The 71,721-nt window shown below is 44.4% G+C and overlaps 1 protein-coding gene and 1 long non-coding RNA gene across 4 annotated transcripts; one reads left to right on the top strand and one right to left on the bottom strand.

The window, feature by feature from the left end:
- Nucleotides 1-38,324: 38,324 nt before the first annotated feature.
- On the bottom strand, nt 38,325-53,224 carry LOC133219800 (uncharacterized). The gene is made up of 3 exons (XR_009727535.1): nt 53,091-53,224; nt 40,431-40,597; nt 38,325-39,597 (listed from the first exon to the last, which is right to left on the bottom strand). It is a non-coding gene; the product is annotated as an uncharacterized LOC133219800 (long non-coding RNA).
- Nucleotides 50,381-53,145, top strand: NKX2-8 (NK2 homeobox 8). Of its 3 annotated transcripts, none has more exons than XM_061367312.1 (3): nt 50,381-50,581; nt 51,325-51,470; nt 52,588-53,145. In XM_061367312.1, the coding sequence occupies exons 1-3, from the start codon at nt 50,496-50,498 to the stop codon at nt 53,130-53,132; spliced, it is 777 nt and encodes a 258-aa protein (XP_061223296.1). In that variant the 5' UTR covers nt 50,381-50,495; the 3' UTR covers nt 53,133-53,145. The 3 variants fall into 3 exon arrangements, with proteins under 3 accessions (XP_061223296.1, XP_061223295.1, XP_061223298.1); XM_061367311.1 differs by having other exon boundaries at nt 50,382-50,641; XM_061367314.1 differs by lacking the exon at nt 50,381-50,581 and having other exon boundaries at nt 50,995-51,470.
- Nucleotides 53,225-71,721: the final 18,497 nt, after the last annotated feature.

The raw sequence follows: 71,721 nt of genomic DNA, 5'->3' as shown, positions 1-71,721 counted from the left end.
GTCTCCAGTGGTTTAAGGATAATGTTTATCAGAAGTGAACGTGCTCAACTTGTTTCCATTCAGCTGCTGAGTGTGGGCTGAAATACCAAAGGTCGCATCTACAGTGAGTCGGTAGAGGGCAGGGGGAGCCGAGAGGAATACGAAAACATTATAGTACACAACAGCCTCTTGATCGTTTCTGACCTGCCTGGCAAAAAGATTTAATTTTTTTTTTTTTTTCAGGTAGGACATCATTGAAGAACCGGAGGGAAAAGGCGGTAGGGAGAGGAGGGCGAGGGGCGCGGATTCGGGGCTCCTCCACCAGGAAAAGGGCACGCGTAGCTGGGCAGGGGCTCGCCCCGAGGTGCGGCCGCTCTGCCGGCAGCCGCCCCGGCACGCACCCGCGCCCCACAGCTGGGTCCCCCCGACTAGGCAAAGCAAAGCGGGGGGGCTGAAGGAGACTCGACAGCGGCCAGCCAAGAGCAGGGTTTCCCCTCACACCCCTTCGCCTCCGTGCCGGAGAGGGGGACTTGAACCGTGCCCTTCTGCACCATGCTGCCGGCATGGCGGCTGGACTCTCGGGGCTCACTACCTCTGTCTGCCTGACCCTGACATCGGGCCATCGCAGAGGGGAGCTAGCGACTACTTCCCTCAAACACGGTCTTCTGGCCTCCTCCACGAAATGAACTTGGCGTGAGTTGCTTGCAGCAAATTGCCTGTACGGCAGCATCCCCGGTCCCGGCGAAGCTGCGGCTGGCAACTCCTGACTCCCCCCCGCCCATGAGGGCCTTCTCTGGCGCTTTCTGTGGCCGGGGGCCTCCCGAAAGTGTCTCCCGAGAGCCGGGAGCTCGGTACCGGAGCGGCGGCATCTCTCGTCCCCGCCGGCCGGGCTGCGATGGGGGAGGCAGCCGAGGCCGCCAACGTTTCTGTGCTCAGAGCGACGTGACCGGCTCCGGCTTTCCCGGGACGCTTTCAGCGAGAGCCCGTCCTCCACGGAGGCTTTTCTGTTGGGACTCCGGAGGATTCAGTGCTTCTCTGAGCCCCAGCTCCCTCCGCTCCCCCGCTGTAGGGAGAAATCAGGCTAACATAACATGGCACACACACAGCCTCTCTGAAGCAGCAGATTTTTAACGTCTTTTTTTGTTTTTCTCGAAGGAAGCTGAACTTCCCTCCTTACCGAGGGGAGAGGGATACTGAGAAGCTGTCAAGGCAGAAGGATGCTCACATGACAACACATTTTGTAAGTAGAAGATCCCTCCCTCAGACCCTTTCCGAAGGGCAAAGCCCCCCCTCTCCCCTGCGTGTGGTCGGGTGGATAGGTTTCTCGAGGTTGTGTGAAGATGTGGGTCTGGGGTGAGCGAACGTTAGAGCCACACAGAAGTGGTGTGGGCTGTCCCAAGGACAGTCGCGCATTGTCGCAGTTGCCCTGTTTTCTCCTCGCTAGCTCCTGCCATGCGGTGCAGAGCTGCCAAATTCCCCCCCCCCCCTTCCCTCCAGATAAAATATATGAACCGTTTGGAGGGGAAAGGGGACCTTGGAGACGGAGGGGGGGGGGGAGCAACGCAGTGGGGCTGTCGGATAAACTTTTGGACACCTCTGAATTAAAGTCAGGGAAAAGCGAGCAGAGGCAGGTGGAAGGGCAGCGACAACCTAGGGCTGTGGCTGGAGGTGACTCATCCTGGAGAGAAGGTGCTGTATTATGTAGACCTCCGGAGACCCTCGGAGCTTTAAAATGAAGCTTTCGTTTTGTACACAGCTATTCCTTCACGCGGAAGTATAAAATCCCACAGGATCTCCTGGGATCGCTCCCATTTTCTGCGGGGTATGTAAGAACCAAATGCAGGATGCAGGGGCCCTCTGGTATCCTCGGGTATTGGCTGCCATATGTATTTCTTTATGCGGGAGAAGAGCTGAGCCCAGCAGGTTAACGAGGGCACCGTGCCTTAGTAGGGCGTGGGAGAGAGCCTAGGGCCGGTTCCGGCTGACCCCGCTCTCCACCGGTAAAGAACGGAGGGAGGGAGTTCTCCCCCTCTCTCCCATCCCGAGCCTGCGGGCTCGAAAGCACCTGGTCTGACTCCCAGGTCTCAGGTGCGCCGATCCCCCGGCATAGTCTGGGATAAGCGCACTTCGCACAAGCTCCCGGCAGACGCTTGCTTGGAAGCGGCTGCGGAGAAGATGAAGGGGTTCACGGGAGGCTGCCCCTTTCCGTAACGTGCGGCTGCAAGACGGGACCTCTGCTCCCGCTGTCCCGAGCTCCTTGGCGAAGCCCAGTCCCTGCCCTTCTGCAGGAGCAGACCTGGTATTCCACTTATTCTCCCCTTTTCGGGGGAAAAAAGTCTTCATAAGAACGATCCTGGGTCGTTGCCGATCCTTCGTTGGCAGATGTCGCGTCTCTAACTGCCACCCGCTGCCTTATTTCAGCTCGCTAAAACACAGACGCTTCTATGTTTTCGTTTACAGAAACTGCCCGCGTTCACGTACGAAAGTAGTTGTAAATTCGTAAGGGAATATTTTTACATTAACTGAATGAACATAACACTCAAACATGCGCGGAAATACTAGTAACGACTCTGAAACTCCTACAAAAGATTCCTTTTTATTTTGTCCCGTCTTCAAACAAGCTGAGGGATGAAGGGAGGGGGCAGTGCCATGTGTGTGTTATTTCAATTTTAAGAAATTAATTTGACGTCAGGGACAAGACAGGGAATGGAAATGCAACAGGATGAAGTTGTGTTTAACAGAGTTTCATCGGGTGCAAACAAGCCATGTCTGAATAGTCCCTGTATACTTATGAAGCAATGGCGGGCAAAATAGTCAGGTCTTGGAGTCACCTTAGCGATGACAGACCCCAAAAGCTGAAGGCAAATGGCACATAGCAAGAAATCAAAGCACAAGGCTTTTGAGTGTCGTGCTTTCGGGGTGAGGACGCAATCTCCTGCAAATCTCCTCCCCGGCGTGCAAGAGAGAGGGAGCTCCGTTTCAGCGGTTAGAAAATGTCCTGGCAGTGTCGGGATGTCTCGGCGGCTTGGCTGGAGCTCAGGCATCTCCCTGGAGCTCAGGCAGCGGCTACCCACGGCTCGGCGCCGTTCAGTTCCCCGCCCCCGGCCCGGCCGGGGCTCTCAGCCCCCGGGGATGCGGCGGGGAGCCGGCCCCCGGCCTGCTGGGACGAGGAGCTGGCAGGCTCTGTGTAAGCTCAGGCGACCCATGGCGAGTGCCTCCGAGAGCTTGGCTCCTTCCCAGAAGAGAGGCGGGGACAGACCCGATTGCCTTGTCCAGGTTGACCCCTCCGTCTCAGGTTAGTAGCAGATCTTCTCCAGCGGGGGCAAGAGCGCCTGCACTTTGCTGGGATACATTGAAGACAGATGAACAGGTGAAACAAATGTGTGGCAGTGCGAAAACGGGCAAAGAGATGGGGGTTAACGACGCCCCGGCAGACCGAGCTGCCTCGCTAAGCCCCCCTGCTGCCGAGTCTCGGGCTGCCCCAGCCCAGACCACCCTCTCCCTGGGTATTCCACCCGGCCACGGCAGCCGTGCCACCGTCCGTGGCCACTGCTGCCACTCTCGTCTGAGTATTCAGATCGAAGTTGGAAGGGTTGGGGGGTGGCGGTGGGATCTTAATGATGTGTTAGTTGCTTGGACAGATTTAATAACTTTGCCGCCACTTGTTCTTAGCAACCCCTCTGGAAACCAGACAGTGTCTCATTAGGGCTTTCCTGGTGCAAACATTTGACTTGAATGAGCGGTGCTGAGTTAATTTCTCTTTTCACTAGGATTTGTTTAATGACATATAGGGAAATAGACAATTCTCATAGACCAGGCCATAAAGCTACAGAGGGCCAGATTTTAAAAGCATATTTTGTTCTAATAAAGCAATCGGGTTTTCATTTGTCACATGTTACATGAATTTAGAGTAAATTAAAAAAATACCTCTATTGTTCTGCATTAAATTATAGGAACCAATTGGGAATTCCTAGGCAATTTTCTCCATTTCTGCCTTTGCTTCTGCAACACCTAGTACCAGTGCCACCTACAGGAATAATTGCATTTTCGAGGTGCTTTCAAGAAACCATAAGCGTTTGCGAGAGTCCTGGTAGCTCTGTCGTCTTCCAGGACACATAGCAGGAAATCTAGCTTCCAAAGTCATTCTTTTTTTCACGGCTTTCCTTCGCGATCACTCAGACACAAGGGGACCTCCGGCCTTCCCAATGCCCAGGGGCGGCGGGAGGGCCCGAGCCCTTCCCGAGGGGGCAGCGGGGTCGCTGCGAGCCAAGGTGAGGAGCAGCACCCTCTGCTCATACCGAGCAATGTTTCGGGGTGTTGCTGGCCATGTCTGCTCGGTACCGGGGAGGAGGTTGAAAGCGGGAGGTGAAGGGGAGCGCCAGCCCCCACTTGCTCCGGCGGAGAGGAGCCCAGCACCGCTAAAGGCACGGAGAATTTCAGAGCTCGCCTGCACAGCGACTCAAATCAGTGCCTGTTTGTATCCTGGCAGTGTTTTTTACGAGAGGCAGCCATAAGCCAAAGGCGGCTCTGCCTTGCCCTCCTGCACACTTCGGGGCTTCACCTTAGCCTGACGATTTATAACGCATGCCTCCAGAATTCTAGGGCAAGATTAATTATCTCCTCCTTTGCCTCTTTGGTGGGGGAGGCCATGGCTGCCAGCGGGGTTTCTCCTTTGTTGCGGCAGTGGGGTGCAGCGAAGTGAGCCCAAAGTGGTTCTCTGGCGCTGGGGAGTGCCCGGGCCGGCCGTAACGGCCCAGGCTTCGCTCCAGCAGGTGGCTCCGCAGGGAGCTTCCTCGTTTGTCCTTTCACGCGGTTAAACCGACCCCCTAAATACTTGTCTTCGGGATTTGACCTCTGTGGCTATCCTTCGGACCAAGTTTGAGAGTGCTCCTTTTTCCTCTCGATTCTTTCTCTGTGCGGGTTTTCAGTTCCCATATCTTTACGTGCGCATAAACCCCTTACCCAAAAATGTGTGTATACACATACACTTGCCCTATGCATTGTACTCGTAGATGCCCTGTTGCTCTGCAAAGGAGGGACTCCCACGGCGACCTGAGGTGTGTCTGCAGGTGGGACGCCGGTGTCACTCACGATGCTCCCGGACCGCGGCAGTCCGCCCGGGACAAACGTGGGCGGCGGGGGGGAAGGGGGGGGGGAAAGGGCAGGTGGGACACGCAGGGCCTGGGCGAGCCAGGACGGGCTGTGGCTGGGGGCATTTCCAAAAGGAAAGGGCTGGTAGCGTTTTCCTCCAAAACCTTAACACCTCTTGCGTATATACTCACAAACACGGGAGGGTTTTTCTTTTCCTGGTAGTGTAGCAAACGCGATCATGCTCATGAAAGAAATCAAGGATTTTGGCTTGAGCTGAAAGACTTGTAGCCATTTTAATGTTTTACAGCCTGGAGAAAAGTCGACCGTTCCTTCTCTAAGTGTTTACTTTCGTTGTGAGAATAAAGCGAAGAAGTAGAAGAGCCGCTGGGAGCGAGTCGAGCTGCCTTTCTCGCTGCCCTATTTCGTGCCGCTCGGTGCCAGTCCGCAGCTGTGCTCGGTGCCCGGTCCCTGGGGGGACCCTGACATCGCGCATCTCACCCCTCTCCCCAAAGGGCCAGTGGCATTATTGACGGACGTGAAAACAAGTGGTTTGCAAGTGAATTATTAAAAAAGACGTAATCGGTCACGGAGTTCACTGTTGCTGGTATATTTTATAAAGTAAATGATTTTTTTTGCCTCCCTGGCTTAAAGCTTGTGCTGTGAAACTCTGTTTTATACACGGCGGATGCAGGGTCGAGCCCTTCCCGCTTACACCACGCTTGGAAATGGAAGTGTCATTTCCCCCTCGTTGCATACCAGACAAATGCCACCTTGCAGATCTCCCCAGCAGCCTGCGCTACCGCTTCCCTGGCAGAAGCCCGGCTCAGGGCCGGCCCCGGGGGGCGATAAGCTCCTGCCGTCCGCGGGGGCTGGAGCCTGGCGGGACCAGGGCACGGCAGCCGCGGCTGCCGCGGGACAGCTGTCCCCGGGCATGCAGACCTTGAGGGCCCGGTTTCTCACCAGGTCGTCTCTATTTCGTTTGAAAAGTATTTCTCTCCTGCAACTGTGGTCTAATAGCTGAGAAGTTAAAACTCACCCAGCGCATTTACAACCTTGAGACGCCGCAAGGCTTAATCCAGAATCGTGCTGTAAATATATTTATTTATTTATTTATTTTCCTTCGGAGGCTGCTATTTCTAGCTACCACTGCTCACCGAACGTGGCTGTGCTCCCGGTGCCTCTCGGCGCGGAGGGGTTACTTCTCTCGGGCATCTGGCGGCGATAGAAAACGTCACTTAAGAGTGGCTTCTCTCTGGGTGCTCTTCCAAATGGAGCAATAACGAGTAACGCGGCGACGAAACGGGGCCAGCGAGGAGCTGAGGAGCATTTTGTTGTGATTTTGCTTACCGCCTACTTCCTTTCCCCCCTTTTCTATGGGCTGCGAGTGTTAATGTCCAAGCCCCCAGAGCCTGTGGCTGTCCGCCGAAGGGACCTCCCTTTGACCTAATCGCAAAAGGACCCACCGGGACCTGCATCCGGTCCCAGGGAACATGTGCAGCCCCGTGGATGGGGAGAGGCGGGCCCCTAGCCAGCAGCCGGCACGTCGGGCGACACCTTGCCCCTCCTGTAGCTGCCCACCTCCCTCCCCAAGCCCCGGGCCACCCTCTGGGAGAGGGCGCAGCAGTTCGAGCGCCTGGGCTGGTGAAGCGTCCCACTCCCGGCAAGGAAGTCCCGGATCAATACCTATCGGATCAGTTTCCGGGCTGGAGAGCCGAATCCAGCCTTTGCAGTCTATGCACTGCCCAGGGATTACTTCCAGAGACAGAGCTGAGGGAGGAAGGCGAGATGATCTTGATGTATACAGCCCTGTACTGAGCACTGAGATATTGTCGCAGCGGCTTCTGGCGGCTTCACGCCGACAGGTCCCGGGGACTGCTGTCTGCCCGGCCACGGCTCAGGCTCCCTCGGCACATCCCAATGCCACCGACTTGGCCCCGGTGACAAATACCCGTGTTACAGCGGACTGCAGCTTACCGCCGGCCCCTGCCACCGTCTCAGGACTGATGCCCCACGTGGTGCACCCACCGGCCTTAGCAGCGCTCTCCTTGACAGTTTTCCTCTTCCCCAAAATGAGATCTGAGTTATCCCCGTTTGGGACATTCTTTCTCAGAGCGTTTCAGGTCATCTCAGACTGGCCAATAGGCAAAAGGTGCTTGGCGATGCGGCAGGGGAACATCAGGGCCGTGGGATACGAGGGCTTTTCCTGATGTTTGTAGGAGAGTAGGACCTATACGGTGGGAAGAAAGGTGATGCCAAAGCCTCCAGAGAAAGTGTGCTGGCAAGACCTCCCAGTATAGCTGCTGCGAAGGTGCCCGTGCAGCCCTGCAGAGATGCTGCAATGGTGACTGTCCGTACCCCTGTACCAGGGCTTCTATGCGTGACAAAGTTCGATGCTTATCCCAGATCAGAGACCACGGGAGACCTTAGGGAACCCTGACTCGGCCTCCCGCCACAGTGCGGTGCGGGGTTTACTTGCATCCCTGCAACTTCCAGGATCGAGACCACGAGCCAAGACCTAATCCAGGCGGGTGAGCCTCAGCTGCAAAGCCCTGCTGCCTGTCCCTGGGCAGAGGCAGGCCGAGGTGGGACTTGGGCACAAGCTCAGAGACTGGGGCTCATATCTGTGAGCTCAACAATTTAGGAAACTCAGCCCAGGTGTTTCCCTTTATTGTCAAAACCTGCAGATATTTTCCGACGTCTCTCTTGTATCAACAGGATTACCGTAAACAGCCTGTTAGTCTTTGGGAACTGGGGTATATACTATGTAGTATCGCTCTTACGTACAAACACCCTCAACTTATCATAGGAGCAATAGATGAAATGTCACTTAGGGGAAAAAAGAGCAAACAGCATCCAGTTGCTCTGCACATTTGAAGGTTGTTTTTTTATTCTTTGTATGCACACAGGTCAGTATGAAGGTGGGGGCTTCCATGGTACTTGAATAAGGTGCCTTTTCTGTCTTGTAGTTTTTAACCTATACCTTCCACGAGTAAATTGTGACTATAAAAAAAAGTCTATTATAAATCCCACTCACTGTAAGCATAGTTGCAAGACTAAGTAATTGCGATGTGCTGATTTGAAAATTTATTTAAAAGAATCAAATAGTCATAGGTGAATAATTAATGTTGTAGTATTGCAAACTAACAATTTGCAATATTAGGACAGTTGCAGCACCATGGAAGATACAAAATCAGGACTAGCTTCCTCGATTAATTACCATACAACTTTCTTTTAAAACTTGTGGGTGGTTTCTTTAGGAACAAAACCAATTTAAAACCTCTGAACTTTTTCTTTCTGTATTTCTGTGCCTATACACAAAATACAGTTTCTCATTTACAAACAGATCTGAGCATAATGTTCTGAGGAACAATGCAAAAGAGGTAGGATTACACCTGTTAGGAAATAAAGATGAACTTTAGCTTGGCTTTCAGAAATGTTCTCTAATAAAAGTCAGGGGTGGTGGTTTATTTTTTTGTTTGTTTGTTTTTGTTGTTGTTGTGGTTTTTTTTTGTTGTTTGTTTGGGGTTTTGTGCTCACATTGTCCGTTTAGTATTTTCTTTGAATGTACAAGCATTAAAATCGGTCTCCTTTAGCTGTATGTATATAGCTGTATGCATGCAAGTGCTCGCTAGTGTCACTAAGGGAAAGGTTTTAAGCTGTCAGGACGGCCACATTCAGTGGCACTGGGGTAAGGACTTTACCGGGTAGGACCTGTATTAGTGAATCGGCGTGGAAAAGCCGACTGCAGGTAACAACGCGTGGAGAGGGGAGCCCCGCCGGGACACAGAAGGACCCCGGCGGGCTCTCCCGCTTAAGACACTCGCCTTCCGAGCCTGCCGGGCAACACCCTCCCTCTTCCAGCTGAAGGTTACTGCATCAGAACAGCGGGAAGCAACGGGGGAAGCCGGTCCCCTGCCGCAGCACACGTCTGCAGCCCCTCGTATCCCACTCTGCTCCGCTTCCGGCAGCGGCTTTTTCCCCATCTCCCAACCCGGGGGTTACCCGGACCCCGCAGCAGCCTCCCGGCACCGCGGGGCCGCAGCCCGCGTTCACTCGGGGGCAGCGGACACCGTGAGGCAACGTCGACTGCGAACGGGGGGAAATTCGCCAATCTCCCGGCTTTTTATCACCTTAAAGGCTGAAGCTTTTTGACTGGGAAACTGTGCGGCGGGTACACTCAGGTTGCCTGCCCATCCTTCCCCTTTAGCCAGGGCACTCCTGGGATGCAGAGGAGCGGAGGAATCCGGCGTCAGGACCGTCCTGCCCTGGCAGCACACACCTGGGAGCAGGGAGCGCGCCCGCCAGCGGATACTGGCGTAGTGCCTTGTCTGGCTTCGGGGGGAGGGGAGTCCCCGGGACTGGGAAATGCCTCTCCCCTTTCTCTCCCGACGGGAAGAACGGCGGCAAGAGCTTGTCCTTTCCCATCTCACGATCCATACATAGTTGTGTGTATGTACATACATTTGTTTTCAGTGTAGTTGTGTCTTATCCTAACCGGGGCGTTTTCTGGGAGCACGAGGCTATTTCTTCCGCGGGAGCTTTGCCGGAATAACGGGAGCAACGTTTGCCTCCGGCTTCTGCACCGGTGCTCCCCGGCTGCCTGCTTAAACCCAACGCGTTTTTTCCTGGTCCTTTACTTTTCTCTTGATGTACTTTGGGACACTCTAAATAAGCTGTAGATAAAATCTGTAAATCTCTTCCGGCGTCAGAACCAAACGCACCAAATGCAGGCACTTCTGCCTCTCTATCTCTTCTTGAATCTTGGAGCAGGATGGGAAAGGCTCAACGATGCTGACAGAACGAGAGGGAAACATATTTTCTTAGGGCTGATGAACGACACTTCTATCGGCAGGAGCCCGAAATCAGGGCAGGAGGGAGCCGGGGAGCCAGGCCCGGCTGCAAGGAGCTCTCCTTCCCTCCTTTTTTCCCTTCCTTTTCCTTTCCTTCCCTCCTTGCCCCCCTCCCTCCTTGGCTCCCCGCCGGGTGGAGGGGCAGCTCCGCTTCCCCGGTTTGCTTGCTAGGCTGATGTGATGTTTCTACAGTATTTGTACACGTAGCACAGTCGGAAAAAGGAGTCCGCCTTGCATCCGTGAAATACCTGGCTAGAGAAGCAGCTCTTCGGGGCTGCCAGAATTTGCCGGGGGGGGGGGGGAGGCAGGAGCTGTGGGTGCACCGCGTCTTGGTTTCTTAGGGAAACCTAGTTTTATTCTCTTGCCAGGTTGGCATTAACAGTGATTAGCTATTTGGAGCAGTACTCGCCTCGTCCTGCCTACCAGAGATGGCTCTGGGAGCAGCTGCCTCCCTCCGAAATGCCGTGTGTGGGTCTGACACTGGGCAGCTCGGGAGCGGCTCAGGGTCAGATTTTGGTGCCGGGGGGCCCCCGGTCATGCAGGAGGGGAGATGTGCCTGCCAGCTGTGGTGGGTTATTCGATTTAGTTTATTCTGTTTTATTTTTCTCAGGTCTCGGGAAAGCAACTTCAGGAGAGAAGGTAACATTCTGGTGATGAAAGGTCCCTCTCCCATCACTGAATCATGGCCATTGTGCCCATCCCATCAAACCATCATGTTACAGACTTTGCCCCATCAGCCAGGCTCTGGGACCAGGCCCAGATGAAGGGTGACCCCATCGTCTAGCAGTGACTGACTGAAGTGTGGCCTGATCTCTGCTGCTTCTGCACCCGCAGCCGTCGGGCTTCCACCTCTGTCTGCTAGCTGTCCTCTTGAAGTGTGGCTTCTCATTTGAAATAGAGAAGCACCTCGGCAGCTTTTCTCAAGTCAGTGTAATGTGTGTTTATAATAAACCTTGCTCACTGAGCGTCTGGGGTGGAGGAAGGGCTCTGAGCTTCACTGTGCTGGGAATTTTCCACTTTAATTTCAGTCACAGAAACTGGTTGTTTCCAGTGTGGAAAGCGCTCCAGGCCTCTGCATGATTAAACTCATCTGTAGCATTTGGAATGGGCCATTGCAGTGACAGCGAAACTGGGACTTTCTGCTGGGTCATGACAAGGCTTCAGGCACTGTAATTTAGAATCATAGAATCTCAGAATGGTTTGGTGAGTATTCATACACCAAAGGCTTATGTCTTCCTCTCTCTCCTTCCCCATCTCCCTCTGAGCATGAAGATAATCCTGGGCTAAGCGCAATATTTATGTTTAACACTCCCCTGTACGTTTGAGGCAGACACACAATTTTGAGCATAACTAGTGAGCTATGAAAGATGCATTTAAGCATTTTCATTCATCCATCTTATGGTGGCATCTGCTTGAAAGAAGGTGAATCTTATGTTGATAGTGATGATGGTGACCTTATTTGCTGTAATGCGAAACCACAGGAAACAAGATCAATACACTTTAAAGTAATAGAGAGGCTCTCATTGATGGCTAGTTTCAGTTTCTTCAGCCTTCAGTTCCTTCACCCTTCAGTTTCTTCACCCTTCCCTCTGCCAGTCCCAGGATTACAGTTTTAACTTTGCTTTCCCTCCTTGCATTAGGTACCTCCTTGCAATAAGTACCATTATCTATTATCAATATTGTACTTGAATAAGATTACTCACAACCAAACAAGGGCTTCTCTGTTAATAGTCTCTGTCCTTGAAACCCTTTTTTACTTTTCAAGTCCTTCAATACTATAGAAGTCCTGTAGTCCTTCCTAAGATCCAGTCAGCCTCTCGCAGCATTAAAGAAATCTTCTCTGATTTCTTCTCCTCTTCCTTCAGGTCATTAGGTTTGTCTGCTGGCAAGAATGCAATACCTGAAAGCCATTCCACTGATCTATGGAGCAAGACTTCCTTCCAGCTGATCACAGTGCATGGGAAGAACAAGTCCTCTCAGACAAACTAGTATGTTAAATCCATCAAGGTGGTCTCCTGTGCCCAGCCACGGGCAGAGCTCAGCCTTCCCTGGGCTGCCGGTGGGTGTGGAAGCTGCCTGGTGCTGGCATGCCTGGAATTTCATGTGCAGTACTGGGCACTTGCACAGTCAAGCCCAGGTTTTCAGGTATTTTCTTTCTGGGCTTAATTCCACCGTCATACACCAGAGCAAGTAATATCTTATTCAGCAGGGAGTTTCACTCAGTCTTAGTCATGAAGATGGAATTGGTCCTACAACAACAACAGTAATAGTTCTTTACCTGCATCCTTTCCAAAACTCCCTACGTGGCCTCTCCATCACAAAAGCAAACAGAAGCTCCCAGAAAGCAGCAGCAAGTTCAGAGAGATCTGGCTCTTCACCAGTCTGAATTTTGCCAGGTGTTTCTTTCTCCAAGAGTTTGAGCTATAGCTTGAGCTATATCATATCCTTTCTAGTACTGAACTTCTGGGAAGACACCAACTATTTTATGCAATGGGAAACTAAACAAACACTTTTAAAATAAAATTATCAAGTGGTTAACAATACTGACTTTCATGTATTCTGCTTCTAACATGAATCTATCTAGCTTAATTTTCAGAGAGCAGAAACTAGAATTACTCTATCTTCTAGTCAAAAGTCTCTGTATTTGATAATGGGAGTGGATTACACCTCTTGGCTCAATATCCCGTTCTCCCTCTTTCCTACGCTTCCATTCCTGCACTGAAGTTTGTGGGAGCTACACATGGGCATTGGGAAGGGTTCTTGTGCTTATTAGCTGCTTTAGTACCCCAGTCTGGTGCAAGGTGAGACAAGTCAATCCACTTGTAACAGCTGAATAATTGGGCGTAGAACCTCAGTGACAGCTTGGTGTGTGCACAATTATTCATCCCAGGTATTTCTGATTTTTTGTATTCTTCCATTTTGGTCACATCCAGCTCAATATTACAAGGTGCTGAGTAACAGCTTAGGAACCCTATCAGGTAATGGCTCCAGGGTTTGTTTACCAACATCCACTAGAGACTCCAGCTTTTCTGTGGAAACAGAGACTGAGCCCAGGCTTATCCAGGTATCAAGCTGTCACATTCCTTGGGGCCTGAAGAGCAAACTGGCCTTTGTGAAGAATGTTTACCATGACTATAAGGCAGCTGTGTTTAGAAAGTCATTTCAGGAAAGTCTAGAAATAACCAGCTGGATTTCCATAACAGATTTGTACCTAGTTGTAAGGGAAGAACAATCATTCATCAATTGGAGCTTTGCATTACCATCACAGGTAATACAGTGAAACGACAGGGACAAGACGCAGAGTCAGAGTTAAAAAATTAGGCAGGGAAGTTTTTTGGGTCTAAATGTCACTCAGTACTAACTCAGGTTTTATTAATTATTTCAGCATCTGTTCCTGAAACTTTAATAGACAAGCCAATTAGTGTAATCCTGATCTCTGTGCCAGTGGTAAGTATTTGCACTCGATGGGACTGTCATTAGCTTTAGATTCTTGCTGTCTGAGCGTTTTTCCTACAGCCCATTTTTTGCAGCTTCCAACGTAGCTGTGGAAAGATATGCGGTCAGATTTAGGATACAGAGAAGAGCTGGTCACAGAGGATTATCCTGGCTTCAAGACAAGACTAAGGTTTTACTATAGGCAATATCCCATGTGTAAGGAGTACTGTCCATTTTTTCTAAACTGCAGCACCTCTCTATCACAAACATCTCCTTTTCTGTGCCCCTGTTGGCACCAGGGGCAACCAGGCATAGCACATGGAAGAGGACTGAGCAACCTTATTAGGGATGTGCAATTTATTTTGTATCTCTACAGAGCACTGACTATGGGGTATATTGCCTTTAACTCTCTCTCTTAGATGCTGTTAAGCCCAGGCAGGTCAGGACTTTTAATTGGACAGATTAATAGATTAGCTGGGTTTTTTATTTTATTTGGGAGATTTTTTTAATTTTTTTTTTTTTGGGGGGGGGGGTGGGTAGTAGACCCAAACTTTCAAAAATTTCCAGACCAGAAAATTGCATAAATGTCTAACCTTTGAACTCTTCACAACTCTATCACATCTTTTGCTTGTTCACTTCCATTTTTAACCCACTGAAAATGAAGGTTCTTGTCTCTCTGTGAGGTTATTTACTGTTTTGCCATTTAAAAAACATAGGCCAAGTTCTGCCTTATGATTTACTTGGTCTTTCCAGAGTGGGTAGGAGCTACCAGAAGTTGTGAAAGAGGCTTTACACTCTATAGCAGATGACAACTGTCTTGTTAGCTCAAACTCTATCAGCTTATGCTTTCACTCTGGAGTTCCCTGAGACAGTAATTTGATTTATGATGGCCCAAATGGTAACTGGCAAATACAGACGTGCAGAAGAACCACACAGAAGCCAGCAGCAGCCAAACACAGACATCTGAAGACAGAAGTTTCTTTATGAAGTAAAACTGAAAATAATATTTATTTTTATTTTTTTTTCCTCTCTCCTTCCGTTATGCAACTGCAGTTCAAGAGGTGGTAGAAATACTGGAAGAAAATTAGTCCTCAACAGTTTGTGCAAGGTTTCACTAGGAGGAGCCATACCATATGTAATGAATGTGCAGGGCTGTTTGCAATTAGTAGACATCAGAACTGCTCCCAGGGCAGCATTTTTGCTATTGCCATTCATCTTTTTAATAAAGGCTTTTCAAATAGATCAGAAGGTAAAATTGACTCAAGTTACTGGGGTCCTTTGAGTGTTCAGCGTGTCGTTTTTATAGACTTCATTCTGCCACCAAGAGGATAGTAACTATAACTACCATGTCATGTGCACACTTTATGTAGGACTGTAGTATTTTGTAAAATATTTATCTTCCTGTACATTTTGCACAGCAGTGAGTACAACTGGATGCTGCCTGGTGCTTCACCTGCAGTTAAAACAATAAGCACCCATAGTGCTATGGGGAGTTAGGAGCGGGAGTGTGCCTTATTACTTAAATTCTGCAGTTGTTTATTCCTAGGGAAAGAACAACTGGACCTTTAAGGTACTGAAAATGGCACGGAGCCATCCTATTCCAGGTTGGAAAACATAAGAAAAGAAAGGTAAAATGAGGTAAACTGCCTTTGAGAAGGACCTTACTGTGTCTATTGTCACTTCCATGTTCCTTCAGGAAGCTCAGAAGTCCATGTGCTCTTGTTGTGGAGAAGACAGCTACAGCTCAGCCTCCTGTTTACCTCTTGGACTGCTCCTTGTCCCTGAGGTGAGTAATGCTGCATGCCTGCTCCTGGGTGCAGGAGTAAGGGTCCATGTCTACCGCTTCTGTATAGAAATCTTTCATCAGCAAGAATGACCACTTTTCACAGCCAGCAAAATCCTGAAGGCTCATGGCAGATGGGTGCCCATGTGTACTGTAAGTGTACTGAAAGTACAGCTTCTAGTGTCTCTAACCTTGCAGTCCACACACCAACATCTTCTAATGGCTGAGAGCCTCAAGACATGTACTATATTCTTCAGAGAGTTGTGGGGAAAAGTCAGTGGTTGGAGTGATTCAGAGATATAGTCATTTACTTCTTTGAGCTAGGAGTTGAACCTGTGTGGACAGCTGACCCTACAGAGGACCATAGATATCGGTATTAGGAGCTAGGTCACCTTCACCTACCATAAGGGAGGTTGAAAGTCCAGTGAATTCTCCACTAGCATAGTTCTCATTTCTGTCATAAGTACCACAGGTGAACTGTTCAAAATCACTGAAGTGTTTACTTTTCAATTCTATACTGTATTATGGGTCCAGACTAGGATAATAAACATGTAAGAACAAAACTTAAATATCCCATTTTCACATTCCCATCTGCACAAAACCATAAAGTTTCTTGCACATATTTGGTTCTTTGAGTCTGTTTTTAAGAGAAAAACTTCCATCTTTCTTCACAAACAGCATTTAAACCTTACGGTGTGCTCTTTGCAAATGCAGGCTGGGGTCTTACATGTCACCCTGCTTAAACCTACTGTATCAATTCTGTTTGAAGACTGACTCCTCTATCGCTGTGAAATGAGAGTGACCTGACTTACCAGCATCAAAGATGTTACAAGAATATTAATAAAGCATTGGAATCCAGGAGGGACTGGAGATATTCCTGGGAAAGTTTCAGCTCAGTGATGGAAAATACATTTGTGTTATTATTTTAGCAACAGTGTCTTCTATGATGCTAAGGTTTGTTACCAAATATACTATAAATTTCACATCTGGTTGGAAGAAATAAATGCAATAATGCTTCAAAGACAAACTGTCAGACTTAAAAAGCAAAGAGATGAGGATTTATTGGTGGTTTTATTATTAACAGAAAAGCCTCGGGACCTCAAAATAGATCAGGGTTATAGGTAAAAGTGGGTTCTCTTCCTCTTTGTTCACCTTAACAGGCAATTAACATCAATCTAAAAAAGGATGCTAATATGTTGACTGTATGCATTTGGATAATGTTAGCTTAATTAATGCGTAGGTGAAAAAGGAAGACTGTAGAGAAAAACACATTACAGGCATATTCCTCATCTTAAACATTTCAGACAGTGTGCCATTCTGGAGATGCTATTTGCTTAAGAAACCCCAATCCTACCATTTTCCAGTCTTGCAAGACCTTTGGGAAGCAACAGTGGGCTACTTCTGTGCAAAGGCTGAAAATGAATATCTATTCACAGAATGAATGATGAAGGAAAGAGGAACTTCTGAAATAGATGTCTTATAAAATTATTATTTGAGGGAGTTGGAAAAAAAACACATTTCCAAATGAGCAGATCGAAGGCAGCTTGAAGACACACACCTAAGATTTCCTGCCTGAGTTTCTGCTGACTTCAGCTTCCTTTCCAGAAGAACATTGTTCCATTCATTGATAGTTAGAGCCTTGTAAGAGTCACTGTGAGATGTTGGAAAGATCTGTTCAATTAATCCCAGCCCCTACTTTCCCCTAAAAATTGTCTGCAAGAATTTCTCTTCTGCTAAGTCAGGACTAGGTTGAATCCTTCATTGCATTTAAATTAATTATTACAGCAACCTCTTAATTGATTTTATAACAAAATCTAACCCATGCTGTGTTAAAGCTAGGGTGTTCTTTGTTTTGCTGAGTTATTGCTTAATTACTAAATAAAGAAATATCAAATACAGATTTCACTATTTATATGATATTTCAAAATTACGTGTACCATAAAGTCCCATTTACATCTACCACATTGGTGTTCAACTCACTTTCCATTATTCTATAGGCTAGTAATGTCAGTAATTACAGGAGGTAACATGTCTAATATCGAATCAACTGTATGGTGGAATAAAGCAATGTTGAGCTGCTAGAGTATGTTTTATATTAAGTACAAAAAGCTTCTGATACAGTTAATGTAACTATAAATCTTAACTCAAATGCTTATATGTCTCTTTTATGACCTGAATAAACTCTGAGGTAAAAGCAGGGCAGCTGAATAGCCACTCGCTGCCAAACCACATATTCATCTGAATATGCACTTACAATACCGTTTTCACACTGAATAATAACAGAAAGACTGAGAAGAGGTTGAATATTTTCTCTAAATGAAGGGGTTGTTTGTTTTTTTTTAACACTGAGTTGAATGGTAAAAAAATGTCCCTGAGTAAACACGAATTTAGAATCATAAATACATAAACACAAAACAATAATATAGGGTGTTGTTTGGGGTTTTTTGTTTGTTTGCTTTTCCAGTGGAAATCTAGTCTGTACTTACAATAAGAAGTGCTTCACAGGTTTTTATGTGTTAGGTGTTGAACATCCAGGCACCCTGACGCTCGGAGAATGCATATCACCTCTCCTTTGGGTGAGCTGCTGGGCTGGCTTGGGTGTGGAGGCAGCCAGAAGCCATGGTCACTTCTGGAAGGGCTTGAATTCGCTGTCTGTGTGAGCTGCTGGGGAGGGCTGGGAGGTGAGGGTGAGAACATTTTGGGAGGCTCGCAGTCACAGCTGGTAATATGATTAGACCTGGCTTTATGCTTGCTTGCACTTGCTGATGCAAGCCCCCAGGCTCAAGGCCAGGCAAGAAAAGCAGAGGACCAGGTAAGGACCTGCTAAGTTCCTGCCAGGGCTCAGGCTTCCAGCCTTATCCCCTGGGCACTGCAGCACCCATGTGTCCCCAAAACATTGTTACATATTTAGTGAAGTTTCAGCTTAGGTGCCTGCAGCATGGACAGCTGTGGCACAGGAGCCTGCTGGATGAAACAGGGAGTGAGCCAGTCTCACTCACAAAAAGTAAGATTTAGATGCAAGTTGCACTGAAAATCACAGTTAAGCCAGAGAGAGATCAACTACCAGAAATCATGCGCCCTACTTCAATCACTTCCCACTGAAATCAAGTCCTTTGAATGGGAAGTTCTCCTTAAAAGATTTTTGTGTACAATATAGCCCTTTAATGTTAAGCATGTCAACATTTAAACTGATGCTATTTTTTTAAGAACTATTTACAAGGGGAGTATTTCCCTCTGAATTTGTAATAAATCATGTAAGACATCTTTTCATTCCATTCCCCTTTTAAAAAGAAATATTTGGTAGTTTAAAACGTTTAATGTAGTGGAAAATCTAAAGGGAAAAATAAAGCATCAATAGGCTATTTCAGCAGCAGAAACCATTTGGGACCTGTGTAACCTCCTAAGCTCTTCTCCAAATTTATTTGGAAAGGGGTATATAAAGAGCTCATCACTTTCCATCTCCATTTTCGTGTCTGGAGCATATGAAATAGTTTAGCATCATACTCACACTCCAAGCTGATATTGACGGTGGGCTGAGGTAACTTGAGATCACTATTTCTTCCTCCTTATGACAGTTCTGGAACATTTGGTTGACTAATTACCATGTAACTGGTCAGCATTTTTTTATATATATATATTTGACTTTATTTATGAATGTATGTGTCTATGAGGGTGAGAGCCACACACATAGGATGCCATTTTAAACCAGAAGATTATTACACCACCACATCCCTGGGCTTTCCTTGTGCTTGTGATAGGAAAACTACACAGGCAAGAGAAAATTTTACTCATGTCCAGTACTTCACCCTGTCCATTGCTTAGTACAGCCCAAACTGAAGGACTGACGTGAAGTGATCAAGGACTTCCTCAGCTGAGTGCAAATCTTCCCCTGACTTCAAGGGTTGATGGACTAAACTTGAAAACACAGACAGTACGGGGCATCAGGCAGGCTGGGATACCCTTGCCCTTTCCCCTCAGCTGAAATCACATTTGTAATTAACAAATTTGTAGGAAAAGGTTCTTCATAACCCTTCCAAACATAACAGCCAAATTTTACTTCTGCTGAGCACAGAAGTGACAGCACTTGTTTTGCAGGCAACACTTCCATTACTGTCAATAACAACCAACCAAGCAAAACCTTCAGGTTTAAAACATAAATGAATTTAAAGGATGCTGCATCAGTGGCTGGCTATGTCTGGATCTCTATTAGTGTCTCTGTACATACGTTTATTTATATTCCTTTTGTGTTGAAGATAAAAACTTTCCACCATGCCCAAACTTTAAAGCATTACTTGTAAAAGTTGAACCCCATAAACAGTAGCATGTGCATCCCCAGACGTATTTTTATTTCTTTTTTCATCAATGTCTGTCTTGGCAGACCCTTGCAGGACTATCTGCCCTGTCTTCTTCAGAGGTAGCTCTAAAAGGAATCCAGGCGACAACCATACCTCCCAGGCCTCACCTGCCAATTGCTACTGAAAGTTCAGTAAAAAGATACACAACACTGAAACACAGCATTATCATTAATACTACATAGACGAGCATTTATCCAGCCAGAGAAAACAATGCTCCATAAAAAACTGATTGATAACTTCTGTAGGGTTGAGTCACACTAAACTGACAGACTGCTTTCAGAAAGAGCAGTTTAGCTATAAGGGTAAAAAATGTCACATTTATTTATGGCAAAACTGAAGTGGACCCTCCTGAAGGGATGTAAATTAAAATGAAAAAAATAAATAGCTGGAGCAAGGAGGAGACATATGCTGGATAATGACAAGTGGCTTAATCCCAGTGGATGTTTTTTTACTTCAGCACTTCTTGGGAGCATCTGTGGCTGCAGGAGGAGAAAAAAAGAAGAGGATGATGACAGAGAAATACAGACCAGGGATCAAATAAGACTAGAGAGCAGCTGGGTGAGGAAATGGGGATAAGGCTTTGAAACTAAGCACCTGGGCAAACACATGGAGCTAAGCGGCTGCATGCAGGAGGTGGAGAGCTAGGTTTTGGAACCCAGAGGGGTTGGGACTTGAAACCAAAATAAGGGAGGCCAGCATCTTCAGGTGAGAGGCTTGAAGGGATAAAGGATGAGCAACTGGGACTGCCTGGGAAACAGGAAGAACAACTGGCTGAGAGAAAGCAGTGGCTGGAAACAAGGAGCCAGGGATGAGGAAGGAACAGGACTGGGACAGGCATGGTTAGAGGAGTAAGACAGAGCCGGAGGAAGAAAATATTTATTAAAGGCTACAGCCCCTTCACTGATTGTTCCAAGGCAGGGAATGAACCATAAGGACCCTGGGTCATGGCACTACTCTGGTCTCAGCCCTTAGCAAAAGTGTCCTCTGATCCACAGAGAAGTTGGCAATTTAGTACTGCTACAAATTACCCTATTAACTCAGAGGGCAGAAGTCCATATGGAAAAGCTAAGAGCTAACCCCAAGACCATGAGGCATAGAGGTGTTAATATGATGCCACATAATAGAATTTTTGTTTTTCCACTTTGCTTCATTAAGAACCTAGGAAATTACCTACAAACACTCTCTTAAAAAGAACTCTGTGAGCTGCCAGAGCAAACACGTAGAAGTTGGAATGTGCCAGAGCCAAAGTTGTCTGTTCAATTTTTTTCCCCTTTACATGTGTGCACTGGGGATAGGGGAAGCCATACTCTTTTCCCACAGAAGTTGTGTTTGCCTGTGTTCAGTCCTTGTCCTGCTCAAGATGAGTCAGGATTGTGTAAGGAGAGATGCTCAGCCCTTTGTTCATTGGTTTCTGGTGAATGGTGTGCTGTGAATACAGTCAAGGAGCTGGGGAAAACAATGACAGCTACCTTGCTTAAAGTATGCCAATCTGAAGATCTGGGTACATCCCTCCCCATTTGTGCCATGGATCTCTTTTACAACATCAGTAAGTTCTTAACACCAAATTTTGCACACATGGTCACTAATTGCATGTTCCCAGTTACACAGATACCTGACTCAAGACTCCAGGGTCTGATTTGGAAAAGTGCTGAGCATTCACAGCTGCAGTAGGACTCAATGGGAGCTCTGCTCTGAATGTCTGAAGAATTACATAATGGTAAGTACCCTGACAAATTAGGTCCTGGAGTCTTAAATTGGTCACCGAAATCACTGCATCTCTCTGTTCTTCTGTTTTCCTGCTGTAAAATGGGGATGATAATTGTATGAAAATAAATACACATTTGTAAATTGTTTGGAGACTACAGGCATTGAGACCACGGGAAACTTTATAAATTAAATTAAAACCTCTTTCTTCAGATCAAGATCAACTGATCTGTCGTAAATAGGGGTTTAGGCCACATGTTAAACATATGGAGAAAGCAAAGTATTGAATGGCTTTTCAACACATAAATGCCATCCATCCTGAGCGGTGACTGAGGCAGGGATTCTGTGGAAAAGGCATGAAGCAGTCATCTATGTAAAGATGGCATCATAAGCATGTATATAAAGGGAAAAAAATAGGCTGTATGCTCCTAAGGCTGGCTATTCAAACTGCTGCACATTTCATGTCACAACAAAAATTGCTAATGTGATTTCTCTGTGTGGCGAGTGAGGGATAATAGATGCTTTAGAATTGTCTTTTCTTTTGAGAGAGAGATTTTCTGATTAAAATGGAGTCGAACTCACATGTATGTGCTATTAGCCAACCCTAATCCAGCTCAAAAAAAACCCCAAGAGTATGTGTATATACTGTTACAAAAGCCTAATAGGATCTGGGTGACTGCCATATATTACCTGGCATACTGAAACTGTAAAGTCTGCTTTCACCATCAGAGAGTGACTTATCATCTGGAAGTGATTTAGTTGTGTGGTTACCTTCGGACTGCTGTTCTTTTTGGTTCTTTACTAGCAAGCAAATAACAATGGAGAATAAGACTTTAACACTATCAAGTAAACAAATAATTGAGCTAAAGATTTCAAAACCAGAGGTGGAAGTGAATTTGAAACTACTCAAAACTCTGCAGGTTTTATCCTTCATGGCTGCTATTAAAAGTAGTTATAAAATCCAGATCTCTGCCTTCCTTTACACCCCAGCCCCCTCTTCCCTTTACATGTGGTATGCAGGGAACATTGCTTCAAATGCACTTCTGCTCAGATCTGCACAGTCCATGTCCATAAACTGAGTTTGTTTTCTGAAGTAATTTGCACAATATAGATCTATATTCTCCTCTAAGTGCACACACCTGTAATTTCCATCAGCATCACTAGGAGCTGCTTGCATGTAATGAAGGGAAAATATGGCTACACTGGGCACTTCACACAAGAATCACTGAACGGGTTCACATTACTTCCCTCTGACTAAAAAAAGCCATGAAAAGCACCTCTAATAAATTTCCTATGACTGGTTCACATGGCAGGTGGCCCTCCGTTAGAAACAGGATAGTTATAGTTGACTTCCCCAATACTTCTGAACTGAGGACAGAAATTTCACGAACATACCCAAAGAACAGCTCAAAGGTATATTGCTCTGTGTGGGATCACAGCTTTCAATAACCTACTTCACCCCAAAATGCTTTTGCGGAGTTAACAAGGACTGTTCATTTAACAATAAATAAATGTAGAAGAAAAGAGAAATTAAAAGGTGAACACAACTGAGAAAATACTTATTCATGATCCAGGTTGAATTAGGTTGAAGTGGAGGAAAGCTGAAGGACAGTTTCAGATGCAGAAGCTCCATGGGACTTTGTGAGTGAGAGCGTAGGAAGGATCAAAAGCCTCAGCTATGTTAGCAGGAAGAAGGGAATGAAGAGGGAAGAGTATGATAAAGATAGACAGGTGAGACTAGAGAGTTCAACTGATTATTTTAAATGTGACATATCACATATTGCTCTTTAGTGCCTTCATAAACCTCATGTACTCACTAGAAATTGTGTGGGAGGAGCATCTTAGCTACCAATGGGAGGGAAACAACAACAGTAAAACTTGAAAGATGTTACAGACATGCAATGCTGAGCTCACATTTTCTGCAGGTATTTTCAATTACTTGGTAGAAGGAAAAATAAATCTTTCGTTGAGATCATATTTTGCAAGAAATTTCTTTCCTAAGAGGATAGCACAGTACGGGAAGTCATTACTCAGAGGGGCTGCAGATTCCCCATCCAAGGAAACTTTCAAGTCCGAGCTAAACACAGCCAAGGCTGACCTGGTCTGGTGGTGGGGAGTGCTGGCAAGGAGGCGCTGACCCCTTGAGGTCCCCTATTTCCCATAACCAGAAAAAAACCCAAACATTTAAAATTTCAAGCATTTCAACAGAAAAAAAGGCTCTGAAATACACCCTGTGAGAAAGCATTGCAGGTCACAGGAGAAGAGTTTGATTAATTTTAGCTAATATATTTCACATTTGCTTTCAAAACAATGGTTAATGAGTGACACAGGGAATAGCTCCAAAACCATCAAACTGGTTCTGTTTTGGAAAGTATTTAAAGTTAGTCCAGCATTAAGGAAGGGTCCTTGAGAGTGGCAGCACTAGGAACAGTAATTCTGCCTCAGGACCTCCCCATGACTAAAACAGGTCAGGAATGCCAGGCAAGATAGGCAAGAGGGTGCTTGGTCTGTAAGTCCCATGAGGCTTCCTTACAGAAAAGATTTTAGCTGCTTTTCACACACCCAGCAAGATAAGTGTGGACATGCAGGGGATTTAGGCAGCAAGTGCAAGGGGTACCTTAAGGGTGAGGTACCAGCTCTTAGGGTATGGAGCAGGGGTGTTGTGAAAGCCAGGAGCAGGTCTGCTGACCACAAGACCTTAAGTAGGCAGAAATGCACGTACACACAACCTTTCCTAAGTCTGGCTCCACGTAGCTAATGTTTCATATTAATCTGTTCTGGGAAAATTTTTCATCAATTACCCCTATCCTTATATGTGTTAATGCCTCCGGCATCTTGGAACACACTGGTTTTTTAACTAACTGCATCACTTCCTGTAGGAGGAATGGGTGTGGACTGCAGCAGAAATTATACAATTGATACCCATTTCTCAACTAACAGTCAGACAATAGCTGAGATTATGCCCAGAGTAACCATCCTGACAGCAGACTCAGTGGTTGTGCCTTGTGGTGTCCCGATAAATCCAATGTGGTTAACAGAAGAATGACTGACAATAATAATGAATTCAGAAAAGGACTCACAAAAGGACCAACAAAATCAGTGGTCTGAATTTCTCTGTCTGGAGCCATTCAGAGGGCTTGCACACCTTTTTTTCTAAACAACTGGTCCCAGTCCACTGGCTACTGAGCTCAGCACAGTGGCACTGATCGTTAACCCTTTGACCTTGCATGTCCAGAAAAGTCCAGAGCCAGGGAGACATTATGGCATGATAAGCCCAGCATGTGAGACAGCAGGGTTGTGGTGAACGGGTACTAGTTGTGCTCAATGAATCTCACATCTAGACCATAAGCCTTACCCTGTACATCTGTGACCATCAGGACAAATAAGTTTTTTCTTCAGTCTCTCAGAAGCAGGAGAGGCAGTAAATCAGATTTATGACCAGGTTTGGATAGGTAGCCACACAGTTTAAAGTACTGAGTAACAAGTGGCATGCCATTGGCTGAGCTACCATAGCTGAGTGTATCATAGAATCATAAAATCATAGAATAGTTAGGGTTGGAAAGCACCTTTAGATCATTTAGTTCCAACTCCCTGCCATGGGCAGGGACACCTCACACTAAACCATGTTACCAAAGGCTCTGTCCAGCCTGGCCTTGAGCACCACCAGGGATGGAGGATTCACAACATCCCTGGGCAATCCATTCCAGTGCCTCACCACCCCTACAGTAAAGAACTTCCTCCTTATATCCAGTCTAAACTTCCCGTTTAAGTTTTAACCCATTACCCCTTGTCCTATCACTACAGTCCCTAGCGAAGAGTCCCTTTCCAGCATCCTTGTAGGCCCCCTTCAGATACTGGAAGGCTGCCATGGGGTCTCCAAGCAGCCTTCTCTTCTCCAGGCTGAACAGCCCCAACTTGCTCAGCCTGTCTTCATACGGGAGGTGCTCCAGTCCCTTGATCATTCTCGTGGCCCTCCTCTGGACTTGTTCTAACAGTTCCATGTCCTTTTTATGTTGAGGACACCAGAACTGCACACAGTACTCCAAGCAAGGTCTCACTAGAGCAGAGTAGAGGGGAAGGATCACCTCCTTCGACCTGCTGGTCATGCTCCTTTTGATGCAGCCCAGGATACAGTCGGTTTTCTGGGCTGCAAGCGCACACTGAAGCTGGCTCATGTTTATTTTCTCATCAACCAACACCCCTAAGTCCTTCTCCACAGGGCTGCTCTGAATCTGTTCTCTGCTTAACCTGTAGCTGTGCCTGGGATTGCTCTGACCCAGGTGTAGGACCTTGCACTTGGCATGGTTAAACTTCATGAGGTTGGCATCTGCCCACCTCACAAGAGTGTCAAGGTCCCTCTGGATCGCATTCCTTCCCTCCAGCATATCAACCAAACCACACAGCTTGGTGTCATCAGCAAACTTGCTGAGGGTGCACTCAATCCCACTGTCCATGTTGACAAAGATGTTAAACAAGACCAGCCCCAACACCGATCCCTGAGGGACACCACTCGTTACTGGTCTCCAGCCAGACATTGAGACATTGACCACAACTCTTTGCATGCAGCCATCCAGCCAGTTCTTTATCCACCGAGTGGCCCATCCATCAAATTGATGTCTCTCCAATTTAGAGACAAGAATGTTGTGTGGGACAGTGTCAAACGCTTTGCACAAGTCCAGGTAGATGACATCAACTGCTCTACTCCTGTCTGTCAGTTCCGTAGCCCCATCATAGAAGGTCACCAAATTGGTCAGGCAGGATTTGCCCTTAGTGAAGCCATGCTGGCTGTCACCAAGCACCTTGTAGTTTTTCATGTGCCTTAGTATGCCTTCCAGAAGAATCTTCTCTAAGATTTTGCTGGGCACAGAGGTGAGACTGAGTGGTCTGTAGTTCCTGGGTATGAGTGTTCTCAGCACACTCCAGCTGCAAGGGAGGACGTGTTAGGTGTTAAGACACCCTTGTGGATATGTACAGGGCTTCAGCAGCAAACAAAGAACTGGAAATTCTCCCATCCTTCTTCCCAGCATTAGAGAGAGTAGACTGACAGGTACAAGGAGATAGCTCATGTATTACTATGATGGGATTTACTTTACTTTGTATATCCAGAGTAAGGTGGACCTCACCCTTCCCCTCACCCACAGGTACCATTTTTTTTTAAGTACCTTTTAGTTATAGAGCCAGAATTGGATCTTTGATTAAGTGGCTTAACAGAACTACAGAACTACCAATATTGGGTTAGTTATTTCTTAGGAAAAACAGTATCCAAGCTTGGTGTGATGCAGATACTTGTAACTGTTATATTTTAGTGTTTCTAACACCTATGTAAGCCAATGTGGCCAATATAACTGGAAATCTTTTTTTTATGAAGACACTACATTTTTATATTCAGGAAGTGACCAAAGAGGGCTGATGCCACATAGTCCCTTTGTTACATCAATATTTTAGGGCAAAGCCTGATACTTGCAACATTTACCCTAATTTACCTTAAGCACCATAACTACATATAGCAGGGTGTAAGTTTATGATGTCTAAAACACTTCTTTCTCCCTTCCCTGCTGCAAGCAGGCACTGGCTGATAGTGTAGGAACACCTGTGCGTTGCCAGGTTCTGCACTTTTAGGGACCACTGAAACTTCCAGGTGTGTCTTTTCTGCACTTTTTTATTGGTTAAGTTCACAGAGAACCCACTTAATTATTGCCTAATGCCTTCATGAATCAAGCTTTTACTGTGCAATTCAAGTTACAGTAAAATAAAGTGTGCTTCATATGTTAACAATTACAGGCTAGGTTTATAAAAGCATTGCACACTGTTTGCATTGGCTTTTCTAACTACTTTACTCACAAAACAGTGTTAATGCACCTAAAATAAATTCACCTTCCTTCTGAAACTGAGGAGACACTCTTCAGTCACTATGTACCCTAGGAATGCATAATGTAAAATAAAGATGGCATGTTCCCACTCACAGTCTTTTACTGTTCAACCAGACAGGTGTGTGAGATATGGCTGGAGCCAGGTCTACTGTTCCTCTGAGTGGGTTTGTTACATGAGGGATCATCCATGACAAACTCAGTTCTAAAGAGCAAAAGGGTAAATTACAGCAAGGATTTAGTCTACTATAAAAGAACACCAAGAAGAATTTTACTTTGAAATTCTAATTTGTGCTGTAAGTTCAAGTCTGTTCTGTTTCCACTGGCTGTGAGCTGTGAGTACAGCTGACGATGAATGCCAGCTGTACTTACACAGCTTTAAAATGTTATTTATACCTGTAAGTCTAGTGGGGTCAAAGCAGCATAGAGCTAGTGTAAAAGAAGAAGCCAGCATATTGCCTTGCTGTGAGTGAAGGCAGGGTTGTCTGCAATAAAAGGCAGGCCCTCAGTAACACAATTTTGGTTTTGCAAGTCATGCTTCATCTGGATGGAAACACAGATTCATTTTGTTAAAAACATTTCTTAATGTAATCTGACCCTTTAAAAGCAATTTACACTAACAAGACAAAATAATTTACTTTCTAAAGGTTTTATTGGGTTTTTTACAAAGTTTGTTTTGTTATGTTTTTAATATGGACACACATGCATGAGTTTATTTAGCATTTTCTAGAACATGATCTGTAAAAGAGGCAGTGAGGAAGTAGCTGTGGATGGAGAGGATTCTGCATAAAGAGGACATTGCTGCTTTTTGACTCAGCCTTCCTCTGAAGATCCATAGAAACCAGAGGGTTTTTTACAAAATACCAAATGAATTTCCTGATTGGAACATGTAATCAGCTTGGAAAAAGTGTGGGTTTGTGCAATCTGTTTCCTGCCCAAGTACAACTTTGCCTTTGGCTAAAGTAGCACCACAAGTCATAATCAATTAAAGTCCTTGTTTTTTTCTTTTGGAACCAAGCACTCAACTTTTTCATGTGAAAGTCTTAATGGTGGGTATATGTGTAAGTGTGAATGCTTTCATATGTCATTCATATTAATGAAGGTCTGCAGGTGTATTTGGAACACATTTTCTGAAATAACTTGCAGAATTATTTTTCTCTTTTTCTTTCATTTTTCTTTCCCCCCTTTCCCAGCATCTGCATATAAAATCAAATTTTGTGGCCAATCTGGAATTCCATGCCCCCAGTCAGACCATGAATTTGTACCTAGTTTAACCTCTTCTCTGGAAAAGTGCTCTAGGAAAAGGCTCAAACAATTTATTCTCCATTGTAGAAAAAATACACTACTAAATGTGTCGTAGAAATACTCCTTTGGATTGACCTAATCAAAACAAATTTGTTTCATCTTCCATCACTTGAGTAACAATTGTTGACAAAGTCACTGAATTATTTGGCTCCAAGTCTAGCTGAAATTTCTTGTAACGGTGAATATGAGATAAATGTTACAAATGTGGCTTAGCCTTGAGAAGCTAACTGAAAATTCCCTATTAAAAGAAGATAAAGCAGTCACCCTTTTTACCCAGGTTTCTGAGACTTTCTAAAATAAAAGCACAGAAATCTGATAGGAAGGCACACAGTATTTGCCAGAATGAGTAATCTCAGAGAACTCGCTAAGCCTGCTGAAGTAATGTGGGAGATTTTACATCTTTTCTCTGGGATTTGTGTCAGTGTTCACATCATCTCACAAGCGGTGTGATTCAAAGTCTCAAAGCATCTCTTCCTCGTTAGGAGATCTTAGATTAGGAATTTGGACAGAATAACCCAAAGGTGCTCACCTGGTGAGATTCTTCTGCAAAGCATTGATAAAACAAGACTCACTATGTTTAAAACCCAGAGATTAACAAGGAATAAAACTTCAGTTGAAAGCAAAAAAAAAAAAAGCAAAATGGATCTCCCTGAGGAAAGCTGAAATTTAATGGTGATTTAGCAGCATTTGCAGGCTGTAACCATGACCTCAGTGAGCCAGGCACTCTGCAAACACAGCTTTCCTAAAGCTATTGCAAACACACTCTTACTTCAGATTGTCCATCTGGAGCACCATGTCTGTATGTGCACTTTACTTCCTTCAAAGCTAGCTTTGTTGGGACATATGATGGGCTCCTGCTTCCCCTCTTGGTTCCAGTTGTGTTTTAATGGGCTTCATGATTTCCTGCTCTCACAGTACACCAAGTCAGTGGTGCTATATTTACTGGAGCTTTTAAAAGCATGAGAAAGAGCAATTCTGCTTTAAACCAAATGTTCAACCACCCCAAAGTATCATGTCTTCAACAGTGGTCCAAAATAGTTTTGTGTAGAGGAACACAGGAAGAGAGAGCTCATGTAACAACATGTGCCCAGAATACTGTCTGGATCTTGAGTAGTCTTTGGGTGAGGAGCTTTCTTGCCAGAGGTGATGACATATTTAATAATGACCATAACTTACTGTGTAAGAAGGATTTATGGAGTTAGCTATAAGCATTTAGAGACAACTTGTGGGAAAGTAGCACCATGATGGACTCTTACCTGACATATACAGTGCTAGCACAGAAGACAAAAATGTATGATGATCAGCTATATGTCAAACCCTCCACTTCCTCTGGATACGCTTTTTTCTTTGCAGTCTTCTGCTTCACAGATGACTTATAGTGGTAAAAGCAACTTCAGCATCCTCTGTTTCATCTTTGCACTGCAACAGCGGAAATGCAGAAAACTCCCTCTAAGCATAAGAAAAAAAAATATATAATACTGTGAGTGTAGTCAAAAAAAGGAACAGGTTGCTTGAAAAGACCGGATTCTCTATGACAGAGATATCCAAAACTCAAATGAACATGGCCCTGAGCAACTTGCTCTGGCTGACCTTGTTTTGAGGAGTGAGATTGGCCTAATTTCGGGCTAGATGATCTCCAGAGGTGCCTTCCAACCTCAACTAGTCTGTGATTCTGCAGCCTTGCAAGAAAAGAAATTAAAAATTGTGACATATACCAGAAAGTTAGTACCTTCTACCCACTCATTTCAAACTTTCTGACCCCCATGAGAACAGTGTGGGTAAAGACCTGTGACCCATGCTCAAGGACCTACACGTTTCAATTACCTGTTCATAATAAATTCCTACATCATCAGGGCAATACATAACTGAAAACTCACACCAGAAGCTGTTCAAATGAAACATATGCTTATACATCTGTGATTTAATACTTGCAACTTTGAGAACCAATTTATAAATGAAACACCTTCCTTCAAGGCCTTCTTGTCCTTCCAATCATGACATCCTTGTTTGTGTCATAGGATCAAAGAATCATAGAATAGTTAGGTTGGAAAGGACCTTAAGGTCATCTAGTTCCAATTCCTGTGCCCTCCAAATCAATTTTACTACTTAACATTGTAACCATGTTTATTTACTCCCTCCCATCCTATTCCAAGCAGAAATCAAGAGCAAAATTCACCTTGACTTTACAGGACCTCAGGGTGCTGCAGCAGAACCGTCTGAAAAAATTAAAACTCGAAAGCTTAAATTTAACACCATTGCATCTTTTTGCCAAATCAGCTTTAACACAAAAAACTTTTTTTTTTTTTCACTGGGTTCAGCAGTAGCAGTTATTTGTCTCCTTCTTAATGGCTGGTGCAGTGCTGTGGTTTTGACTTTCAGCCTGGGAACAACGCTGATTACACTGATGTTTTTAGTTGTTGCTAAGTAATGTTTACTGACCAAGGACTTTCCGAGTCTCATGCTCTGCCAGGGAGAGGGGCAAGCTGTGAGGAAACAGAGACAAGGCACCTGAACCAAACTAGCCAAAGAGGTATTCCATACCACAGCATATCATGCCCAGTATATAAACTGGGGGCAGTTACCTGGAAGGGCGAGATCACTGCTGGGGTCAGACTGGGTATCAGTCGGTGAGTGGTGAGTGCTTGTATCCTCTTCCCTTGTTATTTCCTTTATCATTATTATCATTGGTGGTAGCAGCAGTGGTTTGTGTTATACCTTAGTTACTGGACTGCTCTTAACTCGTGGGAGTTTCATTCTTTCAATTCTCCTCCCCATCCCTCCAGGAGTGGGGGAAGGGGTGGGGGCGGGGGGAGGAAGTGTGCAAGTGGCTGTGTGGTTCTGAGTTACCGTCTGGGCTTAAATGATGTCAGTTCTTTGTGGCACTCAACGTGGGGCACTGTCATGGTTTAAACCCAGTCAGCCACACAGTTTCTACTCTCCCCCCTCTTTCTTTCCCTCCCCCCCCAGAGCCTGGAGGGATGGGTAGGAGAATTGTAAGAATGTAACTCCCACGGGTTGAGGTAAGAAGAGTCCAGTAACTAAGGTATAACACAAACTACTGCTGCTGCCAGCAATGATAACAGTGATAAGGGAAATAACAAGGAAAATGAATACAATACCACCCGCCAAAACGAGCTCAGCTGAGAAGAGTGTGCCCTTCAGGGTAGCTCCCAGTTACCTCCCCGGCCATGATGTGCTGTGGTATGGAATACCTCTTTGGCTAGTTTGGGTCAGGTGTTCTGTCTCTGCTTCCTCCCAGCCTCCCCTCCTCCCTGGCAGAGCATGAGACTCACAAAGTCCTTGGTCACACTAAACATCGGTGTTATCAGCTCTGTTCCCAGGCTGAAAGTCAAAACACAGCACTGCACCAGCTACTAAGAGGGAGAAAAATTGACTGCTACTGCTAAACCCAGGACAAGCACGAAGTGTTGAGATAACAACAGATCTCACCAGAGTGTGTCTAATCGTATTTATGATAAACATTCCTTGTTTCGGACTAATAGTCACTTGTCATAATGCTGATTTATTGGCTCTCAGAGTTGTTGTTCTTGGCCTCAGAGTTTCAATATATCATACCTTACTTACAGCCAGTATTTGCTGGTTTAGTGTTTATTGGCTGGGGGGCTTGGGCTAAGGTTCTTGTTTCACTGTACTCAATGGTAATGACTTGTAATACAATAGACTCATTGATATGAAACTGATCTGGCTTGTATTCCCAATGTGGTCATCACCTCTATACTTTGGAAGGTGTATAATCGAAGTGTTTAGCAATTACACTTTTTTTCTTCCTCCTCGGGTGGTCAACCTATGAAGGAGACGTTCCCTTACATTTCCAGATCCCTCACAAAACTATTTACAGCATCATTTGAGAGTTTTGAGGGTTTTTTCTGAAGGCCTTTGGATACCCTTGAGACCTGCCCGCTAATCGTGATGGGGATCACCATGCTGGCACACATACAGAGTGTGTTTTATCCATGACCATTTCATTTGATCTCAAAAGTTAAGCAGAGTCGGGTTTGGGTCTTGTCTAGGGTTAGACGACAATATAGGAGAACCAAGAGATTTTCCCCAAGGCTGGACAGTCATGAGTGGCAGGGTGTGTGGGATAGTATGGGCAAGTATCTAGGTCAGTGGGCCCCTCCAGTGCTTTGGAACTTCACCATTGAACAAGTGCGAAATCCAGAAAAATTAGTAAAACAACTAAATGAGGTGTGTTGTTATCCTGGTCATACCAGAGAGGGACAAATCATGGCAACGTGCTGGGGCCTTGCCTATGCTTACAGAGCCCTGTTCAGCACTATCCAGCACCTTCAAAAGGAAAAAAATGTCTCTAGATCTGATGGCAAAGCAACAGACAATGCAGCTGCTCCAACTCCAAATACAGCAGCTACACCAACCCTAGTGACAACAACTACAGCAACAAGTAAAGCAACTACTCAAACTCTGACTACAACAGATAACACATCTACTCCAACTCCAGGTACAGCAACTACACCAACCCCAGTGACAAGTACAGCATCTACTCAAACTCCAACAAATGTTATCTTTTGCACTGCACCAATTCCATGTTTTATGGAAGGTACATTATGCAGCAAAACATCTTGCACTTTCTTGTGCCTCTAATATTTTCCATCCCATCTTCAAGGTGCTTAAAGTGGGTTTGTAACTGTCTTGCAACATATATCCACATCTGTACTGGCAAATCTGACATGTCTGTGGATAGCAATTGTGACAACTTCAGGTTTTCTGTGTCCCTCCAGGGTCCTTATAAGACACTGATTCTGTTTGGGAGGGTAGAGCTCACAGCAGGCCAGGTACAGGGGCTCTGCACATATATATGTAACTCTATGTATGCACTGCATTTCTTAAGGGCTCATCAAAACTTCAGTCTTCTGATTAATGTGCAAAAGACCCAAATATAGGTACTCCCTTCAGACACAGGCACTGGCTGTATGATTTAGACTAAAACAAAGAAAGTAAAATATTAAGAAATATTTTAAAGCCCTGCTACTTATGGTGGATTATTTTGTTTTGTTTTGATTTTTTTTGTCCTTGAAGTGGACACTGAGTCAGAAACCTTTTTTATCTGCTGCCTGTTACTTTTTACCTGAGCAGGTCTGTAATTTACAATCCCACTGAACAGGCAGTGGGTTTGTAACCACTTTGCACAGGCATGCAAGACATACAAGCTAAATCGTCACCTACTTTAGTAGAGGGGCAGTCAGGAGGGCTTGTACCACTGCAGTTGCTTCAGATCACCCGCACGCTTTTGCTCAAGAAACGGATGCTTCAGACTTTCACCTCTAGAGGGGGGTAGATACCTGTGTACTGTTTCCAGCATGTGAGACAGCTGAGACAGCTCTTCCCTACGACCCTATTTCTGTCAAATTCCCTGTGCATGTGACTGACTCACCTAGCAAACACACGATAGTTTTGACGGAACTGTAAGCACTGGCCTATGAGGAATCCTGTAGCAATTCTTGTTCTGATCCCAGCTGGGGACTCTTTGGCATCACTTGATTTTCTGCTTAGAGTATGACTGCAGGCTCTAAAACTGCAGAGCTGAACAGGGGGGCAATGAGTTGTCCCCATAACATGCTCACTTATAGTTGATCCTCTGTTGCCCTCAGATCCCACCTTCACTGGAGGCAACACATGCTTTCCTGTCTTGCCTTCCCTGTGGAAATCCTGAGCGTCAGTAACATAAAATATTCTATTTATGCAGAATATAAACAAAAGTAATTAATATAAATAATTTCTCTTGCCTTCCTCATTTCTGCCTGTCATTCAAGAGATAGGAGAGCATCACGACAGCTGGAATGGATGTTGTATATAAATGATCTCCAGATGGAAAAGGAATTTAGCCACTTACTTGGAGTTTCCAGATGTTTGAAAGACCTGGAAAACACACATTAACAGTGTAGACCATCCACAGGGTGTCTGGAGAGGAAGTGCATCTCTGCTGCACCTTTGGCTTATGGACATGTAGTAAGTGATATATTATTCACAATGTGCTGAATGTGCTGAGTACAGGCTAATCATGTATGCATCAGTGCTCAGTGGAACAGCTCAGCCTTGGAACGGCTGGAATCAGGGCCACCTGATGCACAGCACACACATCCACATTTCAGACCTGGATTCCCCCAGCAGAAGTCCTCCATTAGCAGGCAATGGGAGTAACAGGTATTTTGGAGGTCTGTCTTGGCCATGGGCAACATTTCCAACTTGTATTTGCTTGAGATCCCAAGCTGAACCAGAGGTTATTGGTGGTATCAGCCAATATCCAAAAGTAGAGATTTCCAGAAGTCAAAGATAGTGAAAAAAATTTCACCTTTTTCTGCCTTGGGAAAAAAAGGGAGGGGGGGGGGGGGGGAAGTAGAAATGCTGAGAAAAAATATTTTTGAAAAACTAAAATAACTAAAATAACTTTGTTTTTTCCTTCTTCAAGCACAGAAAGTGGCTTATATACAATTCAGTTAGCATTTAGAAACTTTTGAAAAATAAAATTTTCAAATAAATAAATATTATACAGTGTAAAACATCTTGGGACCATGGAAAGAGTGATACTGCATGTGAAAGTACATCAAGTTCTTTTCCCGTTGACACACCTCTACATTAAGAAAAATTGTACATCAAAAAATAGAAAATTTAGTCTCAATCTCCAAACCTTGTAAGCTTACAAGTACAATATTACAGGTATACGTAATATAATTAAGTCCTGCAATACCATTTTGAAGATCAGGAATGCAGGAAGAGTAGCATCAATTTAACTTTAAATCAAAACAAAACAAAAAAAGCAAACAAACAAACAAACAAACAAAACCCCCCCAAAAACCAAACAACAAAAAAAAAACCACTTTGTGTAAAGTTCTTTCCATTTTTTTTTTTATTTTTTTTTCCAGATAGAAGGTTGAAGATGGAAGTTCAGTTTTTTCTGGACTATGAGAAAAGGTTGGTGTCTTGCACAACTCATCAATGTAGTTTTGCTCACTTGAGGGCAAAAAACAAACTAAATCTCTGCTCTGGTTCAGAAGTAGTTTATTCAATACTGGGATGACATGAGTTGCCTTGAAACCTAGCTAGAAGATCATTTCACATTTGATTGCAACCTCTAGACCCTTCTGGGATGGAAGTTACGTCACTGAATGAGGCTGGTTTTGACTCCTGTACGTGCTCTTGAACTCTTCATTTAACTTGTTAATTCAGGTGCCAGGCACAGACTTTGTAGTCTACTCAGAGTCACTCAACCTGCCCCTGTATGGCCCCACAGAGAGCTTGGGAAGAGAGATAGTGGGGCAGGCTCACACACTGGTGTCATGGCATGGAGGTGGGTGGTGGGGAGTTGGACAGCATGATGGGGACAGAACTAAAACAAAAGAGAAAATCCATTCTCTTTGCCCTGAGTAGTTTCCAGTGGTTTGAGGATCCTGTGACCATCCAGGACAGGAGCTGTGAACATGGTACCCTAATGTTTTAAATCCAAGAGGAGTGTGGTCAGGCAAAGACAAATGCAAATTTCCACAGTGTATAAAATCAGAGATAAATAAACTGTGTAGAGCAGTTATCTTGCTGAAACCTATCAATCTATGTATCACAGTACGGTCAATGGTAAGCAAAAGGCTAAATTCTGGTAGAAGCAATCATGTTTTTGGTCTGAACCATCAGTGGTTGTACAATAACTATTTTTATTAGAACAGAACAACATTTGAAATTTCTGCTTAGAAGTTTTGGGACAACTTATTTTCTCTTAAAAAAAAAGAAAAAAAAGAATTTTATTCTTGTTTAGAATCAGAGTAAAATGTCAAAATTGCTCATGACATAAAATACCTCAAAAAGACACCCACAGCAAACTTCAATCTTTATGCATTGACTTCAATGCTTACAGTTCAGGGTATTTTGTTATTTTGCTATAGTCAAAATATTACAGCTGAATTGAAGTGCAACAACCATAGAGAAACCAAGCACTTCAAGCTGATGAAATGAAATATTCTGATATTTTTCCTCTGAGCAATTCAGCTAAAATTTTGGAATCCTAATGACAACAAAACCAGAAACAAAAATCAGAAAACCAGACAACAAAGAGCCAGAAGCGGTCCTGAAGAAGGATGCAAGGAAGGAAAGCACATTGTGGAGCCAGAGAAATAAATTGAATGGAAGTTTGACAAGAGCTTTTTACTTGATGGTCTTAAAGGCAAGTGTGGGAAGGAAAAACACTTTAAAAATAAGCATTGCTAGGATTCCCTTTCTCTGTTATTGTCTTTATTCTGCCATTAAATATTTCTTTTTTTTTTTTTTTTTTAACAAAGAAAGGAATGAAGGAAGGGTGAAAACAGACTGTTCTCTTCACATGTGCAGGTCCTAGCACCTTCCTTGTCCCATGTATGACCCTCAACATCTATACGATTTTTTACTGTTTATACCAGTTGGCCCACCCTAGATAAAGCAACATAATACCTAAATGCACTTCCACAGGCCCTCATTCTTTGAGCACTTTAATGACTTCTGGTAAAGCAGATTAAGCAGTGGAATACATGCTACTGACTCTAGAGTTCACGGGGCCACCCCTCCACTCACTTGAAAAAAAACAACTGTTTCCATCAACTCATTTTACTGAAGATCTCAAAAATATACTGTTTAGCTTTGAATCACTGCCAGACTGGATTGATCTCCTCATTCCACCTGATGTGGGACTGAGTAACAGATGATTGCCAGCGAGCTTCATTCCCTGAAGAATTCAATATTGCTACTATAGGTTCGAGCCAGCAGTCTTAACAAGCGTTGATATTTTTTTCAACACATCTTCAGAGGCCTTGAAATCACCGTGTCAGCTCAGTTTATTTTTCTGTCTTTCTGAAGAGGATCAAATGGCCAAACTGCAGAAAAACTTCAGCCAACATTTTCCTTCTTAAAGCCATAGATCCCTATGGCATTTAGTGCTCACACAATGTTTCTGGTTCTCCACTACCTTTTATTTTGAGCTCCCTGAACAATGCTGATTCTTCAAGGCTGCAATGTGATACTGTATTACTGTAAAAGGTAGAAGTGCAGATTGCTATTTAAACAAAGGGCCTCACTTTGCCAATAAACATCAAAGTATGTTAAAATGGATGCAAACACAACACAGATGCCCAGAAAAGGCATTTTATATTATCAGAGCAAAATGATGAGGCCTTTGAAGGGTTGGTGAGTCTCACAGATTTATAGTAATTTGGTTTTTGTCTTTAAACCTCTAAGTCCTAGCATCACAAGAACATAAAAGAAACTCAGCTTTCAAAAGAGTTCCTTTCTAGATTTTGTGTTTACAGGATATAATTTACCAAAAGGACCTTAAAAACCAGGTTGTCTGTTACAATATGATTATAATTAGCTCATTATTAGTGGCAACATTATAGCATCATTTTTTGTATTACACCTGAAAAAAAGTTGAGAATACTTGAAAATATTTTCTTGTGCAGTGACTTAAACACAGATTACAGTGTAATACATTGCTTCTCATGTAAATACGTCATTTTGAATTGTATAACTCCTCTAAAATATTGATGCTGAATGCTGATTTCAGTGATTCTTTTTTTGAAAGTCTAATATATATATCAAACTATACCCCATGCAAAAACCCAGAGAGGAATAGAAGTTCAAACCTACAGACACTGTAGCTGCTTGCTTGCTGTTTACTCCTTTCCAGGAGAAAATGGATGGGAAGTAATTCTGAAAGGCCAAACAGATAATAGGAAAAACTCTGAAACGCTTACCACTGGTTGAAGTGTCAAAACCTACCACTAATACAGTACAGAGGTATTGCTCCTATAGGCTGTGGCCAGACTTCAGACTTTAATATGTTGTTATTCCCCATTTGATGCCCCAAATGCCAATACAAACTTTGCCTTTGTCAGCTCAAGTGTACTTATACCTTTTTAATGACAAGTGCATTTTCTGTAGATACAGAAATTATTTCTGTAGAAATGAACAAACAAGGCAGATTTTAATAAAAGCATATGGACCTGTATTATTGCAGACTACAGGAGCTGTAACCTGGTGCTGTGTGCCAGCTGTCATACCATGGGACAACTATATTTGACACCAATTGGAAGAGAAAAAAAAGAAGAAGAAAAAACTGAAAAGGAAGGAAAGGAGTTTTCTGAACTGAGGATTCAAACTCTGTTTAGCATCATCCTTGCTCTGAGATGATGTAGAGTGTAGCTGCTCTGGTGCTTGATTCTCTTATCTGTTATTCCCACCTGTACAATGCAATTTTCTGGCCAGACAAGCCTGATTTGGTCATCCAGCTGGGCTGGGAGTGGACAGTTCGTGCTGGAGTGCTGCTGGACGCAGAGGAGCAAGCGTTAGCTCTTACCTTCCCTGCTGTTTCTTGGCATGCAGCTTGTTCCCATGATGTATCTGAGGCTGGTCATGGAGGTTTATGGTTTATTTTTATAGCAATGTTTTCAAGCAATTATCTTCCAACTTGCAGCCATAGACCTTTATACTCTCAATCTAGCAAAGGCTTCTTTCTGTAAATCCACTTGTTTAAGATTTCCCTCATGTGCACACACTAAACACATTGTTAACCTTGACGAGCAGTTAAACACTTATCCAGAACCGCAAAATTTCAGCTCATTTTCAAGTGTTGTAAGCCCTTATTTCTCTTGTCCATTCTGTAAGCTCGGCATGGTACGACAATAAAGGAAGGAATAAAATAGCTAGAGCCATAAACTTAACTAGTTTGAATCAGGGTAGCTCCACAAAGTCCATGGGGTTATAGAGATATGCACACACTCTGAATCTGGCCTTCTGTAAAACAAAATTCACTAATTACTGGCTTTCATAGGTCTACTTGTATTTCTCTCTTATTGGGGTTTGTGTGTTTTCCTTTGAAGATAAGACACTAAGTTTATTTAAAAGAGTACTGAGAGCTCATTAGTCAATATTGATTTTGGTGTGCTTGAGTTGGTATAATCGCACAAATGCAATTATGCTAATAAAATCTATTAGCAGTCATGCTGGCTAGTGAGTGTTATGTCTTCACAACGGACTAAAAATCCAGGCTCCGATTCTGTATTGCACTATTATGTTTTATAGTCAGTGTAACTCAAATGATTGAATTAGAGATGCAGAAGAATAATCTGAAGATGCTCTAAACTCGGCCCCCTTTCAGTGGGTGCAGTACCCAAAATGTAATAGGAACTTCACATGCTAGTTAGAGGTGAGTTCTGGAGCCTGAGTCGCTGGATCTGGAAAAAGAAAGGGAAAATATTGCTGTAGTGATTATTACACAAGAGAAAGACCAAACAGAGCATATGAGATCAAAAATGAGGCAGGAAGAACACAAACTTAAACACTGTACATACGAAGATTAACTACATAAAATAAAAGCTGGAAGAAATAAAAGAGCCAAACAAGGCAGTACAGGAAATTTCTAAAAATGTTGCCGTTGACACTAAAGAAAGACAGAGAATATTCTTCCTGCAGCTGCAGTACAGCTGCCACAGCCAAACAAAACCCTCTCAGGACCAAAAAACATAATAAACTGAAACTTTATTTAAGAGAAGCAGTATCTTTTCTCCGCATCCTGAGCCAAATACTTACTAAATCAGGGTGCAAGCATAGCTTGGGAGCACCCAATGGCACAAAATATCTTTCTAGGATCAGGAAAGCTTAAGATCTGGTTTTGGGGATGTTAAAATGCATCTTTTTGCTCTCTTGCTGCCACTGTACAAATGAGACTTCGGCCCTGTTTTTCTATCTCCATTTCAAGACCCCTGATGATAGATTCTGAGACTTCTGATTTCGGTCACTTAAACCATCAGAAAGTGCACATATACAGTTTTAAACTGAGAGCTGTAATGCTTCCTAGTGGTCTGGATTGCCTGCTGTTTAGTGTTTCAGATGGTACTGTACAAAAAGAGCAGCTGGGACTCTGTGTGCTGCTGGGGGTTTGCTCCTAGGACACCCTCCAGCCTCTCAATCCCATCTCAGTTGCACTTGGTTACTGAGAAAGTTTTGCATTTGTTATAAGGTGCTTATACTGATTTACAAAGGCTTTGAAAAGCAGAGCCCATGTTACCTTTCTGAGTTAGTGACTCTTTACTCCACTGGTCACAGGCTGAGGTCAACTGATACAGGTCTCTGTGCATCTTCAATACTGAAATGCATCACTTTGGGTGGTCGCTCTTTCAGCCATTGTGCACGTGGCCCCACTGCCTCCTGACAGTACTGGCACTGCTACCTTCCCTGCAGTTAAAGTCCAAATGCAAGACACAGTTGTGTTCATCAGTCATTAACTGGATACAAATCATTGTGATTTCTGTAGAATTATTGCTAATGCTGTTTTTTCATTTGTTTCTCTTTAGTGCATTGGGATGTGTCTGCAAGACAGGGCACTAAAAAGTGTGTTTTCTTTTCCCCTCTGTCATTCTGTTTTTATTTTCTGTTTGCAAATGTAATTCCCTCCCTTGGTACAGCAGGATAACATGCATAATGTAACTATGTGAGCACAGCTGAACTTTTTCCTGCTCTAAAGAAAACATTTATTATGGACCAGAGCACAGAATAGCTATACAAATAACTTTGATTAAATAAGTAACATAAACCAACTTCTCCTGTAAAGAAACATAATGTATTTATCAAATTAAATATGGATAATGCAATCCTGTGTTGACTATTCAAGCTGAAATGCTTACTAAATCAATGTAACAGATCAGAATTTACAGAAGAAGTCAACCCTCTAAAGCCACTATTATTAATCATTACTTTAAATTCTGTAAGTCCTTTTGATGTTGGGCATAATACAGATGATTATGCGAGTAGAATTGTAACTGTATTGTTAATCAATGGATGTTTTTACTAACTGGATGAATAATAGCAAAAGAAAGCATATTCTAAAAAAAAAAAAAGAAAGAAAAAAAAAAGGTTGGAATGTGTCTGCTCCAGAAATATTAAAGTAGCTTTGTTTCACTGATGTTACAAATTCCATCATATGAAAACTATTATACAAAGATTACTCATTATTAAAGGTATACCACAAGATTTCATGGTAACAGAGTGTTGTCATGGGATAAACATATTTCACTTTGAAATATTCTCCATAAATGCCTCAGTCACCACAACTTCCACTTAGCTGTGGAGGGCTGGCAGGAATGTTTTGTTTTAAAATTAATCATCCACTGTTCTTCCTTCCTGTCAGTAAGCTTAAGCACTGCAATATGAGGGAGAAAATCTTGGAACTGTTTTTCATATTCATCCAATGCCCAAGACTGGAGACAGAAAGGGATATTCCAAAAGCTGATTTGGGGAATATTGTAATTTTGAGAATTTCAGTGAGAGCTCTCACTTAGCTGAAGTACCCCAAAAGTAAACTGCTCTAACTCTAGCAGAACTGAGCACTAAGTGATTAGTATTAGTCCTACAAGAAGCTAAGGCACTATCACAGGCATGATGGTCAGAGTTATTCATTCCAAGTAATTTAATTTAGGAAGTATGTCAGCACAAAATCAATCAACAGAGAAGTCATAAGATGATTCAGCTGAGTTTAAAACTGCACATGTGAAGCTGACTACAGACTCCTAAAGAGAACATCTGATGTACAACCTTACCCTGGGATCAGCTTGAAAAGGAGGGCAGAGGTAGGGAGGGTCAGCAGTCATTTATTCACTATTAGTTATGGTGTGTTCTTCCAGCCCCTTGGCTTTCTGTCCTCCCTCTTTCACAGAGCCCGTGGGTTCAGGATTTGTCTGATGCCTCAGCCAGTTCCTTCTCTGACAAGCCCGCTAGGGGATTTGCTGGCCGTTTTTGTAGGGTAAGAGGCAGACCTGGGCTCTGCTCTCCTGCATCTGCAGGGATTCACACTGCTCTCGAGTGCAAGCTGCTCCTGCCCACAGTAGCCTCAGTGGGGGTGCATGACTCTGAATCATCACGCAAGTCCACTTAAACTCAAAAAGACCCCAAACCAAAAATATGTCTGTGAGTACTTATAAATGTTAACATCTCACAAGGCAGTGGGTTGTGTGCTTAGCATCTGAGTGCTGGCATGAAGCTGTGCTGGGATACAAGCACACCAACAAGTGAGACTGAAGTGGTGTGAATGCAAATTGGATTTTCCTATGTTGCTAATTGCCGCCCATCAGTAAAAAATCCCTCTTTCCTATTTCAACAGTGTTAGTCCCTGACTGAGATATCACTCATGGATTTTTTTAATGTGAGCTTTAGCAGTTACTTTTTTGGAAGCAGTGTGTTAATATGATGTCACTGGGTCTGCAGGTGAGTAAAACCCCAAATAACTTTTCTATTGAAAAGTTCTTTCAGCAGCTGTTTCCACGCATGATTCATAACTTATCTGCCTTAAGAACTGTGGCCATTTAAAAAGCTTTAGTGAACAAAAGCACAGCACAACCACAAGTCCAGAATGAAGGACAAACACTTTCATTAAATACCTGCCCGCATGTGTGCTTATTTAGAATTTTTACAGCATTTTTTTTATGGCTAATGTACTAGATGGATACTCATCAGTCATGCCACATACATGCACAGCAGTGGCATGAGATAGCTGATTTAATAGAATCTGGCCCTATTTTAAAGGCAAGGAAATAGATCAAGCAAGTGAAGCCGTGTGGGATGAGAGTGGCAGAACTAAAGTTAGGTTTCAGATCTTACTCCATTCCCATCTAACACATGCTCTTTCAGACTATGTTGCCATCTTACTAAAGCTGGACTTTGGAAATTACTGTGCAAAAGAACCTTTGAGAAAATAACTTGGGGAGACATTTATATTCTCACTGTATGTATAAGTAACTGCATAAACTGATTCTCGTCTGTTTCAATTACTGAATTTTTACATCTGAACCCAAACTATATCTGTCTCACTAGAATTCTTGTTGCCCTTTAGGGTGACGAATGTATCATATGACAGCAGAATGAGGACCAGAGACTTTACTAGACTCTCTGAAATCTTAAATAAGAGCTTAAAATGAGATTAAAATAAGTCATAGCTGAAAACACACTGGCAGCTATTGTCTCGTAATCAAGTATTCCAGTCTGGGATGGTTTGAGGATATTTCAGAGCTTTGCTGTTCAGTTTTGATTATTCATGGCATTTAAGAAACTGCCTCAGGATTGAGAAATCACCACATATTCTCCTGGTTTCTTAATGCAATCTCTGACAGTAGAGTATGTTTGACACTTGCTACTGTTGGCGAATAACTGCAAATAAGCATTAAAATGGTAACAGTGAATAGTGAAAAAACAGGGCAAAAAGAGCTAAATCATGGGTTGGGAGAAGGGAAGAAAACCAGAAGAGAGCTGCGGAGACAGACACAGAGGAAGAAAAGAAGATTAATCATCTACTGTGAGGTTTAAAGACCATTATTATGTCAAATCTTGATCATCAAAAGTGTGGCTATATACATTAATGTATAAAATATGTAAAGTTTGATGTGTGTAGTTTGCTGCTTCTTAGTTTGGAAGTTTGTTGTATGTATAGCTTCTAGCTGCCCTGTTTAAAACATACATATTCAGGATCAAAAATAGCGGCTCAATATCAAGTCAGAGCAAAGCTGAAAAATTCAGATGTGGATTTGTCATTACATGTGGAAATGGGGACTTTTTGATCTAGGTAAAGTGAAACATAAAAGCCAATTTTATTGTTATAGAATGGGAGTGACTCCTTCCCCATAAACTACCTCGTGGTAACTTGTACAGCCAAAGCTTTTCTGTCACTCATTGGGTAGCATAGCCGAACCAGCACTGCTTCACCCAGCTGAGTGCTCTTGAAGTCAGCAGAGTTACCTCAGTCAACATTTTAAAGCCAGCTGTAGTCAACAGTGTGCAAACGAAATGAGAATTCAGTCTGAGAATGGCAAGAAACTATGTACTGAAATTTTAAATTTACTTTCTCTGATCACATCTTTTTATCAGGGACAAATCTATTTAGTTCTTGGAACAGCCAAAAACCACCTTTTCCTTAACATTTTCAGTTGGGAACTAAAAGTGCCTTTTTTGCCTGATTTCCAAAAGTGCAAGCCTCACATAACCTTATTTTCTGTCTGCCATCTACAAAAAAAACCACCCCCCCCCAAAAAAAAAAAAAACAACCAAATTTGATAGATGGTCAGAAGTCTCAAACCCAGTTGTGATCACAGAAAGTTTGTGAGCTCTCATAGCTTGAGAAAAAACCCAACTTACTGGCTCACTGACAGGAAACAAATATTTGGCTTGGCAGCCTGCTTGCCAATCAGTGAATGTGATGGCCAGTCAGTTGGTGTGTACCTAGCCAAATCATTGCTGCCTCTTGGTGACTTGGTATGCCACAGAGGAAGAAAGTAATCATTTATGAAAATAATAAAATGACCTTTTAAAAGTCTGCAATTTTGGCTGCCAGTTTTATTCTAATAGAGGTCATGCATCAGAATTCAATAGAATTTAATCAATGGAGGATAATTATCAGGATTCAATGATTATTTAAAAAAATGGTATCTTACAAGACAGGACAAAGAATTATACACTGAAATCAAATATATACCCTTGTAAGCTGTTCAAAGCACAAAATTACTTTTGTCTTTTTGAAGATCTGTTGAAAGTGATCATGTTGGTGAACAGGACAGCTTCCCTCAGGGACACTGTTGTCCTCTATTGCAGTTTCTCAACAACTGCTTAAGGACTTAAGAATTCATGCTGTTTTCCTGGCACCACCCACTTTAGTTTTGGGTCCAGAGTCTGAAGTGGCAGGTACCTAATTCCCACTGAAGTAAAGGGTGATTAGATGCCTAAACACGAGGTGTATCTGGGGCAAGGTCACTGTCTGAGAGCAGCCCCCTTCAAAGTCATTGTTGCTACTGGCTGCCCTCTGGGCTGCAGACGTACCACTTCCACCCTGGAGCCTGCACATTTTGCACATGCATATTATAACAGCGAGGATAACGGGCCCCACACTCCAGTTACAGCAGCTGAATCTGGGCCTGAGAGCCATCCTGTCCTGGATATAGTTTCCTTCGCCGGAATGTGCTCCTGCCCCCTGTACCTCGCATGAAGGCTGAGAGTGTGGTATGAAAATGGGGCAAGGAGGGGAACGGCAATGCAATCGTGGTAGGTACAAAGCCTGTACTCCAGACAGCTCCCAACAGAGAAGCCTCCGCAGTTTCATGACCCAGATAACTAGAGTGGCCCTTCCCCACTTGCCCAAGGAGAGTGTGCTGACAGGGAAGTGGAAGCCTCATCCCCTCAGCCTTAGCCGGGCTCCAGGAAGCCCAAGGGAAGGAAAGCCCAGGCAGCTGGACAGCCTAGCTCATGTCCACGCCAGTTTGGCTCTGCACAAACTAGTTCCAAAGCAACTTAAAGAGCAGGGAGGGCTCGTCCCTTGCTGCTTTGCTTGCAGTCAATTTGCAAAATAATTCCTCTAGGATGATCACACAGAGCAAATGAAAAGCTCAGTCCTGAATCCTCCATTGCTGTGGGTAATCCCTGTTTCAAGAAGTAAAGTCTCTTGTTTAAATGCAGAACAGAAAAAAGAGGGTTTCAGAGGAAGAGTAAGCCTTGGATAGCATGCTTTGCACGTATATGATTAAATAATTTTTATTTATTTTTAATTAATGAGTTCTGTAAAACCGAAAGAAGACATTCTTTTTAATAGGTTGAAGTCGATGTGTGTATGTACTTAGATTAGGAAATAGTCATAAAAAGAAGAAATCAAGGAGCTGCAGAAAAAGATGTAGATCATTCAGAAGTATTAGGAAGTGGGAAAAGCAAATTACATTATTCTACAGGAAAAGAGAGGCAAATACAACATACAGAAATATATAGAAACCAATTCTTCCTGCAGGAAATATTCCATGCTCTCCACGATATTGCCTTAGAAAATGTCCCATAATGAATTTCAGCTGCAAAGCTAAAAGACAAAGAGCTTATAGTAAAATTCGAAGTCCAAAGCTGTTTAGTTGTTGAGAGGGAAAGATACCATTTTCAGAAGATGATGAAGGAAAAGGGTGTAAAGTTATGGAAATACTGATTAGTGGGAAAATGAAATAGAGAATTATTTGATTTTATAGAAAAGTGGAATCTTATATTCTTCATAATCAGTCCTGAAATTCACATTCTGTGAGGTCAGGTTTTCTTTTCAGTAAAATCAGTGAGCTGAATTCAACTCCCTCGTAGATACTTTGTTACACAGATTAAATCGTTAAAATGCAGTATGCTAGAGAAAGAACGCTCTTGGTCAGGGGTTCATTTGACAGCTCTGGTACAGGGGTTTTTGTGATGTTTGCCATGTCACTAATTTTCTGTGCCTCAGTAGCCAGCCACCAACAGAGGCGTGAGCCTGGCAAGGTGTGTTGTCTTGGTACCTTTTATACCCTCAGATTTAACCTATCACGGCAAAAGCGTTCAGCCAGCAGCACAGACTGGAAGCCCCCAGACAGAGGGCTTCTCCTGGCTGTCGGCGCTGCCCCTCGCTCGCCTGGCTCAGGGCCCTGGAGAGGTCATTCTCAGAACCGGGACTACACCAACCGGAGCCAGGCTGCCACTTGTATTGATGTAAATGTGTTGGGTTAGTTTCCTCCCCTCTCTCGAGGTGTAGACACAATCAACTATTTCAGGAAAATGCGCGCTTTCTGCATCCCACATACATCGATTTGGTCAATCTGCTTTGCAACCCTCCACTGAGCACCATAAATGAACTCATTCAAAAAAAAAAAGAAAAAAGGAAGGAGAGAGAGAGAGAAAGCCGCTATTTTCTCAGGTGGTTGGAGGTGTTTTTAACAGCGGGGGCCTGTGAGGAGGGGAGCCGGGCAACGGCGCGGCAGAAGCCACAATGGGACGATCCGACCCAGCCCCGGGTCATACCAAAGGGCCGGGCCCCATCTCGGGCTGGACACCACGCAGCGTTCCGCAAATGCTCAGGGTTGCTGGGATGAGAGCAACCCTGCCCGCGCTGCAGGATGGCCAACCCGCTGATTGTGTGGTGGCCGCGGCAGCACATCTCCCCCAGGGCTATGGCGGCCGCCCTCGCCTCCGGCCCACGGGGGGACGGTGCCGGTTTCCCCTGCTATCTGGTCCCTGCCTGCTTTATGTGAGCCGCAACCAAGCACGCAGCTGGCCGAAAAGCGCCACGAATAACGTGGAAGCAAACAACCATTTTAAATTTAAAATATTTTTCTTTATCCCTTTGGAAATGTGAAAATTCTTTTAAAAGCGCGGGGATGGAGGGGGACGGAAGTATTTCTGTGGACTTAGCTAGAAGGACAGGGAGGCCAAGCACACGCAGCCGTCCCCTTCGGGGCCACGGTAACAGGCTCTGTTTCATTCCGTAGGCCCGCCGAGACTCGCCGTAAGGCAGAGACTGACCGGCTACAGGATCGCCCTGCAGTCCCCACCACCGCTGAGGGTGGAGCACACGCGTGGGAGCTGTCTCGTATGCGTGGCATCCCCGGAAAAATGCCTGCCCTGTCTCATCCCCGTGGGTGCCGTCGGGTCTCGGTGGCGGCCCAGAGCTAACAGTCACCCGGCGGCACGGCGGAGCAACCTGAGAACTGCAAACCCACCCCTCGGAGGGGCATCTAAGGATGACGTCCGCAGGGGGACCGCAGGTCCGGGGTCCTGTCGTGGAGAGTGCCCCCCGGCCCCAACACCAAAGTGCCGCAGGAGAGGCTGACATCTGAACCGGCAAACCCCGAAATGAGGCCGAGCAGCCAGAACTGAAAAGTGTCCAAGTCGGTGCCGAGAAAAACAGGAGATGAAACATTTCGGGTTACGACGTTCTGCCTTTGAAGCGAACTATTTCCCGCAGATAACAATGCGTAGGTATATTTAGACAGCTCGGCTCGTCCCAGGAGAATGTGTCTTGCGCTATTTGAGAAAAACTCTAAGAGTAAGTGCAAATATTTGTTGCTGAAGAGCTCTTAAAGGTTGAGGGGTACCATTTACTTATTTCTACACATCAGTGTGGGCTTAGGATGTTAAATAGATTAAAAGGCTAAGAGAGGTCACTGAAGTAGACTCTCTCTCATCCTGACTTTTTTTTCCTTGGAAAGTTTTCCACTTTCTTTCGAGTGTCCTTGGCAAACTCCTCGTAAGAACCACCTCTGGTACTGTATAAGTTTGTGGCTCTCTGAACCCCGGCCCCGCCCCCCCCCGCCCCCCCCCCCCCCCCCCCCGAAACTCCGCTCTGGTCCAGGCATTCGGCAAATATTTGCCCGCGGGGTCGAGATATTAATAAGCACTTCTCGGCCTCCTTTTATACTCGGGGCGCCCGGGAGCGCTGGCGGCAACGGCGCTCCGGCGGGGCGGGCAGGGGAGAGCGGCCGTACCTGGCGAGGGGGGAAGGGGGGGGAGCCTGGCTGGCGCCCACCTCCCTCCGGCCCCGGGCTGTCCCGGCCGTGACACGGGCAGGCGGGCTCAGGGGGAGACGGCGACACCGGGACCAGGGCGACCGCGGGAGGAGCCACTCCGCCGAGGACGGCCATGTCGTTTCAATTTAATCTCATTTAAAAAGACGTAACTAATAAATTTGTATGGACGGGGCTGCCGGAGACGTAAAGCAGAGTCGATAGTGGTTCAATCCCATTGAACCCTATTGAAAACCATGACAACAAGGAACAAGCTCCGATTTATCCCGGAGAGTTAAAGCACATTGTGGGAAGGCGTCAATCACCTATTATTCCAGATCTGAACAAATGCAAAATCTTGACTGGAACAAATGCTTCCAACAGGTCCGGGACATAGGGCTACATTTCCCTTTTGTTCACGGCCTAGCAGTTGGCATGTATTTGTGCTCCCCTCGCTCCGACCACCCAGGACGGCTGGGAGGCTGTGCTTGGAGCAGGGAAGATAACTACTGTCACCAAGCACGCTTGATAGGTGGCTGCAGTAATCACGGCCTGGGAATCGTTTATATGGAGCCTGTCCAGTCGCGAAGAAATATGCGGGAAGTTGGCCAAATGGAGCCTTGTGCCCAGTTCATCTCGCCCACAAATCTCGCCGATATAAATCTCGCCTTTCCCTTGTCGTTATTGCTCTGTTGACATTGTTCCCCTGAAATGCAACCGCTTCCAGAAGCGACGCCCGGAGCAGGGCGGGGAGGGGCGACGGCCGCCCGGGCAACGGGGAGCGGGGTCTGCCGGGCGGCCGGGAAGCGGTCACAGATGAAAATGATCTATAGGCTAAAGCTTATAGATGTCTGTTTGGTCAGGGAAATTTGAGCCAACGAAGCCAGGAGAGTATCTCTGTGTGTACCTGGGTTTCTGTTTCCGGGCCCTCAGAGAATCATCACAGGGTTTCGCGCCGTTTGCCTGGCGGAGCTGTGTCGTGTGCGCTTCGGAGGGGGTGCCGTCAAAGGAAACTAGGAGGAGGTTAGGTGTCTCCTTCCCCCGAGGTTTTCCATCCAGAAGGACTTGCCACCCACTGGTTTTCTAGACGGGCGTCAGGTCCTTCCAGCGAAACGGGCGGGAAGCGACGGGGACTGGCGCTGTGGCGCGAGGGTGGGGAGCGTGTCGCGCTCCCGCCCTCTGCGGCCCCAACGCTTGACCCACGCTGCGCTACCCGACTTAATCAGTCACTTCTGCCCCTGCCCTGCCGCTGAGGACCGAGCCCCCCAGCTGCGGGTTTGAGTTTAAACAGCGCATCGAGCTTCGTGCTCCCATGTCATATTTCTTTATAAGTCCTCCGCTGCCATCGAAGCTTCGCGGCGGGACGGGGCCGAGTGGTGACAGGCTGCGAGGAGTCGCTTGTCTGCGGAGACTACAGCGGAGCTGCCGCCGGGTCCCTGGCCGTGCCCAGTCGCTGTCTGCAGACGCCTGGACAGGGGCTCGGGGCTTGTGCGCTAATGCTTTCGGCAGAGGAAGCAGCTCTCGGGCAGCTTTCTCCGGGAAGGAATGGGAGACGCCCGGATAAATAAATATGCCGTGTTTTATCTTTTCTCCCTCTCTTCCAGCTTCAATTGTTTCGGTCACACATACATATCACCCAATGATCACATATGCCCCAATACTCCTTGGTGCTACGACGCAAAATGATGCTAAAATATATTTATCTCCTACCCCTCCTCCTGACTCTTGCCTATGGACAGGCAAGTGTTGGGCTCCCTGCGTTTCCTCAGCCAAGATCACGCCATCACCCTTCGTGGGAGAATGGTGCACCTTTCAGAACCATGCTCAGAGAGGCAAAATCTCCGCCGAGATCCCATCCCCTCCACGCACACAACCGCCAGCCTTCCCCGCCGACAACTCAACCGAGGTGTGAAAAATCCCTCACTGAGGGTCGGAAACCTGCCAATGACAAGAGGGAGAATTGGAGGTAGCACGACAAACGGCCTGGGGAAATAAAGCAAATAACGACTTAAATTCCTTCCAGGTTTAAAAAGAGAGGGGCAAAGGGGGGCAAATAAAGAGGGAGAAGCAGGGACGGGGCTCTCGGCAGGCTCTGCGGATGTCCTGGGAGGATTCACTTTGTCTGCGGATAGAAGGGACGCTGGTGGCTTTAGTGGCGAATGGAGGGGGGTGGTTGTTGGTCATCCACATGCCACCCAAGATGTTATTCACTGCTAACAATTACCATTATCTGTCCCCACTTTTGGCTAATCAGACAGAATATGTAATGATGAAGCCTGTTTCCTGCTGTCTTTGGGAGGTAACGGGTTATTCTCTCATGGGGGTAGCGGGAAGGGGGGGTTACACCTACTCCCATTAGGGCTTTAGCACTTGACTAATTCAGGTACTTAGCATCCTATAGACAGGGACGGTTTGAAAGCAGGCAGTGTTTTCAGTGGGGAGGACTGTTTATATAAACAGGACACCTCTGTAAACGACACTAATATTTGGGGTTAGGTGGCGATGGAAGGAAAGGTCCTCTTGAGCTGGGAGATTCCTCAGTAACTGGGCGCAGTCCTTTCCTCGCAGATTTTAAGGGAGGGAATTCGAGGTTTTGGGACGATATTTTTGGTGTGTGTGTACACAACCTACCATGGCCACATCTGGCAGGATCAGTTTTACAGTGAGAAGCATTTTGGATTTACCAGAGCAGGATGCTAATAGCATAAAGCAAGCTTCTGACCATCACCACTCAGCGAACTACACCGGCTCGCCGTACCGAGGGTGGATAGAAAGAGACAGAAATCACTATCCCTGTGAGTATGAAATGGACAGGAATTCGCCAACGCCGGACAGCTTTTATTTATTCCCCCTATAGCTTCGGGGAAGATGTGAAGAAGGGAATCGCCAGTGTGTGTAGCCTACAGGATCGGGGGGATGCAGGATGGGAATTTTATAGAATATTGCTGAATTGCAACAATGAAACAGCAGGAATATCCCGACCATGAGCTTAAGAGAGAAAAGATTAATTTTCACACACACACGGGTACGTCTGTCATGTTCCCAGATATTGCAGAAAGCAAAACCTCAGCCTGTGTCCGCCCGTCTCTCTGCGCTTATCTTTTAAGCTCCCTTCCCGGATTTGTTTTGTTTTTGTTGGGTTTTGTTTGGTTTTGGTGTGGGTTTTTTTTTTTTTTGTTGTTGTTGTTGTGGTTGTTTGTTGTTGTTTTTGTTGTTTTGTTTTTAAATTATTTTTAGTTTTTTCCCCGTTTCACTGTTGCAAGAAATCCTGCCTGTGTGTGTGCCGGCGAGGTTCAGTCATTCCAAGCACCACCAAGGGAATCATAGCACAACCCTGAGCCTCGCCTCACTGTGCCTAGATCTACACATCTGCCATGGTGGAGGGCAGGCTCCGGCCCACAGCCCCGGCTCCGTAGGGCATTGGTCTTGCCTTACACACGTAAATGGTGCCGCAGATATAGGGCATTTAATGTGTGTGCATGGGGGGAGGCAGTCCTTTGGATGGATGCGGGAGCCCTGCTAGGATAAGTTGAATATTAAGGTAATCGAGCTGCTGAAGAAAAGCGGTAGTGAAAGGAAGGGGCAGCCCGGTATTACGCTTTAACACCGAGGTAGCACGGACACTACCGGCCCGCAAGCCCCTGGCGTCCGTGCCCGTGAGGGGATCTGCGGCAGGCAGAGCCTCTCCCCGGCGTGGTGAGAAGCCCGCTCCGTCCTGTAAGCCAGGTTGAATGTATTCGGGGGCGTTAGCTCACATCTCTTGTTGACTGTCGGGATTAATCCGGCCCGTTAAACAGCCAGAGCTCTCCCTGCAGGAGGTGCTTCGGCTCTCGACGGCCGCCACCTCCCGGGTGGCTGCCCCAAGGCCCGGCCCCTGCCATCCCCTCTCTCTAACCCCCTCACTGTCCTCAGCTTCCGACGAGAGCGGCCCGGAGCTGAGCTTGCCCGACTCCACCCAAAGGTCGCTCCCCGCCCGAGGCTCGGAGGCCGAAGAGAAGAAAAAGAAGCGGCGGGTGCTCTTCTCCAAGGCACAGACCCTAGAGCTGGAGCGGCGGTTCCGGCAGCAACGGTATCTCTCGGCCCCGGAGCGGGAGCAGCTGGCTCGGCTGCTCAGCCTCACTCCGACCCAGGTGAAGATCTGGTTCCAAAACCACCGCTACAAGACGAAGAGGGCGCGGAGCGAGGGCCCCGGAAGCCCCCAGCAGCGCCCGCCCACCCTGCTGCGCCGGGTGGTGGTGCCGGTGCTGGTGCGGGACGGGGAGCCCTGCCGCGGCTGCCCAGCCAGCCCCCCGCCGCCCGCAGCCCGTCCCAAGCCGGGTTGCGCCCTGCCAGGCTGCAGCGCTCAGGCCGCCCTCGCCCTGCCGGGCTACCGAGCCTGCCCGCCAGCCGCAGCCCTCGGAGTCTTCCCCGCTTACCAGCACTTAGCGCACCCAGCCGTCGTCTCCTGGGGATGGTGACAGCGGCGCCTCGCCCTCCGGGGCCGGACTCATCCCACGGGCGCGGGGAGGCCCGCCCCAGCCCCGGGCTCCTAGCGCGAGGAAGCCACCGGGGCAACGTGGCTGCCGGGCTCTGGGGGGCCGAGCGGCAGAGTGCGGCTCCGGGGCGGCGGTGCTGCAGGCCGGGGCGAGGCTCGCCTGGGCAGCTTCCCCAAACGTCGGTCCCACTGAAGGCGCGGACGCCGGGTGCGGCTCTGATTTTGTAAAACCTCTTCTCTTCCTGCTCCCTTACCTGAGGTTCCTTGTTAAAGACGTAACAGTAACAATCCCAGCGACGTAGTTTGTTTTAAAATAGTTGCTTCTTCCAGTGACTAATAAAATGATTTTCTGGAAAATAATATTTTATTTTTCTTTCCCCGACGGAGAAGTGTAGTTTTGACGGTCGGGGTCTTTCATAGGATAACCTCCCGTGCCATGAAGGCTGAGATACTTGTCTCGATCGTGCCGGCGGATTTTCAATTTCGTTTATTTTACTCACGTGCGCCGGTAAACCGCGAATAAAGTTTGCTACAAGCATCTCTTTGTAAGCCGGGTAATATTTCCTACAGAGAGAGAATGAACGCGGAGCCCCCCGTCCCTGGAGGAGCCAGGACTTCTCCTTTTGGGAGGCGGTGCCCGAGAGCCCGGCGGGCCGCAGTTCGCTGCGGTCTTTTTTAGAGCCCGTAAAACAGGATCCAGAATTAAGCCAATCTTCCCGTTAGTCTGGACCTCTTCCAAAGATCTACCGAGGAAGGAAGAGTAGCCAAGAGAAAATAGTAACGTCTTTTAATACTCAGAGAATTACGTTTTGAAACGCTTTGATGAACAATTGATTTTATTAATTTTGCTGGGAAAAAAAATAATATAACTGTCCTGGCAGCGGCCAGTCGGGGCAAGCCCTCAGAAACCAAACCAAAACAGGTGTCTGAAATACAGACCAGACCTACTGCCTCCATCCCACAGATGGAAGCTCGGATCAGGAACGAGGAGGGAATATCTGGGAGAGAAGACCCCACTGGGACTGATGCAGGCAACCTCCCGCCGAGGAAAGGCTGTCGAGGGAAAAGGACCCGGAGAAGCGGTTTGGTTTGTTTGTTGTCTTTTCTTTATTCCCTGGAAGGGGATAACTTCAGACCAGATGTGCCTCTGAGATGTGTCCTGCTGACTACACTTGCCGGGTAGCCCTCGGGGACCAGGGATGCGGGGTGGCAGCATAGCCCCTCTCCTTTGCCCGAGCTGCCTTCCCCAGCGCTGCGTACCCTCCCTAGGGGCGGCTTTGTTTCGCCGCCGACCTCCCTGCGGGAGGATCAGACCCAGATGCAAGGCAGAGCAGGTTGGGGAGGATGAAGAGACGCCGGTCCTCCCTCCCACCTGCATCCCCTTCCCTGCTTGGGCAGGGGCATGTGCCAAGGAGGAGATGGAGAGCGGACCAGGCTTCTGGGATGGGCGGGAAGGACCCGAGGAAATCTGTCACCTGTTTCTGTTTGGGTTGTTTGGTTGTGGGTTTTTTTGTTTGTTTGGTTTTGTTTTGGGTTTTTTTTTTTTTTCTTTTGGTTGTTGCTGTCTTTCTCCCCCTTCCCTTTATTTTTCCTGCGACCATCCGAAACCTTTTTTTTTCCCCTCCTTTTTTTTTGGGTCTCAGCTGCTGGCCACCTTGTCTCCCATATGGATGGGGTTATCTTAGAAGAATCTCCCGGAGAATCGCTCCTTAAACCTCCTTTTGTCTTCGGGGTTGAAAAGAGCATTGTTCTGCATGAAAAGGACCTAGACAAAATCCGCACTGTTTCAATTCAGGACTGTTTAATCAGTCCCTAGTGACAATTTTATGGGTTTTAGGCGGTACAATAGTATCTTTTAAAACCTTGTGGCCTTCATGAAAACAAAGGGCTTGAATTTTATGGGCTTACAACTCCAGTTAGAACAGTGCCAATGTGTATGGGAGATTATCAAATTTGTATCATAAAACCCCTTTATAATAAATGATTGCTGGAAGCTGGGGAGGGGCGGGGGAAGACAGGACCCGGACTTCAAGCAGTGGACTGTTGCATGTAGTTTTAAAAGTGCACATGCTACTTTCTATCTTAACCCTTTGCAACCCAGCTGTGCAGCAGGACCAGCCGTGGAAATAGTGTGACATCGTCATTAGAAACGGAAACAAAGACAACAGGGTAAGAGCCCTCCTCTTCCTCACCCCAAATCTACCCTCCTTCAACTTGTTGAGGGTTTGGCAGCACCTCACGCGGAAGGCTTCCTCCCTGGCTCCTTGGTTATCTGGGCTGCTCTCCTGTCCTGGACCCACACATGGACGTAGGAAAGATCTGTAAAATAAGAGGTCTTCATTATGCTACTGCTGTTATCAGTTATTTCTCATCCAAGCAATAGCAGAGGGTACTAGGGTGTCCCTTCTCTTCCCAGCCCCAGGCTGCAGTGATTTCCTCTCATCACCCATTGCAATATCCACTTATATAGGTTTCCTTAAGCAACATGTGCCGTTTCTTAGAGCTGCCTTCTACCAAGCCCAGGGAATGAGAAAGGTGTAATTCTGGGTGCAAGCAAAAGCTGAGGTAGTGCCCTTGCAGGCTGAGGAGAAATCACTGTAAAGGGGCAGAGGGAGGATAACAGAGTCAGATTCAAGTACTGGGTAAAGCAGCCCCCTAAGTCTGATACATACAAAGAACATATTAAATAATACGTCAATTCAATAGACTATGAAGGTTTACAGTAACAAGCAAAAGTCTTGTGAGGAAGATCGGGTGGACTGAAAATACTATTTTTCCAAAGTCCTGTCTAAATTTTAAGTGCATTTAGCAAGGAAAAGTAATATGTTAACCTTACTAGTCATTAAGCCATATCTAGGAGACATGTCTTAACAAATGTCAGTAACAGCAAAAAAACCTTACAGCCTTTCTGTTATGTTGGCTTGGTTTTTAATAAGGCATGAAATAGTCCCAGTTGTTGATTTGGTGTTTGGGGTTTTTTTATTCCACCTCAAAAGATGAAAGCCTATGCAACCTCTGCCTTTTCTCCCTTTCTTTGGCCTGACCAGATCTCACTTACTTTCACCCTCCAATTGCACTGAAACTAATGACTAAACATGCCATGGTCAGGATTGAAATGCCACCTTCAGCTAATGAAAAGCATTGCTATCATCTTAAAACATCTTCTCAGGTGCCATATTCTTAGTAAATAAAACATTGACTTTGCAAAGGTCCAGCCCTATTTCAGAGGGAGCCTCTGACCACGTTTGTTAACTCAGAACTCAGGCATTAAAACAAAATGGACAATAGTTCTGAAAAAGCATATAATCGAGTTTCTTTGCAATAATTTATGAAACTGGAGTGTGCACTGGCCAGTGCATATCCATCATTAGTCTTTAGATGTACACACTATATATTTTGAACATTACAACAGATGATAAACACCAGCTCCCAAGCAGAACTCTGCTGTGTGGATTTAAGGAAGGCTCCTGGCAGCCTTGCAGCATGTACGTCTGGGTTAATAACCCATCTGGACTGTGCTGTTGACTAAGTGCATGTCAGGTCTGTGGAGACTCTTTGGACTTTTCAGCCTTTCCTGCCTTGTAGCATTTGACAGGAATAAGCTTTCCACCCCTGGTTAGAGTTCAGCTGATTCTAGAGGGGGACAGCGGGCTCACTTTGCTTTCAGAAACCAGTGGTGTCCAGTGTTATCTGTGGAGGAGCCCAGGCTTCAGTACCCTGGTACTCAGTGCCCTTCACAAACAACAGCTCACTGATTAAGGTAGTGTCTTACTGGACTCAAAAACCTGCTGTTTCTTAAGAAGATGGGAACAGCGAGGATACAAGGAATAGCAGTTTCTGAGCCTTAATAATAGCACTCGGCCCCTTCACCAAAGACCTAGATAGAGCATTTCCTTTTTTCTCAGCTGGTGCTTCCAACCCTTGAGCACCAGTCCAGTCCTATATGTATTGCCCAGCAGGTAGTGTACTCCATTCAGAATTCCTGCCATGGCCAAATAATTACAAAGCAAAGACTCCACTACCTCTACTTGACATTAAAAAAATCAGACAGAGTCAAGTGTTGCCAGCATCAGCAAGGACAGAAGGACCCCAGGCACTTCACATAACTTCCAGGAGGTTTCTAACTCATGTTAGCTAAAAGGGAACTTCCTGTGGGAAAGGAGGCAGTGGATGCAAAGTTGCCCATGTCAGAGAAGTTGCTTTATATTTCTCAAGCCTAAAGCTCTGCTCAAGTACCACATAGGATTAGAGTAGCTCAGATCAGCAGTAACTAACATCATTAATATGATAAAAAATCACTTACAGATCTGCAAGATTTAACATGGATAAGAGATCTCTGCCTTCCACTAAGCACAGATTACTGAGCTATGAGATCAGGATTGCTTTTTATCATATTCAGGCTTACAAATGTATTCTAAACAGTGAAAGCAATCAGCTCTCTGGACTGAGGATGTTGACAGTTGTGCCAGTTTTCCCAGTTCTCTACGGTTTAAAAGAGGTGATGAAGTGCTTTGAAAATATACCCCCCAAAGTTAGGTACCCCAAGCAAAAACAGGCACCTGTCTTCAGAGCAGAGCTATACCTGTCTTTATATTCAGGACCAATATGGAGAATGAGCCATTTCAGACATCCCCAGGTCTCATACTGCCTTGCAAAAAAAGGAGACCAAGTCATTTAAAGACAATGCCATGTTAGTTACTTCCTCATAAGCCTTTGCTCCATCTAATGCTTAAACTTGAGAATTAGCTACCCTCTTCAGAGCCTGATGGAATTTGCCTCTGGATGAAGAATACTTTAAAAGAGAAAAAAAACAGGGAGAAACAGGAAAGAGGTGTAGACAAGCCAGTAGCATACAATGAAAAGAATAAATCTCCTTACCAGTTCTGGAGCACAGAGAATGCATTCCTATGAGAGTGCCTGTGCTGCTGCTTTAAAACCAAGTTTCTCAGGGGCATCTGCCATGCAGGACAGTCCTCCCTAGTTCATAGTTTTCCCCAAGGACAAAAATGATTTCTTGACATTCCCAACAGAGACAGTATTTTGTTTTGCAATGTCCATTGGCAGGAAGCTTCAGACTTTATAAACCGGGAATGCAGTTTTCCTCTTACCTCCTTATTTTCCTGTTGTAGGTGGATAGGAGATTTGGTACTAAGCTAATGACTTTGTGATATTCAATACTAATAAAGATTTTACTGTATCTTAAATATAGCCACTTAAAAATACATAGAAAATATTGAGCTGGAAGGAAAAAATAAATCCTTATTTTTATAAAATAGATTGATTTATGTAAGTACACATGAATAGACAGTCAAATTTCAGTATACTGTTGCTACATTGGGAAGTTTGCACCCCTTACCCCATACTCATTACATGTACTGAAGTTAATCTTATCTTTCTTTAGCTGTGATAAAAGGGCAATTAAGAAAAAAATATAATACTGACACTTTTCCATTTCTGAATATTGTGGAAAATGACTGAAGATTGCTGCCATCTGTTGTATTTTTGATGGGACATGTGACTATCTGTGTTAACTGTGGTTTCATAAAACCTGTATTAAGCTGCTTGTTCTTTTTTTTTCCATCACTACTGCTACCTTTCTATAGCCATTCTTCAAGGTTTGTCTCCTGTCTTGGATAACTTTTACAACTATCCCATATGCTCAGCATTTTCTAAGAAAGTAAACTTCTGTGGAAAGGTTGCAGCCCAGTATAGAAAGGTGCCCAGTAGTTCAGTGGTTTTCTGGAAGCTGTTGATTTGCATCTTTCTGTTGCTTGTGTGCATTTACATTGGGCTCCTAATTGGACACACTTGCTCTCTGCAAAAACTAGTACCATCCATGATGACTGCTTTGCTACCACACTTAAGCAAATGCATCAGCTGCTGCTAGCTGGGAGGTCCTTCTGATCTCTTCTGCTTTTCAGTTGGTTTCAGGGACTGCTGTGTTATCAAAAATCTTTCTGTGCTATTTGCACATACAGCTAAAAGGCAGACATGGCTGGTTTTATTCAGCTCTTTGTTTTACTTCCCTTACATTGGCCTCAGGATGCCACACCAATGTTATTGTGTCTTCAGTGTTAAAGCTCTGCCTTCATCACCACAGGTATTATTTCATCTATCCTGGTTTACCTGCCTTCTACTGAAGGTTGAAATTGTGTTAATATTCTTTCCTTCCTCATCTTTCAAACCAGTAATTTAGTACTCAGTTTTCTTCAGTCATGTCTAACATAATAATCTTGAGGAAATAATTTTACCACTGAATAACTTTCAGAGCAAGTTATCCAACCAGTTTTCTCAGTATCGTATGTCTGTGATTACTTTAACATTTGTCTATTTAAATTTGGCTAGCGAAACCTAACTTTATGTATGCTTCAAAGAAACCTTTATTATTGTTTTTGGCTTTGAGTACTTCAGTTTTAAATGTTTCTTTGGCAACAAAGAGTTGAATTTTGAGTGCACTGAAATTTCAAACTGCTACAGGAATAGTGGTGTTTACATTCTAAGAAAGATGCTGAGGTACTCAAGAGCCATTGTGCAAGAACCACAGTAAAGATGAAGGCTTGGCAATAATCTTATGGAGTGAAGGTTGGGGTAGTTGTCCTGTCTATCCTAGCTTACCAAAGAGACTGAAGCAAGCTAAGTTAGAGCACTCACACAGTTAACATAAACATGGTCATAAAAAGCTCTTCAGTTTACTTGGCAAAGTTTAATGAGGTCTAATAGATAAAAGCCTAGTTTGAAATCTGACCTGACTTTTGATCAGTTAGAATAATTAGCCATTTTTACCACAAGTTATTGGCAAATTCCCTGACTCTGAAAAATTTTAGCGAGATATTTGAACAAAAAATATTCTAGTTTAATCATATATTTTGATCTCGTGTTAAGAATTAATTCCAGGGATTCCCATTGCTCATATAAAGATGACAGTACTTGATCAGAATAAGCCCTTTTGATCTTAAGATACGGACATCTAAATTTGCTACCCTAGTGAACTTCAGATGCCAGAACAGCCTCTGTCATCAACTCATGAAATTATCACCACCCTTGGGCTGCTTTAATTTCAGCTGATCAAGAAAGAATCCAATCAATTAAAATTACTGAGGTAGGTCTGAACTGCTGGAATGTTACTGTTGCATACACCAGCTCACAGGTAAATGGCTTGTCTAGAAAAGTTGCTGTATTTAGGGTGGATGCAGCTGCAAGGTGGAGCTGAACAACAGCACAGGTGTTTTGTTGTATGGTGTAACCCCCAGCCCACACTGCTAATGGCAGGTACCGGCTCTCCTGAGCTGCTAAGAAAGTCTGTGGTCATCCTCACATGTCACTTCACATCTCTGTTTCTAGCAGCACCCACCTACCAGTTTGCGGACATCCTAGGGCAGCAATGCCATCAAAAGGCCAGATCTCTACTTCTCTCCCAGTGAGTTTAACCCCAGCCAGCAACTAAGCACCAGGCAGCTGCTCACTCATCCCCCCCATTACCACAGTGGGATAGGGAGAATAAGAGGGAAAAAAGTAAAACTTGTGGGTTGAGATAAGAACATTTTAATAACTAAAACAAAGTACAATACTACTAATAATAATGAAAAAGGAGCTAACAAGAAAAGAAACATAAAATTAAAAGGAAAACAAAACAAAACATAACAAACAATGAACACAAGTGATGCACAACACAATTGCTCATCACCCACTGACTGATACTCAGCCCATCTCCGAGCAACGATCAGCCCTTCCTGGCCAACCCCCACCAGTTTATATATTGAGCATAATCTTCTGTGGTATAGAATAGACCTGTGGCTAGTTCAGGTCAAGTGTCCTGTTTCTGCTCCCTCCTGGCTTCTTGTGCCCTTTCTCACTGGCAGAGCATGAGACACTGAAAAGTCCTTGATCAGGGTAGGTGCTACTTAGCAACAACTAAAACATTGTTATGTTATTAACATTATTCTCAGACTGAAGCTAAAACACAGCACTGCACCATCTACTAGGAAGAAAATTAAATCTATTCCAGGACACCCCATCACTTTTCCTCCTCTGCTAAGGAAGTACAAAGATCTCACAGGCTGTCTTAGGTTTCCTTCTGGTCACTGTCCCTTTTCCCTCTGGCATTGATTTCACAGAAAATGAGGGCTGCTAAGGATGTCTTCAAACTAGGTTCCCAAGGGCACCTTGTAACAGCTAGGAAAAAGAGCTGAAAAATCAGGAGACTGAGGAAATATATGTATGACTATTGCTTTTTCTTTCCTCTTCTCTTGCTCTCTCTCTCCACCATCAGGCTATACCTACTATAGAATCAGGCCAGTAGCTGCTCCTAACAGCCTCACTTTGCATTTTTTGCTATTGTCACTGTACCAGCCAATCACGTAAAAAATTATATATTGACTTGGCAGGTGCTTCTGTTTTGAACATGATTAAATAACTTTTTATTGTCATCTTCAAAGCATTTTTATGGTCATTTACTGAGTGAAAGGGGCTCTGATTTTGTGAGCATCTGCCAGAATATGTTTGATCCTGTCATCATTTCTTCAGAAAATCACGCGCCTGTAGCTAAAGTGCAAGATACGGTAAGTGCATGAATTGTCCATTGCACTCTGCACTTACAACACTGCCTTCATTGTCAATGATAACAACAGCAGGGGAGAGATCTTTGGAGTTAAGCTACCTGCTGTTTTCTCCTTGGTGTTTGAGCTCTTGTATGCTGTATGAATCTCAGGTGCAAAGAGTAGCTTCTTTGTTGATGCCCTATTTTATTGGTTATTTAAACATGGTATGTTGTTCGTAATTATTGCTGGCTAGAAAGGAAGATCTCCATTTCACAGGAGTGTTTTGCTGTGTGTTTTGGTGTGTATCAGCATGGCAGTATTACAGCACTGATGGAGACCTGAGCTGTTCCTTGCTGCTGCTCATGGAGCTGGTCTACAGACCACTGGGCATCTAATTTTAAGTTCTCATTGTACTCCCACATATTGTGTAGAATTCATGTGTATCCTTCAAATGTTCCAATTTCACTGATCAGCACTTTCCTGTGGAAAACCAGTTAGAGCACTCCCTGTCAGCATTATCTATCTATTCAACAGCCTTCATTGACCTTCATCTGGGCTTACAGTCCCTGTGCACATCAAAATAGAAGTACTTCTTCCTAGCTGAGTTAGGCTAGTAATATTGTGTGGATGAAGCAAAGAGAGTTACAAGTAGCACATCTTTGTTTAAATTTAGCAGTAACCAGCTGGCCACATTCTGTAGGAAGCAGGAAGGGAGGATTCACAGGGAGGGAGGGATCTGATGGAAAATCAAGCAGAGGCTATAAAAACATTTCTCTAAAATGGTAGCATAATGAAAAAGGGATGCCAAGCAAAGAGTTTACTGATCATCTGTGTATCACTCTTCTAGTGTACTCCAGCTAGCTCATCCCTCATTTCAGGGGGGGGGGGCATGCAGGTGTTGGGAAGGATTGCTTCCCACACATGGTATTTTCTGCAGGATTCTTTTCCACAGACAAAACTTGTTTGTGCTTGATTATCACCCTCTGAGACAGGCTGTTGAAGCGCAAGGTGTAAAAGGCAAAAAGTTGGAGTATGAGAGCATCAGTATTCCTGAGAAAACCAAAATGAGACTGATAGCAGAGGCTTCCGTCTCAGAGGGAACCTGTGGACAAACTGGCTGTATTGTTCCCTTGTTTTCACACCTGTGTCACTCAAAACTGCTGCTCCTCAATCATTGTTCTGCCAACTGTGTTTCTTCTGATGCTGGCTGTGTCACAACTGCCCTCCTCACCTTTGACAGCCATTACTTTTCCTTTCATAAAATTGTCAATAAAGAAATGAAGTTCATATAAAGTCAGCTCTCATGGAATGAGTCAAAAGACAAAAAAGGCAGTTAACAATTAAGGCCTTTGATATTGTAACAAAAGAGCTCCTCACATAAAAAAGGCAAAAAAGTTTGCTTTCAGGACTTCTTTCTTTTGGCTGGGAATGACAAAGGAAAGAGGATGCTGGAGATATCAAACACTCCCATGAATATCTCTAAAAAGGAATATTTCTGGCTATATTAATGTGTTTATGCTCATGAGTCAATGCCACATTTTTAAGACCATGCCACAAAAGTAATAGAAATCAGAAAGTTAGATCTCAAAACTCACGAGGCCAGTGTAAAGAATCATGAGATTTAAAGCGATAACCATTTCCTGGCTCCCGTTTTCTTTTTTGAAGAATATTTTTGTTACATTTTAAATGGGTTTTGATCTATTTTCTTTTTTCAAAAGAGCTTGTTAAGCTCAATGAGGACTAAAATGACATGTGTTTGTACATGCTACCACTTCATCATTTGACTTCATGAACCAGGCCACTGAAACAACTACAGTGGCAGTCCTATGAAAATCATGAGTTGATAAATTCTGCATTTTCAAAGGTAGGCCAGGCACACCCTGCTGTAAAAGAATTTGTTACCTGTTTGATTAGCTGTGGTGGAAAGGTCCCTTCAGTCTTATCCCTACCTTTACAATCATCATGAGCCAGCTCTTCAGGTAGCTCTAGAAACATGGCTATATCTAGCTGAGGGTCTGACCTGATTAATTTAATCACTTGGCATTGATATGTACATATATGTTCTCTCACCTTCACATTTACACAGCTCTAGTCCATAGTCTTTGACTAATCTACCATTTTTATTTCTCATAATAACCCATTGACAATGTATGCATGCCAAATTAGGAACAGAGCTTTTGAAACAGCAACTCCCTATCCACATATTTTCCTCCAAAACCTAATTTAAGGGTATTGACTTTCTGGGTCATTTGGAATATCCTCCATAAAGTTGCAGACACTCATGCCATTAATGTAGAAAAATCCATGGGGCTTCCACTGTGCATCTTTCACTGGCCAAAAGCTACATGGTATTCTCCAGACCCCATAACACCTAGCACCCTAGGACACTTGTACATTTCTTACATTAACAACTAATACCCTCCTGTAAAAGAGAAGGAAATCAACTGGAGTGAGAAAGCAGATGAAAAGGAGAAAGAAGAGAATGTGCATATGGAGAAGTACAAAGTGAGAGTTTATTGTCTGCAGTAGTGATGTACAGCACTTGAGAGATATGGAGTCACAGGTGTGACCACTGCAGGGACAGCTGATGTGGAGGTGAGATGGGTGAAGCAGCACAAAAAATGCAGCCTTTCGCTGCCTGGTTTTGCATGCTCTGTAACTATGAGGCAGTGCCATGGTACTAGAATCCTTCAAACATGTCCCCTCATCCCATTCCTCTGCTTCACTGCAGAGAAGGGCAGCCTGGACAGTACATCCTCAGCCCACCTATCAGGGCTGATTGGGAAGCCAGTCTTCTCCTCAAGAAAGCTGAAGGTGATGAAGGGATCTACCCTGTCATCCTGTGCTTGCTAGCTCACAGGACTATCCCAAACAGATTTCCTTCTACTTTTGTGGTCACCTTTTTGGGTGCCTTTGGCTATTTGATCTGTTTTTGTGAAGCCAGAGCAGCACATGTAGGGCAGGTCATGTGGAGAAAGAATCTTGCTCAGAATATTTACAGGGACTTATTTCTTAACGACTAAATATTTCACAGAGTAAAAGCGCTCGGGTTTTTCCACCTTGCTAATCAGGAAAGAGGTAGATCTTAGCAATGAGACAATTATGAAAATCAGGAAGCAATTTAATTGTCTGAAAACAGCTTAATTAGAAAGAATTAAATTTTCTTAAATGATAGTAATCATTTTCCTGGGGATTTAAGAATAGCAGATCTTAACTTCAAGGAAAATACCTGATAGAAACCAAATGATTGGAAGAATAATGGAAAGAAATAAGTCCATCTTCCCCCAAGTTCTCTTAAGTATTGTTCATATGGGAATTTTTTCCTTTTTTAATCTACTATGTAGCTGTACCATCACAATTTATCTATATCACAACAGCATCTAAGCCCCTCAGCAGGAGGAGGGCTCCACACTGCAGTAGAAGCTGTCTCAATGTATAGTAATATAATGTCAGAGCCACTCTACCAGGCCAAAAAAGGGGAAAATATAGTACAGTAAGCAAGGTAAATGCATTGAGCCACCCTTAACTGCTTAAAAAAACCTAAACTTATTTGGTTTATTTGAATAATAAATATTAGTTTTCAGAGACAGAGCAGTGGAAGAGTATAAAAGATACCTGCATAGCAGTGAGCAATCTATTGTAGGTAGCTTAGCTGAGAAAGAAGTGTTGCTGGACATTTCACACTTCAGAAAACTAGCTCTTGACACCATTAGGGGTATACCTGGAAGCCTAAGTATACAGTCTAAACAATCTTATATTGACCTATAGTGATAGTTGAGAGCTGTCTCATTCAGGAAAATGCTTGAGAACCTGCTTAACTTTGATTTAAAGTTCATGATCTACCTCATACTTATCCAGAAGTTGTTTCCTAAGGGACATAAATATTAAGTGTTAGAAATGCAAATATATTTAAATGCCTTTTTATTTGCAAAGTCAAACCTTCAAAAGCCAGGACATTCCAGAAATGATCTAGCCCCTGGGGCTTATTTGCTCTGACATAGTCTTTAATCAACTGATCGTACTGAATTTCTCCTGTGAGATCTCTGCCTCATTTAGTTCACAGCACAAGCTAAAACATGCACACATGACAAAAAACCCTTTCTATGTCCAGTCAATAGCATGATGGCAAGATGGCTGAGGTAATCTATCAGCTTGCTGCTTCAGGAAGGGCCATCCTATTCTCTTCTCTCCTCCTCTGCCTGGCACTCCAAGTATGGGGCAGAATGCAAGTGGAAAAGGCAACCATAAAAAAAGCAGTCCATGTTCCTTTGAAAAGACAGACCTTTAAGGAATGCATTTAATACTGTCCCCAGAAAGTGGTACATCAAGGACTGAAAATTATTGGTCCTACAGAAAGAATAGGGAAAACATAGCTTGAAAGTCCTGAGTGTGAAAGAGATTAGTGAGCCAGGAAGCTGCCAGCACAACTCTGGAGTAAAAAAGCTAGTATAATCCTTGGATTTTGAAGAATGAGTTTGAAAGCTAGAGAAAGAAAGCTATTTGTCTCCACCTTTATCTCTGATGAGATCAGTGCTAGGTCACTATGTCTACTGCCTGCATTTTCAAAACGCATTGCAGGAAAGTATGCAAACAAGAGCCACATGCTAATTCAAGAAAGATGAAAATGAAGGGAAAAAAGACTTTAAAGAAATTATTTATACTGGGCTGAGCAGAAATGAGAGTGAAAGATCCTTTCATTATAGTGTAAATATCTCTTTCCAGAGACATGTGGGATTATTATGTGAAGATTTTGAGATTTGAGAATATGAGATCTATTTCTGAACCCTCTGCAATAAAAACCCTGATCCACAGGATCAGCTGTGGTCTAGTCTTCCTAGAGGCAAAAAACTCTTCAATCCAGGGCAGAAAGGCATAACCAAAATGGATGCTGAAAGCCAGACAAATCCAAACTTGGAAAAGGACACACTACTGGAAATGTGAGGCTAATTAGCCAAGGTAAGGACTGTTTAATGAAGACTGGAGGCTCCTCTACAAGGCATGTTTAAATCACACTCAGATCACTCAAGGCTCAAGACATGTCTTAGCAGTGACATGAAATGACAGTTGATATGTAGGAGTCTGCACAAGATGATTTATTGTGTTCTGATTTTTTTCTTGTCTGTGTAAATCAGTGCAGAAGTAATGCTAGTGGTGGGTCTCTGGGGCACAGCATGACCCTGAATACCATTTTGCAGACTGGATCTCTGGGGAAGGCAAACAGGAAGGCTTTAAGGAGAAACGCCATAAAGAGGATCTAACCCTGCTTTCCAAGGCAAATTCTAACTCTAAAATTGCATCTTAGAACTTAACCTTTCCACTCAACCATTGTGATTGGAGAAGCTGTTGTTTTGGCTTGAGTTCCTTGTTGTAAATCAGGTTCTTTTTCAGGCTGAGTAGCACTTTTCACCAGCAGTGCTCAGGCTGAGACTAAACATCCTACTTGTAGACTAAGTCACTACTTAATGCAAGAATGGATATGGCAGAATCTGGCTGCAGCACTGCTCTTGTGTTGAGGAGCACTTTAGTCACCATCAGCCCTTGTTTGTTTTCATCAGAGAATCACTTATGGAGTCAAGAAGTTCTTCATGCAGGCATGCAAGATCTAGGAAAATATGTTAGGTAAAATGTGTCTTAAATGTGTCTTTTTAGCCATGCAGGCTCTTAACCGGTTATGTGAATGCTGAAGTTTAGTGTTTATCCTCTGTTCCTTCTTCCTGCTTGGGGGCTGAGTATGACCAGCACTCAGTCTCATTGAATTCTCTTTAAAATGCCAGTGCAAAAGCATTGCTTTGGTTTTACAAACTGCAGTCATGGGATTCCTACTTTTTGTTTGTTTGTTTGTTTTTTGTTATTTCTAATTGTTTAACTCCTTTTCTGAAATAGAGCAAGCTTTTTGTTGGTATTTTGGATTCGCATATGGAATATGGATTCACAAGAGCAGCCACTCCTTGCAAAGATGCTGCCTGTGCGGAAACCGAGGGATAAAGAGTTGTAGGAAGGAACCAATGCATCTGCATTCTTACCTCACACAGAGGCTGAAAATAAACTATGGTAGAAACAGCTCTGCTAGTGGGACCCACAGGGATGAGACAGAATACCTAATTGACAGACAAAACAGACAATCCAAGGGCATCTCTGGGAATATTAGAATTCCATTTATAACTGTGTAGAAGAAAGCCCTGTTCCTTTACACTCTGCTGTCACTGACACAGGAAAAGATGGAGGGCACAGACAACCTTGTGTGAGAGCACTTGTGCTGGCACCTCCAGATCTGAATGGCATCAGCCCACATCCTGGGGAAAAGAGCTGACAGCCATTTTTGCAAGGGTTGAACTGTGCAATCAGAGACCATGATTCCCACTGAATCATGGAATTGGGCAGTCTGTAACAAGAGCTGCAAGAACAGCAAACTGCTGTTAATCTGCAAAGAGGTGGCCACACATGATTTCCAGATAGTTCATATTACACAAGCATGGAAGTGTACACTGACATAAGCATGGGCAGTGAAAACAATGCCTATAGCTACAAAGCAATATGAGAAATCTCTTCCTGTGGGCATGAGTAACCTGTGAGGGTACTTCTGTTAGCCTTGGTGGAGGCAGGCTAGCACAGCAAGAGCTATTTTACCCCTGCTGGAACATGCACCCAGGTAAACAGAGCATCTACACAAACCAGAACAAACTAGAACACTGAAGTGAATTTCAGGGTAGCACATAAGTATTGCTCAAATCACCCACCACAAACATTTCTCCAGTTTGTGAGCCTAAGACAAAGTTCTGTCACATCAGCAGGTAGACTAAGTTATCGAGCCACTCCACCACCTCAGGACAAGTACCATTCAACATTAGTATCAGTGGTTACCAGTATTTTTAAGAGAAGAACCTACCAAGGAAGTGTGAGCTAAGGTATAAAGATATCATTACTTACAGAGAATTGAATACTCCTGAGATTTTGTTATGAGGTGATCATCAATGGAAACTCGTTAAAGCTGGTTATTGTGGAGCCACTGCGCATAGCATGACAGAGCTGGGTGACTAAAAGTGGAAGCAGAAGCTATCAGCATGCCACGGACTATGATACAGGTTGTACAAGCCTGAATAAAGCAAATGAAAAAATATCCGAGCAAATGAGAAAATGTTGCACAGATGAACCCCCACTGCTATGGCCAGGCACATAAGAGGCTTTTTGCCTAAGAAGGCTCAGCAGTTTATCCTTCTGTCATGGTTTAAGTCCAGACGGTAACTCAGCACCGTGCAGTGGTTAGCTAACACCCTTCCTTTTCTCCACATCCTCCAGATGGGATGGGGAGAAGAATTGAAAGAATGAAAATCACAGGGGTTGAGATAAGAACAGTCTAATAAATAAAATATAAACCTACTACTAATAATAATACGGAAAATAATAAGGGGGTAAAATATAAAACTAAAAAGGGAAATTAAAAATTAAAAAAATCAATAAACACAAGTGATGCACAATACAATCGTTCACCACCCACTGACTGATACCCAGCCCAACCTCAGCAGAGATCTGCCCTTTTGGGTAACTCCCCCCAGTTTATACACTGGGCGTGACATGCTGTGGTATGGAATACCCCTTTGGCTAGTTTGGGTGAGGTGTTCTGTCTCTGCTTCCTCCCAGCTTCCCATGCCCCACCTCACTAGCAGATCATGAGAGACTGAAAAGCCCTTGATCGGAGTAAGCATTACTTAATAACAAATAAAACATTGGTGTATTATCAGCACTGTTGTCATGCTAAAACAGAAACGCAGCATGGCACCAGCTACTAGGAAGGAGAAAAATAACGGTTACAGCTGAACCCAGGACACCTTCTAAGTATAAGAACAAGTTTTATCAATTTGATACAGACTTTGAATGAGGAGACAGAAGCTTAGCTGAGGGAAGCTAGAGGATGAGTAGGTGAATATGTCAGGAACCATTAGCATGGAACAACATCAAGTATGATAAGATTGAAATAAGAAGACTGATTATGTAAAGTTAACAAGTTTAAAATCTCATAAAAGCCCTATGTGATGCTGGAAAGTGGCCAGAACAGGCTGATTTGTTTGTAACTACAGGTGATCATGGGAGATGGCTACTGCACTGCAGGAAGGATATCCAACAAGAAACTGGAGCCATGTTGCACTGTTCAGACCTCTCACTCCACAGCAAAATTGAAATTGATCAGTGTCAAATGAGAACTTCGCACAATGTCTGCCTTGAAATACTGGTAAGAAAGATGAGGCTAGCATTGTCAAAGACTCTCACAGTCAAGTGAAAACCTAGAGGAAGGACTCATCCCCAAAGCATCCCAAATGAAAGATTTGTGAGCTGCTGGTCCAAGACCTCCTTCCAAACAAAAGGGAAATACCGCTACATAACCTTTCTGCTTCAAGAAAAAAAGCCAAGGAGCAAAGGAGATTTGGGTCCAGATATCAAAGCACAAAATGCAATGGTGACCTGTTGAGGCATTGCCAGTTCCAAGCCTTGTTTCTTAATTCAGCCTGGCCAGCCAAGATCATGCTGCTCTTTTAGAATTAAAATAGGATGAGGAGCAGTGAGTGTCAGGTTCATCACATCAGTAAGGGACAACAATTTTGACTTTTGGAGATAATTAGGCAGCTTGATGCCTGACCTTTTAGCCTTTTGCAGGCTACTGTCCTTCCTTAGCAAATGTTGACACCTCTGAAAAAACTCACCTGAAGGCAAATCTTCTGAATAATTCTTTCTTTTTTTCCAAGGAGGCATTTTCTGCATTATTTTCCTTATTTTTCTTATATCTCCTCGAAAAGCACTCATAACTGTTGATAAGGTGAGTTTGATGTCGTTTGTTCAATTTTAAACTGATGAGGTGTTTTTTAAAAGCACTGAACAAGGTATTATATTTGATGTACAAATATTCGTGTTCTCAGCACAAGGTATTGAAGTATGTAAGTTTTCTCATAATTGTCATTCGGGGGGGGGAGTTTTTCAGATTTAATGGTTTCTACTGGACCCTTTACAAATTTCCTAATGTAAAAAGATTCATATCCTGTGCATGGGAAGTCAGCCCTGTATCCTGAAATCAGAGACCCAATGCTAATTAGGAAAGATACTTCTCAAAAAATGAATGCAAATTACACTTAAAATGCTAAATTACGAGCTCTGTACATGGATTATAATGTTCTACTGCAGTACAAAGGAAAAAATGTCTTTCCCTGCAAATTAATATGTTCCCATTATGCAAAAATCCCTCGGTATGTGCCTAATCCCCTAGAGGGCAGTATGACCTAAAAATAAATTAAACTGAGCCAGGCAATTAGGATTTTTTAAAGGCTGGTTACATTAAATAAGATCCCTTTTCTTCCTTTCTCTGGAAAATTGTCACAAAGGGGCAAGAAATAGGGAGATACTTATAGTTTTCAAATTATAGGAGAAAACTAATATAATAAAATAAGCATTATCACCCTATATTAATATATTTAGCTCACATAATATATATATTTGGTTTTGCAAACTGTCAAAGCCAAATACATTCTACTTAAGCATCCTCTCAGGTGGTTTGCTGAGACGATTTTTTATGGCTTCTCTTTTGGATGGCCTCAGTTCCCTGTGGTAAGATTTTTCCTGCCTCTACTACTGCATAGTCTTCATCCAGAGGAATTAAATTAAGTTGGCTACGCAAGCACAAGGGAAGTAGGGAACACTGGCTCAGTAATCAGGCTCTTCCATGGCTTAGTGTGCTAAGGTCGCCCAAATGCTTAGCAAACTGCTATCATGGCCTAGTCCTCAAGGCACTTTTGGACTCTGAATGAGGAAGGGATGTGTGTCTCCATCAAAATGAGGAAGCCTCTGACCTGCATGAATAACCTTATATATTATATGAGGATCACAAAGCACCTTTATTTTTTCTACCATGAACCTTTTGTCTGATGTTATAGGAAGCAATGAAGGATGGGTTTAAACCACCTAATAGCTGTTTGTCTAAAATAAATACAGCTCCCAGTTGTGCCTGGGTCCCCATTCCCTTCCCATCCAGAACTCCACTTCCTAGTCTTG

Source organism: Neopsephotus bourkii, unplaced genomic scaffold (genome assembly GCF_033783945.1).
Source record: "Neopsephotus bourkii isolate Nb327-2 ecotype Australia unplaced genomic scaffold, CSIRO-AGI_Nbou_v1 NB_1376, whole genome shotgun sequence".
NCBI classification, from domain to species: Eukaryota; Metazoa; Chordata; class Aves; order Psittaciformes; family Psittacidae; genus Neopsephotus; species Neopsephotus bourkii.
The sequence above is the reverse complement of the archived record's forward strand: the minus strand, read 5'-3'. Positions and strand labels throughout refer to the sequence as shown.

What these genes read in the sequence shown, in the direction of transcription:
- NKX2-8 (XM_061367311.1), top strand. Translation starts at nt 50,496, where the DNA reads ATGCTCAGAGAGGCAAAATCTCCGCCGAGATCCCATCCCCTCCACGCA. An exon ending in GACAAGAGGGAGAATTGGAG is followed by an intron (nt 50,642 to 51,324) that starts GTAGCACGACAA and finishes CACATCTGGCAG; the next exon opens with GATCAGTTTTACAGTGAGAA. An exon ending in AGACAGAAATCACTATCCCT is followed by an intron (nt 51,471 to 52,587) that starts GTGAGTATGAAA and finishes CACTGTCCTCAG; the next exon opens with CTTCCGACGAGAGCGGCCCG.